At 47.2% G+C, this 55,861-nt stretch overlaps 3 protein-coding genes and 1 pseudogene across 4 annotated transcripts in view; 3 read left to right on the plus strand and 1 right to left on the minus strand.

Annotated features, from left to right (window-relative positions):
• ccl25b (chemokine (C-C motif) ligand 25b) overlaps positions 1-6,734 on the plus strand; it is an 8,899-nt gene extending 2,165 nt beyond the window's left edge. Inside the window, exons 2-5 of the mRNA XM_078423925.1 lie at positions 557-653; positions 1,961-2,084; positions 3,185-3,335; positions 6,482-6,734. Coding sequence (XP_078280051.1) covers positions 590-653; positions 1,961-2,084; positions 3,185-3,335; positions 6,482-6,487 — 345 coding nt within the window. The 5' untranslated portion in view covers positions 557-589 and the 3' untranslated portion in view covers positions 6,488-6,734. The remainder of the gene's footprint in view (positions 1-556; positions 654-1,960; positions 2,085-3,184; positions 3,336-6,481) is intronic.
• Positions 6,735-20,540: 13,806 nt separating this feature from the next.
• On the plus strand, positions 20,541-31,209 carry LOC144607216 (bone morphogenetic protein 2-like; annotated as a pseudogene). Its single transcript, XR_013549079.1, has 5 exons — positions 20,541-20,845; positions 21,480-21,623; positions 22,603-22,722; positions 27,079-27,268; positions 30,182-31,209. The product of XR_013549079.1 is annotated as a bone morphogenetic protein 2-like (transcript).
• Positions 31,210-35,080: 3,871 nt separating this feature from the next.
• On the minus strand, positions 35,081-40,464 carry pole4 (polymerase (DNA-directed), epsilon 4, accessory subunit). Its single transcript, XM_078423750.1, has 4 exons — positions 40,208-40,464; positions 37,891-37,975; positions 37,412-37,453; positions 35,081-35,262 (listed from the first exon to the last, which is right to left on the minus strand). The coding sequence occupies exons 1-4, from the start codon at positions 40,442-40,444 to the stop codon at positions 35,249-35,251; spliced, it is 378 nt and encodes a 125-aa protein (XP_078279876.1). The 5' UTR covers positions 40,445-40,464; the 3' UTR covers positions 35,081-35,248.
• A 6,611-nt stretch (positions 40,465-47,075) lies between these two features.
• LOC144607217 (serine/threonine-protein kinase NIM1-like) lies at positions 47,076-50,439 on the plus strand. Its single transcript, XM_078423897.1, has 3 exons — positions 47,076-47,247; positions 48,336-48,604; positions 49,702-50,439. The coding sequence occupies exons 1-3, from the start codon at positions 47,118-47,120 to the stop codon at positions 50,437-50,439; spliced, it is 1,137 nt and encodes a 378-aa protein (XP_078280023.1). The 5' UTR covers positions 47,076-47,117.
• Positions 50,440-55,861: the final 5,422 nt, after the last annotated feature.

Raw genomic sequence — 55,861 nt, forward strand, 5'->3', positions numbered from 1 at the left:
TTTTGGAAGGAACATGTTTTGTATATATTTATTTTCTTGAATAAAGTATTTTTTGACAATAAAAGAGGGTGTGTGACTGTGAAGCTCTCAGCTGCAGGGAGTTCTCCCAGTCAGATTCTTCCTGCACTGTCCGAACCTCACTACCTTAGTTTAGTTTAGAGGGCGGCACGGTGGCGCAGCGGTAGAGTTGCTGCATTACAGAGCTTGTAGCGCCAGAGACCCGGGTTCGATCCTGACTACGGGTGCCGTCTGCACGGAGTTTGTACGCTCTCCCCGTGACCTGCACGGGTTTTCTCCGAGATCTTCGGTTTCCTCCCACACTCCAAAGACGTGCAGGTTTGTAGGGTAATTGGCTTGGTTTAAGTGTAAATTGTCCCTAGTGTGTGTAGGATAGTGTTAGTGTGCAGGGATCACTGGTCTGTGCGAACTCGGTGGGCCGAAGGGCCTGTTTCCACGCTGAGTCTCTAAACTAAACTAAAACTAAAATAAAAAGTTTATTTTTGGAGAAACAGAAACAGTCTGCTGCAGAAACTGACATGTGGCTTTCCCCACCCAGACCCCAGCGGCAGAGAGCTGACACAGAGACGGAATGAAGTTCCTGTTACTCACCCTAGTGCTGATGGCAGCCTGCATTGACTGGAGCTCTGCCCAGGGTGAGTAAACCCACACACACACGCACGCACACTCACTTGTACACACACACACACTCGCACGCACACTTGCACACTCAGTCGCACGCACACACACACGCACATGCTCATACACACATACGCACACACGTGCACACTTGTGCACACTCACACGCACTCAAACTCACACACACAATCTCACGCACACGCACAAACTCACACATTCGCACGCACTTGTACACACTCTTGCACACACATACACTCTTGCACACACACACTCTTGCACACACATACACTCTTGCACACACACACTCTTACACACAGACACACACTCTCGCACACTCTTACACACACACTCTTACACACATTCACTCTTACACACACACTTGCACACACACTTGCACACACACTCTTGCACACACACACTCTTGCGCACACACTCTTGCACACACACACTCTTCCACACACACACTCTTGCACACACACACTCTTGCACACACACACACACTCGTGCACACACATACATGTGCACACTTACACTGGCACACACAACTCCCGGTTCAATGCAAACGTGTCAGGGTCTCTGCCGTTACAATGGCAATCAGTGTGTAAAATTGAAGATAGACACAAAATGCTGGAGTAACTCGGTGGGACAGGCAGCACCTCTGGAGAGAAGGAATGTATGACGTTTCGGGTCGAGACCCAACTTCATAGACACATACACAGATAAACCCGCGTGTCTGAGTTCCTCCAGCATTTCGTGTCTTTCTTCAGTGTGAACCAGCATCCTCAGTTCCTTCCTACACAGTGAGTACAATTGTTGTGTTTAGTTTAGAGTCATAGAGTGATACAGTGTGGAACCAGGCCCTTCGGCCCAACTTGCCCACACCGACCAACATGTCCCACTTGCCTGTGTTTACTCCATATCCCTCCAAACCTGTCCGATCCATGTACCTGTCTAAGTGTTTCTTAAACGTTGGGATAGTCCCAGCCTCAACTACCTCCTCTGGCAGCTTGTTCCATACACCCACCACCCTTTGTGTGAAAAAGTTACCCCTCAGATTCCTATTAAATCTTTTCCCCTTCACCTTAAACCTATGATCAGCCATGATTGACTTGATGGGCCGAATGGCCTAATTCTGCTCCTGTCCCTTATGAGTTTATGATCACTGTTGCACTAATTTAACCAGATTATGTCATTTGTGGGTAGACGCAAAATGCTGGAGTAACTCCACGGGTCAGGCAGCATCTCAGGAGAGAAGGAATGGGTGACGTTTCGGGTCCAGACCTTTCTTCTCCTCACGTTGTGTCGCTTGTGTCTCGCTAAACAGCACACTCCTTCGAAGATTGCTGCCTGAAGTACGTCAAGGTGAAAAACCCCCGGAGAGTTCAGAGAAGCATCCTCAGCTTCCAGGTGCAACACACAGGTGGAGGATGCAACCTGCACGCAGTAATGTGAGTACAGGGTTAACCACGGCTGTGGTAATGTCCCCACCCCCTCACACTCCCCCCCCCCCCCACTGGGACAGGACCCCTCCCCTCTCAACCGCCCCCTCCCCCTCACAATCCCCCCCCCCCACTGGGACAGGACCCCTCCCCCCTCAAGCGCCCCCTCCCCCTCACAATCCCCCCCCCCACTGGGACAGATCCCCCCCTCCCCTCACCCCCCCACCCCCTCACAATCCCCCCCCCCACTGGGACAGGACCCCTCCCCCCTCAACTGCCCCCTCCCCCTCACAATCCCCCCCCCCCACTGGGACAGATCCCCCCCTCCCCTCACCCCCCCACCCTCCCTCCACTGGGACAGGACCCCTCACCCCCCCTCCCCTCACACTCCTCCCACTAGGACAGGTCTCCTCCCCCCTCAACCCGCCCCTCCCCCTCACACCCTCCCCCCCCTCTGGGACAGGTCCCCCCCCCCCTGGTCTCTTACCCCCACACATTTCCTCCCCCCCCCCAACTAGGACAGGTCCCCTCCCCCCCTCAAACCCCCCCTCCCCCCTCCCCCCTCCCCCCTCCCCCCTCACACTACCTCCCCCCGCACTGCGACAGGTCCCTTTCCCCGGTCCCCACAATCCACACTCTCCCCCCCCCCACTGGGACAATTCCCTTCCCCCCCACCCTCCTCCACTTGTAGTTACCCCTCCCCAACCCCCCCCCCCCCACCTCCACTGGGACAGTTCCCCTCCCCCTCACACACCCTCCCTTGGACCAGTTCCCCACCCCCACACACCTCCCTCCCCACTGCCCACCGAGTCCCTGCCGACCAGTGGTCAGCCCGTACGCTGGTTCTATCCCACACACACACACATTAGGGACAATTGACAAAAGCCAATTAACCTACAAACCTGCACGTCTTTGGAGTGTGGGAGGAAACCGGAGCACCTGGAGAAAACCCATGCAGGTCAGGGGGAGAGCGTACAAACTCCGTACAGACAGCGCCCATAGTCAGGATTGAACCCTGGGTCTCTGGCGCTGTGAGGCGGCAACTCTACCACTGCGCCACCGTGCCGCACTCTAGCTTGAACGTAATTTAATATTCTTCATGCCCACAGCCTGGAGTTGACTTGTGCAACCATCTGTGTTAACCCCCACGAGAAGTGGGTCAGAAACCTCATCAGTGGATCGAAAAAGAGTCAGTTTAAGAAGAATGAAACTACCAGAAAATGGAAGAGACATCCAAACTTGTGTAAGAAGCGGCAAAAGGTAAGTGTCAAGGAGCAGGGATAGCACATCGATCTAGAACAGTGTGCCCACAAAACGCTGGAGTAACTCAGCGGGACAGGCAGCATCTCGGGAGGGAAGGAATTGGTGACGTTTCGGGTCGAGACCCTCCTTCAGATCTTGCAGTTACACTCAAGCACACTGGTGACTTGGTCCTACACTCGTTTTGCGCTCTGCATCCTGAGGGAGTGTTCGTCCACCCCTCCCACTGCCAGGATGGACACACAAATGCTGGAGTAACTCAGTGGGACAGGCAGCGTCTCTGGAGAGAAGGGATGAATGGGTGACGTTTCGGGGCTCGACCCTTCTTCTTGAGTCTGAAGAAGGATCTCGACCCGAAACGTCACCCGTTCATCCCTTCTCTCCAGAGACGCTGCCTGTCCCGCTGAGTTACTCCAGCATTTTTGCATCTCTCCTCGGTTTAAACCGGCACCTGCTGTTCCTCCCTGCACATTACGCCCTCTGTCATTGCCAGAATCAGTGACTGTTTTAAAGAGGGTTCCTTCGTTGGTAGACAGGGAATCTGCTGCCAGGAATCCAACATACTAGATGACTGATATGGAAGATCCAATGAATTCTTTAGTTTACAGTTTTTGTTTAGAAACACGCAGCGTGGAAACAGGCCCTTCGGCCCACCGAGTCCGTGCCGACCAGCGACCCCCTCACTAACACTATCCTACACACACTAGGGACAATTTACAATTTTACTAAAGCCAATTAACCTACAAACACTGTACGTCTTTGGAGTGTGGGAGGAAACCGGAGCACCCTGAGGAAACCCTCATCATCGCAGGGAGGACGTCCAAACTCCGTACAGACAGCACCCGTAGTGAGGATTGAACCTGGGTCTCTGGCGCTGTGAGGCAGCAACTCTACCGCTGCGCTACCGTGCCGCCCCTAATTGGTGACTATCGTTGGTGAACAACTCCAAAAACATTCTTAGGTATCACAAAATGCTGGAGTAACTCAGCAGGTCAGGCAGCATCTCCGGAGATGCTTCTCTCCTGAAATGCTGCCTGACCTGCTGAGTTACTCCAGCATTTTGTGATACCTTCGATTTGCACCAGCATTTTCCTATCCAAAAACATTCTCGGTGAATAATTATGTGCGGGAAAGAAATGCAGATGCTGGTTTCAACCAAAGGTAGACTCAAGAAGCTGGAGTAACTCCCCGGGTCAGGCAGCATCTCTGGACAGAAGGAATGGGTGACGTTTCGGGTCGAGTCCCTTCTTCAGATAATTCATGAGTGTGGGGCTGGAATCAAAATGGTGCTCTTGGTGTACATGTGTCTGAAAACAGGGTGGGGGGAGAAGTCAAGACCAGCCCCAGGCTCTTCATATAGATCCCTTGATGTGGTCCCCAACGAGGTAGATGGGAGGTCAGGACATTTCTCCAGTTGGTGAGAGGACGGTTCAGTTGCCTGGTAACAGCTGGGATGAAACTGTCCCTGAATCTGGAGGTGTTCATGTCCACCATGGGCCTATCTGGGACATCCACCAGTGTCCACATCTGAAACAGTCCCACCAACCTCTACCATCTCCCTGCGACGATGAGGGTTTCTTCAGGGTGCTCCGGTTTCCTCCCACACTCCAAAGACGTAGGGCTTGCAGGTTAATTGGGCTTTAGTAAAATTGTAAATTGACCCTGGTGTGTGTAGGATAGTGTTAGTGAGGGGGTCGCTGGTCGGCACGGACTCGGTGGGCCGAAGGGCCTGTTTCCACGCTGTGTGTTTCTAAACAAAAACTGTAAGCTAAAGAATTCATTGGATCTTCCATATCAGTCATCTAGTATGTTGGATTGCAAACTCACGTCCCCTTACCTCGAGTAGAAGCAACGATTTAGTTTAGTTTAATTCTCTTTAGAAGACATTCTAAAATTTAATTCTCCTTAGAAGGATGAGAGGCAACTACATTAAAATAAGATGCAATGAAATAAATTCTGACGGTGCTTTGTTGGTTAGTATAGTTTATTGTCAATTTAGCTTAGTTTAGCTTAGTTTAATTTATTATTGTAGTCACGTGTACAAGCTTTTATGTTGCGTGCTATCCAGCCAGTGGAAAGATTATACATGATTACAATCAGGCTGTCCACAGTGTTCAAATTCAGGAAAAGGCAATAATGTTTACTGCAAGATAAAGTCCAGTAAAATCCGATTAGAGATAGTCCGAGGGTCTCCAATGAGGTAGACGGGAGGTCAGGACCGCTCTCTAGTTGGTGAGAGGACGGTTCAGTTGCCTGATAACAGCCGGGAAGAAACTGTCCCTGAATCTGGAGGTGTGCGTTTTCACACTTCTGTACCTTTTGCCCGATGGGAGAAGAGGGAGTGGCCGGGGTGAGACTGGTCCATGATTATGCTGCTGGCCTTGTCGAGGCAGCGCGAGGTGTAGATGGAGTCAATGGAAGGCAGGTGTCTCATTAATTCACAGTAATCCAACCTTGTCATTAACGCTATCTGAATGTGAGTAATAATCCATCACAGTGTAGAGTGAGAATGCTTGGCGTGTAGACGTTCAGCCTGAAGCAGTCCTCTGTGAGGAACGACCCACACTGACAAATCCTCGCCCTGATTCGGGATTTGTCGCATATAAACGGGCCGGCACGGTGGCGCAGCGGTAGAGTTGCTGCCTCACAGCGCCAGAGACCCGGGTTCGATCCTAACTAACGGTGCTGTCTGTACGGAGTTTGCATGTTCTCCCCGTGGGATTTCTCCGGATGCTCCGGTTTCCTCCCACACTCTAAAGACGTGCGGGTCTGCAGCTTAATCGGTTTCCGTACATTGTCCTTAGTGTCTAGGATAGAACTGGTGTACGAGGATCACTGGTTGGCGCGGGCTCGGTGGGCCGGTTTCCTCGCTGTTTCTCCAAACTAAACTAAATCTGCCAACACATTTCAGGTTACAAGTGTAAGATATCACCTGCAAAGCATTGGGCCACCTCAGATCAGTCTGATGAAGGGTCCTGACCCGAAACGTCACCTATTCCTTCTCTCCAGAGATGCTGCCTGACCCGCTGAGTTACTCCAGCACTTTGTGTCTGTATCTATCTAATCTCTGCGAATGCTACTGCTCCTTACTCCCCATTGATAATATTACAACCTGCCTGAGAATTATCTCTCCTTTTTCCTTGCAGAAGTAATGGAACTATCAGAGCAGCACGGAGGTTGGAAGATGATCTACCATGATGCCCTCCCATGCTGCCAACACCACCGTGGAAAAGAGTTCCAAGTGCATTACCTAAGACTATACCGAGAGTGATCAACACTTACCCTAGCTCATACTTAACCGCAAGACCCCTGGCTGCAAAGGGCAATGGAAGAGAGAGCAGTACTCTCTGGAAGAGAATGGAGGGGAAGATCAGGACTAGGACACCATATTGTGTGAAGGAAGGAACTAGTTCACACCGAAGGTAGACACAAAATGCTGGAGTAACTCAGCGGGTCAGGCAGCATCTCAGGAGAGAAGGAATGGGTGACGTTTCGGGTCGAGACCCTTCTTCAGACTCGACCTGAAACATCACCCATTCTTCCTCTTCAGAGATGCTGCCTGTCCCGCTGAGTTACTCCGGCATTTTGTGTCAAGAATACCACATTGTCAGACATAGCTTGGCCAGGGAATAATTTACACACATAGATCGCCACTGTTAAATCAACAACTCTGTCATTATACAACACGACAGACAGCTCTATTTTGATCTCTTGGCTACATGTTAGTCAGTCTGTGCAGTGCCCTACATTTTAACTGTAGGGACTGGTTTACCTTTTTATAATGTACTCTTCTTAAGTTAGCATTTCAAACTGTTGGGTGTGGGGAACTGCAGTGGGCATATCTCCAGGTATGAGGGGCACCGGATGGAGTATTGCCGCAGGGACAAGACAGTCATCTCACGGGTTTCTGAATCTTTCCGTAAGCTGGGCCACACTCCATATTTTGTCTGCAACATTTAGTGTAGTTTACGTACTAGTAGGGTCGCGAACTGTCCCGTATTAGCCGGGACATCCCGTATTTTGGGCTAAATTGATTTGTCCCGTACGGACCGCCCTTGTCCCGTATTAGGCCCGGGTGGCGATGTAGGCCCGGACGGCGATGTAGGCCCGGACACTGTAGGCCCGCACTGTAGGCCCGGACACTGTAGGCCCGCACACTGTAGGCCCGGACACTGTAGGCCCGGACACTGTAGGCCCGGACACTGTAGGCCCGGACACTGTAGGCCCGGACACTGTAGGCCCGGACACTGTAGGCCCGCACACTGTAGGCCCGCACACTGTAGGCCCGGACACTGTAGCCCGGGGGCCGCTGTAGTCCTGGACAGTGTAGGCCCCGGGCGCCGCCTGATGGAGGTTGCATGGCAACCCGCCTACCGGCCCGGGCGGCCGCCATTGGTGGAGCGGGAGCACGTGGCCGCTGGCTGGGTGAGGTGAGGTGGGGCGCGGGACGGTGACGTCACCTTGTCCCGTATTTGGGAGTGAGGACGTTGGCAACCCTACGTATTATGATAGATTTTTGATTCTGATGGTTTGATGTAGCTTATTGCAGAGTAGGCCTGATTAACCGCATTCTTGAGATTGTTTCCGCGATCCAATAAACATCCATCGGTTCATTCAAAGTGTCTCCAGTGCTTTATTTCATATCTAATCAAAACACCTGCTATCTAGTCTGAAGGAGGCTCTCGACCCGAAACGTCGCCTATTCCATCTCTCCACACATGATCACAAGTCGATTTAGGCCATTCGGCCCATCGAGTCTACTCCGCCATTCAATCATGGCTGATCTCTGCCTCCCATTCCCATTTTCCTGCCTTCTCCCCATAACCCTTGACACCCGTTCTAATCAAGAATTTGTCTATCTCGGCCTTAAAAATATCCACTGACTTGGCCTCCACAGCCCTCTGTGGCAATGAGTTCCACAGATTAACTACCCTCTGACTAAAGATGTTCCTCCTCACTTCATTTCTAAATAAGGGCCCTTTAATTTTCCTGCCTGCTCCCCATAACCCCTGACACCGGTACTAATCAAGAACCTATCTATCTCTGCTTTACAAATACCCATTGACTTGGCCTCCACAGCCATCTGGGGCAATGAATTGCACAGATTCACCACCCTCTGGTTAAGGAAATCCCCCCTCACCTCCTGTTGAAAGGTACGTTCCTTTTATTGTGCGGCCCCTTTTGACCCAGTCTGAATCACAGCAGGTGCAGTGACATTAATGATAACACTGGACTTGTAAACTAGTGGGTAGACATAAAATGCTGGAGTAACTCAGCGGGTCAGGCAGCATCTCGGGAGAGAAGGATTGGGTGACGTTTCGGGATGAGAGCCTTCTTCAGACTGTAAACTAGTGGCTTGGAGTTGAAACAAGAGTTTAAATCCGACCATGGAAATTTGAGGAGTCAGGGTCACAGAGTGATACAGTGTGGAAACAGGCCCTTTGGCCCAACTTTCCCACACCGGCCAACATGTCCCAGCTACACTAGTCCCACCTCCCCGTGTTTGCTCCATATTTCTCCAAACCTGTCCTATCCATGTACCTGTCTATCTGTTTCTTAAACATTGGGATAGTCCCGGCCTCAACTACCTCCTCTGGCACCTCGTTCCATACACCCACCACCCTTTGTGTTTAAAGGTTACCCCTCAGATTCCTATTAAATCTTTACCCCTTCACCTTAAACCTATGTCCTCTGGTCCTCGATTCCCCTACTCTGGGCAAGAGACTCTGTGCGTCTACCCGATCTATTCCTCTCACGATTTTATTATTTCAGTTTTCAGGATTTGATTTCTGTTTTCAAAATGCAACTGTAAGTATAACATGCGTACTTGTAAAGACTCATTTGGTTTAATTTACGGGTAGAATGCTGAAGAAATATTACCTCATCATATTAATCCCATCCCTGCAGCAACATTTCCCATGTCAATTATGTTTTATTGTAATCGTTTTACAACGTCCAATCGCTCAGGTTGAACACAAGCATAAATCATCTATTGCTGCTGGCAAAACTGCTCTTTACAACAACAGGCTATCCGAACAAAATCGACCAGACAGCTTCCAAACGGGGCTTCTGTAGCTAACCAGTTTTGTTCTTTTGTGTCCAGACATCTGTGCATATGTTTACGAACTACCATGCGGTACTAACTTAAACCTCTGTGGTACCAGGAGTTTAGAAGGATGAGGGGGGACCTCATTGAAACTTACAGAACAGTGAAAGGCCTGGGTAGAGTGGATGTGGAGAGGATGTTTCCCCTTGTGGGAGAGTCTAGGACCAGAGGGCACAGCCTCAGAATCAAAGGACGTTCCGTAAATGGAAACCGGAGCACCCGGGAGAAACCCACTTGGCCATGTGGGGGGGGGGGGGGGGAGGGAGGAGGGTGATGAGGGGGATGTGGTGAAACTCCACACAGGCAGCACCCAGAGTCAGGACCAAACCCAGGTCTCTTACGCCTTAAGGCAGCAACTCTACCACTGCGCCATTGTGCTGCCTCTCACCAGGCTCACCAAGCTGGGAAGAGTTTAGTTTATTGTGTACTGAGGTACAGTGAAAAGCTTTGGCTGCGTGCTGTCCAGTCAGCGGAAAGACAATACATGATTACAATCAAGCCGTCCACAGTGTGCAGATACAGGACAAAGGGAATAACGGGAATAACGTTCAGTGCAAGATAAAGTCCAGTAAAGTCCGATCAAAGTTAGTCCGAGGGTCTCCAATGAGGTAGATGGTAGCTCAGGGCCGCTCTCTAGTTGTGATAGTATGGTTCAGTTGACTGATAACAGCTGGGAAGAAACTGCTCCAGAATCTGGAGGTGTGCGTTTTCACACTTCTGTACCTTTTGCCCGATGGGAGAGGGGAGAAGAGGGAGTGACCGGGGTGAGACTGGCCCTTGATTATGCTGCTGGCCTTGCCGAGGCAGCGTGAGGTGTAGATGGAGTCAGTGGAAGGGAGACACAAGATGCTGGAGTAAGACAGCAGGTCTGGCAGCATCTCTGGAGAGAAAGAATGGGTGACGTTTCGGGTCGAGACCCTTCTTCAGACTGAATGGAAGGGAGGTTGGTTTGTGCGATGGTCTGGGCTGCGTCCAAAACCTTCGACAATTTCTTGCGGTCCACGATGGAACAGTTGGTTCCCAAACCGTTGTGTGATGCATCGCGATCAAATGCTTTCTGTGGTGGGCGATGGGGAGAGGTTGCTGACTGAGGTACGTGGGTGGCAGTGAATGACGCTGAGGATTGCAAGTGTTGCTCGAATTGATAAATGCTGGGTGTTTGTGGGCGGCACGGTGGCGCAGCGGTAGAGTTGCTGCCTTAAAGCGAATGCAGCGCCGGAGACCCGGGTTCCATCCCGACTACGGGTGCTGTCTGTACGGAGTTTGGACGTTCTCCCCGTGACCCGATATGTTTCTATGGAGGACATCCTGTCAGTGCTGTGCTCCAGGGCCCTCTGCTGTTCAAAGACAAGAATTGCCTTGTTATTTTGCCCAAAGGTATGAATGAATGAATGAATGAATGAATGAATGAATGAATGAATGAATGATACTTTATTGCCACAAATGTCGGCACGGTGTCGCAGCGGTAGAGTTGCTGCCTTTACATAGAAACATAGAAAATAGGTGCAGGAGTAGGCCATTAGGCCCTTCGAGCCTGCACCGCCATTCAATATGATCATGGCTGATCATCCAACTCAGTATCCTGTACCTGCCTTCTCTCCATACCCCCTGATCCCTTTAGCCACAAGGGCCACATCTAACTCCCTCTTAAATATAGCCAATGAACTGGCCTCAACTACCTTCTGTGGCAGAGAATTCCACAGACTCACCACTCTCTGTGTGAAGAAATGTTTTCTCATCTCGGTCCTAAAAGACTTCCCCCTTATCCTTAAGCTGTGACCCCTGATTCTGGACTTCCCCAACATCGGGAACAATCTTTACAGTGCCGGAGACCCAGGTTCCATCCCAAAAGTAGTCCTGAGCTACCATCTACCTCATTGAAGATCCTCAGACAATCTTTAATCAAACGTTACTAGACTTTATTTTGCACTAAACATTATTCCCTTTATCATGTGCGGCTTGATTTTAATCATGTATGGTCTTTCCGCTGACTGGATAGCACGCAAAAAAAGCTTTTCACCCGACCACAGTTTACGTGACAATAAACTAAACTAAACTGGGCAACTGAACCATGAGGGAGGAAACATGTTCCCAATGTTGGGGGAGTCCAGAACAAGGGGCCACGGGTTAAGAATAAGGGGTAGGCCATTTAGAACTGAGATGAGGAAAAACTTTTTCAGTCAGAGAGTTGTGAATCTGTGGAATTCTCTGCCTCAGAAGGCAGTGGAGGCCAATTCTCTGAATGCATTCAAGAGAGAGCTAGATAGAGCTCTTAAGGATAGCGGAGTCAGGGGGTATGGGGAGAAGGCAGGAATGGGGTACTGATTGAGAATGATCAGCCATGATCACATAGAATGGTGGTGCTGGCTCGAAGGGCCAAATGGCCTCCTCCTGCACCTATTGTCCATCCTACCACAACCAGAGAGCAGTGCTGAACTACTGTCTACCTCTTTGGTGACCCTCGGACTACCTTTGATCGGACTTTGCTGGCTTTACCTTGCACTAAAGGTTATTCCCTTATCGTGTATCTGTACACTGCAAATGGCTCGATTGTAATCATGTATTGTCTTTCTGCTGACTGGTTAGCACGCAACAAAAGCTGCTCACTGTACCTCGGTACACGTGACAATAAACTAAACTGAAATCACAGACTAAACTAAACTAAACTAAACTATACATGATTACAATCAAGTCGTCCACAGTTTACAGATAAAGGACAGGAGACGGGTGACATAAATCATAACACGACATAAGTGATAGGAGCAGAATTAGGCCATTCAGCCCATCTTGTCTACTCCACCATTGAATCATGGCTGATCTATTTTGTCCTCTCAATCAAAATATTGAAAGCATAGATTTAACCAACTTCTTTATATTGTCATATAGTTATCCTAATTCACGATCTCTCATGGTTATTCCACCATTTTGATCTGGTCTTCATCTTACATTGGGCATCAGAAGCAACCTTTCAGGTCAAGACCTTTCTTCAGACCAGAAGGGTCTCGACCCAAAACGTCACCCATTCCTTCTCGCCAGAGATGCTGCCTGACCCGTTAAGTTACTTCAGCTTTTTATGTCTACCTTCGATTTTTACCAGCATCTGCAGTTTTCTTTTCCTACATACTTTGTGTTTTAATTGTAACTTGATGTAATTAATGGCGAAATGAATCAAAAGTGAGTTGATCGGCGTGCGTGAGAGAGATTCACTTGCAAGGTGGAATTCTTTGCCACAGAAGGCTGTGGAGGCCAAGTCAACGGATATTTTTTAAGGCGGAGATTGCAGATTCTTGATAAGTACAGGTCATGGGGAGAAGGCAGGAGAATGGGGTTGGGAGGGAAAGATAGATCAGCCGTGATTGAATGGCAGAGTAGACTCGATGAGCCGAATGGCCTTATTTTGCTCCTAGAACTCCTAGGTGCAGAGAAAGAAGAAGAGAGGGACTGAGATTGTTTGGCTTCACTCCCCCAGGAGCTCGCATGGCATTTGAAGGGCCGAAAGGCTTCATGTCTGTCAGACCAAGACCTTGTGCAGAAACTAAAGAAAACATTGAAATGCTGAAGATAATGCCTCTGCTCACTAATGCCGCTGCTTCGAGGGCGGCACGGTGGCGCAGCGGGAGAGTTGCGACCTTACAGCGAACTCAGCGCCGGAGACCCGGGTTCAATCCCGACTACGGGTGCTGCCTGTACGGAGTTTGTACGTTCTCCCCATGACCTGCATGGGTTTTCTCCGAGATCTTCGGTTTCCTCCCGCACTCCAAAGACGTTCAGGTATGTAGGTTAATTGGCTTGGTGTATGTGCAAAATTGTCCCTAGTGTGTGTGTGTGTGTGTGTGTGTGTGTGTGTGTGTGTGTGTGTGTGTGTGTGTGTGTGTGTGTGTGTGTGTGTGATAGTGTTGATGTGCAGGGATCACTGGCCGGCGCGGACTCGGTGGGCAGAAGGGCCTCTTTCCACGCTGTATCTCTAAACTAAACTAAACTAATGAGGAAAATCTCCCCAGGTTCACAAATGCTGGGCAGTGTAGGATAGTGGATGGGAGATTGGTGGAGGGATGCAAGCGATATTCAGTGCAGCAATACCAGCCTTCCCATCTTCAGATCCAGGCAGTCCAGGGCTTTCTCCTGAACCTGTCTTACAACCAGCAGGGCAGATTCCGCTGTTTAAATATTTAAAACACCCATCCTTTCTCTCTCCCTTGGGCTGCTCACACTTTCTTTCACAGGTGTCAGAGAGAAATGGAGAGGGTGTGAATAATCCTAAAGCAGTGGGGGTCACCTCTGGCCAAGAATGGCTGGCGTTTATGTCCACTGCTTAAACCTCGTGCCCCTGTGAAGGTCCACGCCTGAAACACTCACTCCTCTGATACCAGGTAGTGAGCGATCCTGAGCTCACGTTCTACCTGTGACTGCGTGGCCTTTCTCCGGGTGCTGTGCAGTTTCATCCTGGCTGTTATCAGGCAACTGAACCGTCCTCTCACCAACTAGAGAGTGGTCCTGACCTCCCATCTACCACATTGGAGACCCTAGGACTATCTTCAATCGGACTTTATCTTGCACTGAACATTATTCCCTTTATCCCATATCTGTACACTGTGGACGGCTTTATTGTAATCTTTGTACAGTCTTTTCGCTGATTGGATAGCCCGCAACAAAAAAGCTTTTCACTGTACCTCATCTAGTGGTTGCCAACTTCCTCGCTCCCAAATACGGGACAAGGTGACGTCAACCGCCCCGCGCCCCACGTGACCTCACCCAGCCAGCGGCCACGTGCTCCTGCTCCACCAATGGCGACCGCCCGGGCCGGGAGGCGGGTTGCTACGCAAACTCCGTTAGGCGGCGCCCGGGCCTCCGGGCCTACACTGTCCGGGCGTACAGCATCCGGGCCTACAGCGTCCAGGCCTACAGCGTCCGGGCCTACAGCATCCGGGCCTACAGTGTCCGGGCCTACAGCGTCCGGGCCTACAGCATCCGGGCCTACAGTGTCCGGGTCTACAGCATCTGGGTCTACAGCGCCCGTGCCTGGGCCTACACTGTCCGGGCCTACAGCATCCGGGCCTACAGCATCCGGGCCTACAGCATCCAGGCCTACAGCGCCCCCCCCCCCCCCCCCCCCCCCCCCCGGGCCTAATATGGGATAAGGGCGGTCCCATATGGGACAAACCAACTTAGCCCAAAATAAGGGATGTCCCGGCTAATACGGAACAGTTGGCAACCCTAACCTCGGTACACATGATCATTAACTAAACTAAACTAAACTGAACTAAGCTCTCCCTACTTTCTGACCCGTCGGACATTTTAGGTTATAATTTAAGATCTCCTGCAGAATTTATTTTACCCTTGTAACAGTCTATAGTATAAAAAGGACAATTTTCAAGATGAATAGACCTGGAGTCTTTGCTTAAGTATGAAAGTGGCTCATGTATGGTCACGTGAACCTCGGTGCAGTGAGATTCCTTTTCTGCATGCAGTTTAGTAATAATCTTACCATACCCAGGCACAATCATACTTAAGTAACAAGAATAATTAGGCCAAGAAGGCGATCCCTTAGAAATGGGAATTCTTAACCAAATGTCCACATCCATTAAGTTATCCATCAAATATTAGGAAAATCAATCAACTTCTCAGATGCTGGAAATCTGAAATGAGACAGGAAATGCTGAAAGAAACGAGTCTGGCAGCATCTGTGGGAAAGAGAAACAGAGTTAATGCTTCTGGTTAAAGCTTCTTCGTCAGAACAGTTCAGGTCTTTGACTTGGCATGTAATCTCCACTGTTGTAGGAAGGAACTGCAGATGCTGGTTTACACCGAAGATAGACCCCACAAAATGCTGGAGTAACTCAGCGGGACAGGCAGCATCACTGGAGAGAAGGAATGGGTGACGTTTTGGGTCGAGACCCTTCTTCAGAGGTAGATTGTGGGTCATGACCGTAATGTTACTTCATATTTTTCATTGCATTCTCTGCGAGTTCCATTGCCATTGAAATTAAGGAACATCGTAAAGAAAAGGGAAGAGAGAGGCTAGGCAGTTGTAACAACGGACGACTGTTTTAATTCCATGACAGCGGCAAATCACAGCGGAACTGTTCCTCATCCCAAACAAGTTCTCCATCACAGAGGCAGTGAGAACCAAGAGGGATGGATGACCTCATGAGCAGGGAGTCCCCTGACCTGGGTCATCAAAGCAACCCAGTAATATGACTTGGATGAGTACGCCATCAGAATCTAGTCCCAGGAGGGAAATTGGTCTGCCAACAGTCATAAAAACACAAGATACATGAAATTAAAGTGATGAATGGAAAGGCTTGGGGGATGTGCAAAGATTGGGAGGGGGGGGGGGGGGGGAAGGGGGAGTCAGTCTCAGTCTACCCCACGACAGAAGAGGGAGGAGTAGCACAGTTTGATAGCCACAGGGAAGAAGGATCTCCTGGCGCGTTCTGTCCTGCATCTTGGTGGACCATTCTGGTGGAAACAGGCCCTTCGGCCCACCGGGTCCGCGCCGACCAGCGATCCCCGCACATTAACACTATCCTACACACACTGGGGACAATTTTCACATTTACTGAGCCAATTTACCGACAAACCTGCACGTCTTTGGAGTGTGGGAGGAAACCGAAGATCTCGGAGAAAACCCACGCAGGTCACGGGGAGAACGTACAAACTCCGTACAGACAGCGCCCGTAGTCGGGATCGAACCCGGGTCTCCGGCGCTGCATTCGCTGTGAGGCGGCAACTCTACCGCTGCGCCACCTGGTGCTGAAGGTGCTCCTCAGGCTGACCAGTGTGTGTCGTGGAGGGGGTGGGTGAGCTGTATTGTCCAGGATGCTCCGCAGTTTGAGGAGCATCCTGCCCTCCTGTGCTGGGGAGTCTGTGTTGGACTGGAGCTTATTCAGACTGGGGAATGGTGTGAGATGCCAGAGTGTTGCTACTGACTGCCTCATGGGGAGTATTACTCTGTAATCGCCATCAACTCCGGTGTTGAGAAGGAAGAGGGGCTTAAGGTGCTGGAGGTGTTAGTTACTCAGCTGCGGCTGTGAGCACAGTGTTTGGGCTCTTGTTCATACACGGGCTGCTGAAGTCCCTCTGCCTCTTTGTCATGCTAATGCTGCAGGAAGCCCACCTTGGCAGATGTTTGGGAGTGTGTACTGCAGGAAGTAGCTGTCTTTGGAGGTTAGCGCACCTGGTCCATGGATCTCCCCCCCCCCCGTCCCATTCCCCCCCCCGTCCCATTCCCCCCCCCCCCCCCATCTGCTTTTCTAGAACTGCAGATGCTGGTTTAAATCGAAGGCAGACACAAAATGCCGGAGTAACTCAGTGGGACAGGCACCGTCTCTGGAGAGAAGGAATGGGTGACGATTCAGGTCAGTCTGAAAAGAACGGTCTCGATCCGAAACGTCACCCATTCCTTCTCTCCAGAGATGCTGCCTGTCCCGCTGAGTTACTCCAGCATTTTGTGTCTACCTGCCATCTCAAGAGTCATAGTCAGAGAGTGATACAGTGTGGAAACAGGCCCCTCGGCCCAACTCGCCCACACCTGCCAACAATGTCCCAGCTACCCTAGTCCCACTTGCCTGCGCTCGGTCCTCCAAACGTGTCCTATCCATCTACCTGTCCCACTGTTTCTTAAATGATGGGATAGTCCCAGCCTCAACTATCTCCTCTGGCAGTTTGTTCCATACACCCAACACCCTCTGTGTGAAAAAGTTACCCCTCGGGTTCCTATTAAATCTTTGCCCCTTCACCTTGAACCTATGTCTTCTGGTCCTCGATTCCCCGACTCTGGGCAAGAGACTCTGTGCATCTAACTGCTGCTGCTGGACATGTCCCGCCCCCTCCCCTGACATCAGTCTGAAGAAGGGTCTCGACCCGAAACGTCACCCATTCCTTCTCTCCAATGATGCTGCCTGCGCTGAGTTACTCCAGCATTTTGTGTCTACCCTGGACTATCTTTAATCGGACTTTACTGGACTTTATTTTGCTCTAAATGTTATTCTTTTTACCCTGTATCTGTGCACTGTAGACAACTTGAATGTACTCATGTACAATCTTTCCACTGACTAGATCGAAGATTTTCACTGTACCTCAGTGCACGTGACAATAAGCTAAACTAAACTAAAATAAAGTAAACCCAGATAAACTAGAGTTAAGTAAACTAAAATAAACCAAATTAAAACTAAACTAAACTGGAGAAGAGCATCCTAGGCTGTGAAACACTTTGGTTCATGGTTATTAAGGGATAGGAGTAGAATTAGGCCATTCGGCCCATTACTCCGCCATTCAATTATGGCTGATCTATCTCTCCCCCCTAACACCATTCTCCTGCCTTCTCCCCAAAACCCCTGACACCCGTCACTAATCAAGAATCTATCTATCTCTGCCTTAAAAATATCCACTGACTTGGCCTCCACGGCCTTTTGTGGCAAAGAATCATGGTCAGATCATGAAAGACACAACCACCTGTACAGAGGCCGTTTGGGTGGCACGGTGGCACGGCGGTAGAGTTGCTGCCTTACAGTGAATGCAGCGCCGGAGACCCGGGTTCGATCCCGGCTACGGGAGCCGTCTGTACGGAGTTAGTACGTTCTCCCCGTGACCTGCGAGGGTTTTCTCCGAGATCTTCGGTTTCCTCCCACACTCCAAAGACGTACAGGTTTGGAGGTTAATTGGCTTGGTAAAAATGTAAAAATTGTCCCTCGTGGGTGTAGGATAGTGTTAATGTGCTGGGATCGCTGGTCGGCGTGGACCTGTTTCCGCGCTGGATCTCCACACTAAGCTGCTTCTCATTGTCTCAAAACCATCCCAGGAACACCATCCACAGTCAAAAAGGCCCACAGAGGATGTACTTCCTGCGGCAACTGAAGAAACACAATCTGCCACAGGCAATGATGGTCCAATTCTATACTGCTATCATTGAGTCCGTCCTCACCTTCTCCATCATGGTCTGGTTTGGCTCAGCCACCAAGCACGACATCCGGAGGCTGCAACGGAATCGTTCGCACAGTTGAGAAGGTTGTTGGCTGCAACCTTCCCCCCCATTGACGAACTGTACACTGCAAGGGCCAGGAAGCGAGTGGGCAAGATCATCTCTGACCCCTCTCACCCTGGCCACAAACTCTTCGAAGCACTTCCCTCTGGAAGGCGACTCCAGACTGTCAAAGCAGCCACAGCCGGACATAAAAACAGCTTTTTTCCCCACGAGTGGTAGTTCTACTCAATAACCAAAGTCTGTAGTCTCTTTTTTGCTCTGGTTTATTTTCACCCACATGTTTAGACCATAATGTTGTATCTTTATTGTTTTGATATAGTTATGCTTTATTCTTAATTGTTAACTGTATGTTTGTGTTGTCATTTGTGAGCGGAGCACCAAGGCACATTCCTTGTATATGCACATACTTAGCCAATAAACTTATTCATTCATTCACTCATTCAAATGTTGGCCGTTGTGGGTAAGTTGGGCCGAAGGGCCTGTTTCCACGCTGTATCACTCTGTGACTCCATGACTCTATGGTCCACACCCTAGAAACTTTATTCCATCTTTCCCACCCACCTTGGCCTCTGACCAGTTCTTTCAAGAGAGTCAGATATCGCTCTTAGGGCTGACGGAATCAAGGGACATGGGGAGGAAAACGATAACGGGCACTGATTTTGGATGATCAGCCATGATCATATTGGATGGCGGTGCTGGCTCGAAGGGCCAAATGGCCTACTCCTGCACCTATTTTCCCTCTCTCTCTCTCTCTCTCTCTCTCTCTCTCTCTCTCTCTCTTCTCTCTCTCTCTCTCTCCTCTCTCTCTCTCTCTCCCTCCCTCCCTCCCCCCTCCTCTCTCTCTCTCTCTCTCTCTCTCTCTCTCTCTCTCTCTCTCTCTCTCCCTCTCTCTCACTTCCTACCTAGACTCCAGTTTTCTCCCTCTCCCTCAGTTTACTAATCTCTCTTTCTCTGGTTAGACACAGAGTGCTGGAGTAACTCAGCGGGTCAGGCAGCATCTCTGGAGGAAAAAGCTGGCTGATGGACCTAGCCCACAGCTAACGATGGCCTGTTTCCATTATCATCGTCACTTTTTTTGCATATCTTTCATTCGTTTATCCTATCTCTCTCCACATCGCTGTCTATATCTCTCGTTCCCTCTCCACTGACTCTCAGTCTGAAAAAGGTCTCGACCTGAAATGTCACCCATTCCTTCTCTCCAGAGATGCTGCCTGTCCCACTGAGTTACTCCAGCATTTTTGTGTCCACCTTCGGTTTAAAACCAGCATCTGCAGTTCCTCCCTACACACCTGCTACCCCCTCTCTCTCTCTCTCTCTCTGTGTCTCCGTCCTTGTTGGCGATTCCTGCGAGCTCTGTTTGTACAGCTAATGGCTTCGATGACTGGGTGTCAGCTACTGGAGGGTCGGCAAGCGGCCCCGGCTGTGCAGAGCTGTCAGGGACACAAGGAAATGTGACCGTGGGGGTCCAGGATCAGTGTACGTTTGTGTATTACAGGCTGGGGAGAGAGGTTGAGGCAGTCACACCTCGTTAGCAGTAGGGCCCAGCCTCTCACACCCACTAATTGGCCGCGGTGGACTGACTCAGGGAGGGTGAGGGGGGGGGGGGAGAGAGAGAGTGAGGGGGGGGAAGGAGAGAGAGGTAGGGATGGAGTGGGGGGGGGGGGAGAGGGAGGGAGAGAGGGAGGTAGAGAAGGAGAGGAGGAGGGGAGGATGGAGGGAGAGAGGGAGGGAGGGGGGGGATGGAGGGGAGAGGGAGGAGAGAGATGGGAGGGGAGGGAGGGGAGGGATGGAGGGGAGAGAGGGAGGGGAGGGGAGGGATGGAGGGGAGAGGGAGGAGAGAGATGGAGGGGAGGGAGGGGAGGGATGGAGGGGAGAGAGGGAGGGGAGGGGAGGGATGGAGGGGAGAGGGAGGAGAGAGATGGAGGAGAGAGATGGAGGGGGAGGGAGGGGTGGGATGGAGGGGGAGGGGGAGAGGAGGGGAGGGATGGAGGGGAGAGATGGAGGGGAGGGGGAGGGGTGGGATGGAGGGGGGAGGGGGGAGAGGGAGGGGCTGGGGGTGGAGGATATATTACAGCCGCCACCACACTGTCCAGTGTCGCCACTGTCCACCCAGACCATGAGTGTGCAGCCAGAGTGTGTGGGCGCCGCGTTGCTGTTGCTGTTCCTGTACCTGACCCTGGGCTGTCCGGCTCCGGTCTCCGCCGCCACTCTACCCGTTCACGGCCAACGCATCCGCTCCGAGGCGCTGAAGCGGCTGCTGGAGGTGTTCGGGATGGAAGATGCCCCGCAGTCGCCACACACTGTACGGCAGCCGCCCCAGTACATGCTCGACCTGTACAACACGGTGGCCGGAGTGGACCGGGCTGACCAAGGAGCCGGACCTGCTGCTCGGCAACACTGTCCGCAGCTTCCTGGACAGAGGTGAGCGCCTCGCCTCTCATCTCCATCTCCCCTCCTCTCATCTCATCTCCATCTCCTTCCATCTCCACTCCTCTCCTCCCCTCTCCTCCCCTCTCCTCCCATCTCCTCTCCTCCCATCTCCTCCCATCTCCTCTCCTCTCCTCTCATCTCATCTCCTCTCATCTCCTCTCATCTCCTCTCATCTCCTCTCATCTCCTCTCATCTCCTCTCATCTCATCTCATCTCCTCTCATCTCATCTCATCTCATCTCATCTCATCTCATCTCATCTCATCTCTCCTCTCCTCTCATCTCATCTCCCATCTCTCCTCTCCTCTCATCTAAGGTATCACAAAATGCTGGAGTAACTCAGCAGGTCAGGCAGAATCTCAGGAGAGAAGGAATGGGTGACGTTTTGGGTCGAGACCATTCTTCAGACAGAAGGGTCTCGACCCGAAACGTCACCCATTCCTTCTCTCCTAAGATGCTGCCTGACCTGCTGAGTTACTCCAGCATTTTGTGATACTCTCCTCTCCTCTCCTCTCCTCTCCTCTCCTCTCCTCTCCTCTCCTCTCCTCTCCTCTCCTCTCCTCTCTCCTCTCCTCTCCTCTCTCCCTCCGCTCACCATTGCTCTTACATCTCCTCTCTCTGTGCCAGCGCGCAGTCAGCAGTCCCAGTTCTACTTCAACATGTCGAGCGTTGCCAGGAGCGAGACCATCCTAACGGCGGAGCTGCACCTCTTCAAACTGCGGGCCCGGCCGGCCCCTGGACCTCCGGCACCATCGGCACCACTTCTGCCAGGTAAGAGATGCCCCAGACATTGAATCATAGAGTGATACAGTGTGGAAACAGACCCATCGGCCCGCCCCTGGCCACACTGACCAACATGTCCCAGCTACACCAGCCCCACCTGCCTGAGTTTGGCCCAAACCTCGGCAGACACAGAGTGCTGGAGGTCAGGCAGCATCTCTGGGGAGAAGGGGATGGGTGACGTTCGGGTCGAGACTCTTGAGTCTGAAGAAGGGTCTCGACCAGAAACGTCACCCATTCCTTCTCTCCACAGATGCTGCCTGACCCGCTGAGTTACTCCCAGCATTTTGTGCGCGCCGTCACTTGTGTTTGTTCCTCTCTTGTTTATTTCTGGATGTCTTCGCACTTTGATGTCCTTTTGTGTAAATCGTCACCTGAAGTTTCATTGTTTCTGCTGAACAGACGTGAGAGACGGGAGGGGGGGGACAAGCTGAGAAAAGCCGAGAGGGTGAGATTTTCTTGAGCAGACACAAAATGCTGCTTGGAGTAACTCAACGGGACAGGCAGCATCTCTGGGAGAGAAGGAATGGGTGACGTTTCGGGATCGGGACCTGACTCACCCCATTCCTTGGGAGATCGCTTTGGGATGAGACAGGAGGCCACGCACTCATTAACATAGAAAATAGGTGCAGGAGGAGGCCATTCGGCCCTTCGAGCCTGCACCGCCATTCAATATGATCATGGCTGATCATCCAACTCAGTATCCTGTACCTGCCTTCTCTCCATACCCCCTGATCCCTTTAGCCACAAGGGCCACATCTAACTCCCTCTTAAATATAGCCAATGAACTGGCCTCAACTACCTTCTGTGGCAGAGAATTCCACAGACTCACCACTCTCTGTGTGAAGAAATGTTTTCTCATCTCGGTCCTAAAAGACTTCCCCCTTATCCTTAAGCTCAAATGTTGCCCGAGTATATTTTCAAAGAAGTAGATGTCACAACTTGTCTGAGCTGTGTTCTCCTCTCCCAGGTCAGCGTCTACCAGATATTGGACAACAACACGTCAACAGCAGAGGGCAAAAGATTATTGTCAAGCAGAGTCCTTGCAGTCCACGAGAGCACATGGGAGGTGTTCACGATCACTAACGCTGTAAGTACTCTCCACAGAAACAACATTTCTAATCCCTCTATGAAATATATAACTCTGCTGCCTCTAATACAAATGGCAATATCCTCAAATTCTGCTGTAGCACTTTCAGTGTTTATATAAACACTTGATAGAATCAAAGAATGATAAAGTACAGGAGGCCATTTGGCCCATTACGACCATTTGAAATACTATTGTTTTGTTTGGTTTACTTCAGAGATACAGTGTGGAAACAGGCCCTTCACCCCACAGAGTCCACACTGACCTGCGATCCCGGGATGCTAGCACTCTCCTACACACACTATAGTGATACAGTGTGGAAACAGGCCCTTCAGCCCGACTTGCCCACATGTCAATAGACAATAGGTGCAGGAGGAGGCCATTCAGCCCTTCGAGCCAGCACCGCCATTCAATGTGATCATGGCTGATCATTCTCAATCAGCACCCCGTTCCTGCCTTCTCCCCATACCCCCTGATTCCGCTATCCTTAAGAGCTCTATCTAGCTCTCTCATGAATGCATTCAGAGAATTGGCCTCCACCGCCTTCTGAGGCAGAGAATTCCACAGATTCACAACTCTCTGACTGAAAAAGTTTTTCCTCATCTCAGTTCTAAATGGCCGGCCCCTTATTCTTAAACTGTGGCCCCTTGTCTGTACGGAGTTTGTACGTTCTCCCCGTGACCTGCGTGGGTTTTCTCCGAGATCTTCGGTTTCCTCCCACATTCCAAAGACGCACAGGTTTGTAGGTTAATTGCCTGGGCAAATGTAAAAAATTGTCCCTAGTGTGTGTAGGATAGTGTTAGTGTGCGGGGATCGCTGGGCGGCGTGGACCTGGTGGGCCGAAGGGCCTGTTTCTGCGATGTACCTCTAAATCTAAAATCTAAAAAAAATTACGACCATTTGAAATACTATTGTTTTGTTTAGTTTACTTTAGAGATACAGTGTGGAAACAGGCCCTTCACCCCACAGAGTCCACACTGACCTGCGATCCCGGGATGCTAGCACTATCCTACACACACTAGAGTCATAGAGTGATACAGTGTGGAAACAGGCCCTTCGGCCCGACTTGCCCACATGTCCCAGCTGCACAAGTCCCACCTGCCTGCGCTTGGTCCATATCCCTCCAAACCTGTCCTACCCATTGTAAAATTAGGGACAATTTACCGATCCCGTAGCACTAAGGACAATTTACAATTTTACCAAGCCAATTAACCTACACACCTGCACGTCTTTGGAGTGTGGGAGGAAACCGGAGCACCCGGAGAAAACCCACGCGGGTCACGGGGAGAACGTACAAACTCGGCACAGACAGCGCCCGTAGTCGTGATCGAACCCGGGTCTTTGGCGCCGTAAGGCAGCAACTCCACCGCTGCGCCACCGTGCCGCCCCAAACAACTGTTCAACGATGGAAGTTGTCAACTTCGGTCATAAGAATATCAAACATGGTAATACTTGTGGCAATAGTTGAACTTAGCCTTATCATAACTGCACACTGACAGGATCCTTGCATATCTTGCATTATGTGTAAGAAGCAAACTGCAGATGCTGGTTTATACCGAATAAAGCCACAAAATGCTGGAGTAACTCAGCGGGACAGGTGGCATCTCTGGAGAGAAGGAATGGGTGACGTTTCGGGTCGAGACCATTACGTTGACCGCCTTTAGGATAAAGGGGTACATGTATCAAAACCTAGCCGTCACCATGGAATAATGGGATCTATTATGGAATCACAACTTTCAGTCAGAGAGTTGTAAATCTGTGGAATTCTCCGCCTCAGAAGGCAGTGGAGGCCAATTCTCTGAATGCATTCAAGAGAGAGCTAGATAGAGCTCTTAAGGATAGCGGAGTCAGGGGGGTATGGGGAGAAGGCAGGAACGGGGTACTGATTGAGAATGATCAGCCATGATCACATTGAATGGCGGTGCTGGCTCAAAGCGCCGAATGGCCTCCTCCTGCACCTATTGAATAGGGGAAGGTCGTGTCTGACTAACTTGATTGAATTTTTTGAAGGGGTGACCAAGGAGGTAGATGGGGGTAGTGCAGTGGATGTGGTATACATGGATTTCAGTAAGGCTTTTGACAAGGTCCCACACAGGAGACTAGTCAAGAAGGTAAAAGCCCATGGGATCAAGGGCACCTTGGCAAAATGGATAAAAAACTGGCTTAGTGACAGAAGGCAGAGGGTGATGGTAGAAGGTTGCTTCTGTGACTGGAGGCCGGTGTCCAGTGGGGTGCCGCAGGGATCGGTGTTGGGTCCCTTACTGTTTGTAATCTACATGAATGATCTGGATGTCAACGTACAGGGCATGATCAGCAAGTTTGCATATGACACAAAGTTAGGGGGGGTGGTGAATAGCAAGGAAGGGATCTGCAAGCTGCAGGAAGATATAGATGAGATGGTCAGATGGGCGGAGCAGTGGCAGATGGAATTTAATCCTGAAAAGTGCGAGGTGATGCACTTTGGCAGAAATAACTTGGAGAGGGAGTACACCATGAATGGAAGGACCCTAGGGAAGACAGGGGTACAGAGGGACCTTGGAGTACAGGTACACAAGTCCTTGAAGGCAGCAGAACAGGTGGACAGGGTGGTCAAAAAGGCATATGGGTTACTGGCCTTCATTAGCCGGGGCATCGAATATAAAAGTAGGGGGGTAATGATGGAATTGTACAGAACACTGGTGAGGCTACAGCTGGAGTATTGTGTACAGTTCTGGTCACCACATTATAGAAAGGATGTGATAGCTTTGGAGAGGGTGCAGAGGAGATTCACCAGGATGCTGCCAGGGATGAAGGGCCTCGGATATGAGGAGAGACTGAGCAGACTGGGGTTGTTTTCCCTGGAGCAGAGAAGGCTGAGAGGGGACATGATCGAGGTGTACAAGATCATGAGGGGCATAGATAAGGTAGATGGCGGGGAACTTCTTCCACTGGTGGAAGGTTCAACAATGAGGGGACATAGTTACAGGGTAAGGGGAGGGAGGTTTCGGGGCGATGTGAGAAAGAACTTTTTCACCCAGAGGGTGGTTGGAGTCTGGAACTCACTGCCTGGGGTGGTGGTGGAGGCGGGAACACTCACAACGTTTAAGAGGCATTTGGATGGGCACTTGAAATGCTACAACATTCAGGGCTACGGTCCAAATGCGGGAAAATGGGATTAAAATTAGACTGTGTTTGGTAACGGGCGACGCGGACACGATGGGCCGAAGGGCCTCTTTCTGTGCTGTAGGACTCTATGACTCTATGATTCTATTGACACACGCTGGTCTCCACACTGGTTGCTTGGTCGTGTAGAGCCACAGAGACATCGCCCTGTCATTTCCATGCAGGATATTTCACTTCATGGTGTTCAGGTGAAAGACCACAAGCAAGAAGCCAAGTTATGAAGTATACCTTAGTTCAGTCACAGCATTAATCTTAGACAGACACAAAAAGCTGGAGTAACTCAGCGGGACAGGTAGCATCTCTGGAGAGAAGGGAATGGGTGACGATTCTGAAGAGGGGTCTCGACTCGAAACGTCACCCATTCCTTCTCTCCAGAGATGCTGCCTGTCCCACTGAGTTACTCCAGCTTTTTGTGTCTCTCTTCGGTTTAAACCAGCATCTGCAGTTCCTTCCCATGCACAGCATTAATCTTCTCTTCAGGAAGAGCAATCTTTGATCAGTGATGCTGTTATCAATCTGGTCTGATTGAGGTCTATTGATGAGGCAGTCGTGGATCCATTTGCAAAGGGAGTAATAGAGATAGGAGAAGGTCATTCAAACCTGCGTGCTTCTTGCAACATTCCGTATGACCATGGCTGACCTTTTAACTCAGCACCACCTTCCTGCACTAGGAAAATGCCTCATCCCTCATTTCCCTTAACATACAAAAATCTAAAAGCAGATCATAAGGCTTGGATAGAGTGGATGTGGAGAGAATGTTACCGCTAGTGGGAGGGTCTAGAACTAGAGGTCACAGCCTCAGAATTAAAGGACATTCTTTTAGGGAGGAGACGAGGGGGAATTTCTTCAGTCAGAGGGTGGTGAATCTGTGGAATTCTTTGCCACAGAAGGCTTTGGAGGCCATCAATGGATATGTTTAAGGCAGAGATAGATTCTTGATTAGTGCGGGTGTCAGAGGTTATGGGGAGAAGGCAGGAGAATGGAGTTAGGAGGGAGAGATAGATCAGCCATGATTGAATGGCGTAGACTTGATGGGTCGAATGGCCTAATTCTGCTCCTATCACTTACGACATGATATAGACACAAAGTGCTGGAGTAACTCAGTGGGTCAGGCAGCATCTCTGGAGAAAATGGATGGGCGACGTTTCGGGTCGGGACCCATCTTCAGACTGACAAGAGGTTTGTTTGTTTGTACAGGTGTATGAGTGGACGCGGGATAAAGACAGCAACAAAGGTTTGCTGGTCATTGTACGGACCCTGGCTGGGCAGCCACTCAACTACATCCCCTTTGCCACTGGGAGAGACCATCACAGCAGCAAACAGCCAATGGTTGTTCTTTTCACGGATGATGAACGGAGAGGGGCTCCCATCTCCATTTCTTCAATCGGTAATTCCTCGATAAAAGGGGATGAGGGGTGATCTCATAGAGGTGTACAAAATCATGAGAGGAATAGATCGGGGAGACGCACAGTCTCTTGCTCAGAGTAGGGGAAACAAGAACCAGAGGACATAGGTTTAAGGTGAAGGGAAAAACATTTAATAGGAATCTGAGGGGTAACCTTTTCACACAAAAGATGGTGGGTGTATGGAACGAGCTGCCACAGGAGGTAGTTGAGGCAGGGACTAACGCAACGTTTAAGAAACAATTAAGCAGGTACATGGATGGGACAGGTCTGGAGGGATATGGGCCAAATGCAGGCAGGTGGGACTAGAGTAACTGAGACATGTTGGCCGGTGTGGGCAAGTTGGGCCGAAGGGCCTGTTTCCACATTCTATCACTCTACGACAGTGTCCATGGAACTTTAGCTCTCATCTGAAATACTTTGCACATCATTCTGAGATCAAGAACAGATGCATGTCTCTCCACTGTGTTAGCTTTTAAACTTTAGACTTTAGAGATACAGCATGGAAACAAACCCTTCGGTCCGCCGAGTTGGTCGGTGTGGGCAAGTTGGGCCAAAGGGGCTATTTCCACACCGTATGACTCTATGAAGAGTCTACCTCAGTGATGCTCTGTGCCAAATGCTCTTCCAGACCGATATCATTGGAGTGGTCCCTGAATGAATTCAGTCCGAAGGGTCTCTACCTGAAACCTCATCCATTCCTTCCCTCCAGAGATGCTGCCTGTCCCGCTGTGTTACTCCAGCATTTTGTGTCTATTTTCGCTTTAACCCAGCATCTGCAGTTCTTTCCGACACATCAATTAGTTTTCTGTCTGTCGGGCTTCCCCCGGGTCTCCTGTTAGATCCATTTAATTAAGCTTCTATTCAATTAGATGAAATTGTGGTTAATTTTCAATCCCTGATGGTTCACAGGGTTTATGCGTTGTCTGTAATAATGCCTGGGGGCATTACTAAACATTGGAATTTACCGGGTAGAAGGCAGCAATACTGTTCCTTGTACTGTTTGGACATGCACCATAACTTCCCTAAACCTCGTTAGCCTGAGGACCAGGCCATCAGCCAGCACATTTATTCCCTACGATGATTACAGAGGCAGGCCAACTCATCTCCCTTCCCTCTTGTCAATGGCAGCTGTTCATACAGTGTATTTAATCCGTTTTTCATCAATCACTTACTACCTATTTCTCAGACAACTGTCTTTTTTAAACTTTAAAAAAGGCCATTTAGGACTAAGATGAGGAAAAACTGTTTCACCCAGAGAGCTGTGAATCTGTGGAATTCTCTGCCACAGAAGGCAGTGGATGTTTCACTGGATGTTTTCAAGAGAGATTTAGATATAGCTTTTAGGGCTAATGGAATCAAGGGATATGGGGAGAAAGCAGGAACGGGGTACTGATTTTGGATGATCAGCCATGATATTGAATGGCGGTGCTGGCTCGAAGAGCCGAATGGCCTACTCCTGCACCTATCATCTATGTTTCTAATTATATGCCCGAGTGGACCCAAATGTGTATTCATGAGGGTGTTAGTCAATGGGAGAATTTGGCTGCAAATAGCAACACATTAATTCCTTTGGCTTACATTAAAGGTCACCCAGGTGATGTTATAGATAAAATGTAGCCCGATGAAAAGCACTCAATAATGATGATGAGAGGAAAGCTATTTTTCCCTCACATCACAATGATTTGGGGCTCAGCAATGCAGGGTGAGATTGTTGTTAGTAACAAAGTCGTCAACACCGAACACTAGAGGGCATTACTAAACCAGAAACCGAGAAGGAGCTGGTTCAAAATCATTAACAGGATATTAGAAACATAGAAAATGGGTGCAGGAGGAGGCCATTCGTCCCTTCGGGCCAGCACCGCCATTCAATATGAGCATGGATGATCATCCAAAATCAGTACCCTGTTCCTGCTTTCTCCCCATATCCCTTGATTCCGTTAGCCCTAAGAGCTAAATCTAACAGTTGGAAAGAAAACTGCAGATGCTGGTTTAAATCGATGATCGACACAAAATGCTGGAGTAACTCAGTGGGTCAGGCAGCGTCTCTGGAGAGAAGGGATTGGCGACGTTTCGGGTCAAGACTCTTCTTCAGACTGAAATGATAAAAAGATTTAAACTTGAGAGGAAGAGGAACATCTAAATTCAGACTGCTGCTTTGAGGAGCACACGCATACACACACATAGAAAGTAGGTGCGGGAGTAGGCCATTCGGCCCTTCGAGCCTGCACCGCCATTCAATATGATCATCCAACTCAGTATCCTGTACCTGCCTTCTCTCCATATCCCCTGATCCCTTTAGCCACAAGGGCCACATCTAACTCTCTCTTAAATATAGGCAATGAACTGGCCTCAACTACCTTCTGTGGCAGAGAATTCCACAGATTCACCACTCTGTATGAAAAAAAACTTTCTCATCTCGGTCCTAAAAGACTTCCCCCTTATCCTTAAACTGTGACCCCTTGTTCTGGACTTCCCCAACATCGGGAACAATCTTCCTGCATCTAGCCTGTCTAACCCCTTAAGAATTTTGTAAGTTTCTATAAGATCCCCCCTCAATCTTCTAAATTCCAGCGAGTACAAGCCGAGTCTATCCAGTCTTTCTTCATATGAAAGTCCTGGCATCCCAGGAATCAATCTGGTGAACCTTCTCTGTACTCCCTCTATGGCAAGAATGTCTTTCCTCAGATTAGGAGAGCAAAACTGTATGCAATACTCCAGGTGTGGTCTCACACAATTTAACACTATAAGACTCTCCCAAAGTCAGCTACCTGCATAAAATTGTTTCTAGTGCCCGTAAAACCACAAGACTTCAGACTTGTAATTTATTTAAATATTAGACATTTGTAATAATTTTGAGATGAATTAACCATTTGTTAATTTTGATGTTGCTACAGAGACTCAATTCCTCCCTGAGGTGTCACTTCACAACAAAGCAAGCCAGAGTCGGAACACAAGGTCTGCAAACCTGCTGGGCTGCCAGAGATATCCCCTGTACGTGGATTTTGAAGAGATCGGCTGGTCTGGTTGGATCATCTCTCCTCGGGGGTACAACGCCTACCACTGTAAAGGAGTGTGCGTTTTTCCACTGGGCCAGAACATGAGACCTACCAACCACGCCACCGTCCAATCCATTATAAACGCTCTCAAGCTAACCAACGGCGTTGCAACTCCCTGCTGTGTCCCAGATAAACTCTTCTCCATCAACCTGCTGTACTTTGATGATGATGAAAACGTGGTGCTGAAACAGTACGATGACATGGTTGCAGGCAGTTGTGGATGCCATTAGTTCACGTACTCTACCGGGGTGGTGCAGCGTTAGAGCTGCTGCCTTACAGCGCCAGAAACCCAGGTTCGATCCTGTCCACAGGTGTTGCCTGTATGGAGTTTGTACGTTCTCACTGTGACCGCGTGGGTTTTCTCCAGGTTTCCTCACACACTCCAAAGACGTACAGTACGGGTTTGTAGGTTAATTGGCCTCTGTGGATTGACCCCAGGTCCATAGCATGGTGCTAGTGTGGGGGGTGTGATCGTTGGTCAACTCACCCCTTTGGGCTGAAGGGCCTGTTTCCACGATGCAGCGCTAAAGTCTAAAAAGTCCTTCAATCACCATCCAAATATTGCAGATAGAAAACCATGAATGTCAGTCAGGGAACAAATGTAGCGACACAGAATAACTATTGCTGAGGAAGTGTGAGACAAGACGTCTTCAAAAAATCTGGAAGGAATGGACTTACAGGAATCTGTCTAAAAACATTATGTAAATAAATTGCCAGTCTACGTGACTGACTTTTTAAAAAAAGGCAACCCATAAGTCAAACTGTGGTGACTCCAGGCCACGTCGTTGTATAATATGCATATGTTTATATATTTAATATAGATGTATTAATATATGTAGAATTGTGAAAAGTATTGCAAGAGTTCATAAGTGTATAAAATGTTTAAAATCTAATAAATATAAATGTATTATGTCAGATTCAGGCAAAATTCAAATAATTTGACAGATTAGAACTGAGCCTTTAGAAAAGCTATGAGATTTTAGTGACAAGCCCAATTATTCCATGGTCAGGATTATCCTGAAAAATCAGACAACCTCACAATGTTCGGGGCCGCACGGTGGTAGAGTTGCTGCCTCACAGCACCAGAGACCCGGGTTCAATCCTGACTATGGTTGCCGGCTGTACGGAGTTTGTTCGTTCTCCCTGTGACTGAGTGGGTTTCTTTCCTGATGCTCTGGTTTCCTCCCACACTCCACAAAGATGTACAGGTTTGTAGGTTAATTGGCTTCTGTAAATTGTCCTTAGTGCGCAGGATAGTGCTAGTATACGGGGTGATCGCTGGTCGGCAGGGACTCGGTGGGCTGAAGGGCCTGTTTCCGCACTGTAGCTCTAAAGTGCGGCACGGTAGCGCAGCGGTAGAGTTGCTGCTTTACAGCGAATGCAGCGCCGGAGACTCAGGTTCGATCCTGACTACGGGTGCTGCACTGTAAGGAGTTTGTACATTCTCCCCGTGACCTGCGTGGGTTTTCTCCGAGATCTTCGGTTTCCTCCCACACTCCAAAGACGTACAGGTATGTAGGTTAATTGGCTGGGTAAATGTAAAAATTGTCCCTAGTGGGTGTAGGATAGTGTTAATGTACGGGGATCGCTGGGCGGCACGGACTTGGTGGGCCGAAAAGGCCTGTTTCCGGCTGTATATATATGATATGATATATATATGATAAGTCTCACAGGTTATTGATATTCTTTGTACAGCTCAGCAATTTCTCTCCAGAGTATTTTAAACTCCTAACACGTTTGTGATGGTTTGACAATGAGGAAACACAATACCGGCAGGTCACACTAAATCAACGAAGTAGGTTACATGCGATTACACAAAGCGGATAAACACGCATCAGGATCTTACTTAGAAAGAAAATCCATCCCATTATGGCCCACATGTCCCAATCTCCTCTCTCATTACCTCACCCAGGAAGCAGCACAGAGAACAGCTAAAGCCAACAACATGCGTAGGAAAATAACTGCAGGTGCTGGTTAAAATCGAAGGTAGACACACAATGCTGGAGTAACTCAGCGGGTCAGGCAGCATCTCGGGAGAGAAGGAATGGGTGACCTTTCGGGTCGAGACCCTTCTTTGTCAGACAATAGTTGTTTCTATTTACGGAATATCAGAGGTGCAAAGGGATTTGGAAGTGCTGGTGCAGGATTGCCAAAAGGTCAGTTTGCAGGTTGAATCGGTAGTAAGGAAAGCAAATGCAAGGTTAGCACTCTTTTCAAGAGGACTAGAATATAAAAGCAAGGATGTAATGCTGAGGCTCTACAAGACACTGGTCTGACAGCATTTGGAGTATTGAGCAGTTTTGGGTGCCATATTTGAGAAGGGATGTGCTGGCATTGGAGAGGGTCCAGAGGTGGTTTATGAGAATAATCCCTGGGCTAATCAGGTTAACATGCGATGAGTATTTGACGGCTCTGGGCCCATACTCACTGGAGTTTAGAAGGATGAGGGGGGGATCTCATTGAAATCCACCAAATAGTGAAAGGTTTGGATAGAGTAGATGCGAGGAGGATGTTTGCCGTAGTGGGAGAGTCCAGGACTAGAGAGCACAGCCTCAGAAAAAAAGGACATGCCTTTAGAAAGGAGTTGAGGAAGAATCTCTTGCACCACAGGGTGGTGAATCTGTGGAATCCATTGCCACAGACGGATGTAGAGGCAAAATCATTGGGTATTTTTAAAGCAGAGATTGACAGTCTCTTGATTGGTACAGGTGTCGAAAGTTAGGTGGAGAAGGCAGGAAAATTGGGTTGAGTGGGAAAGATACATCAGCTATGATTGAATGGCAGAGTAGACTCGAAGGGCCGAACAGCCTAATTCCGCACCTATAACTTATGAACCTAAATGGGAAAAGCTAGCAAGGTCAACTTTTATTGACGTTCTTTAGTAGACGTTGAATAAGTGATGGTGAGCTGCCTTCTTGAACAGCTAGTCTTTTATCTGCATGAATGGCAGGGCAGACTTGATGGGCCGAATGGTCTAATTCTGCTCCTGTGACTAATGAACGTGAATATGAGAACAGCTGGTAAGCTCACCATTTACTGACGCTCCTTAATTCCCCTTGAACAAGTAATGGTGAGCTACCTTCTTGAACTGCTACAGGCCTTCGTCTGCACGAACCTCCTCAATGGTTTGAGGTAGGGAATTCTAGGATCCAGACAGCCGCTGAGGCAAAATCAAAGATGTAGACCATGGGATGAGGTTCTGCCGATGGAGTATTCTCATGTCCTTCTTGGGGGTTTTGCACGTTTGGGAGTGATGTTGAAGTAGCCCAAGCTCTGGGTGCCACTGAACTGATTTTTCCCCAGTTGTTGTTAAGCTTTGACTACTGTTGAACCTGCAATCCTCTGGGCAACGGGAGAGTGTTCCGTCATATTCCTGGCTTCTACTTTTTAGACAATGCAAAATTTTGGAAAGTCAGGAGGCAGCGCACTCACCACAAGGCTCAGTTTGAGTGTGGATGGTCTAGTTGTATTTCTCTCAACTGTGATCCTTAGGGCATTGATGATAGGAAACTCAATGGTAATATCATTGAAAGTGATGGAAATGTTATCCTTGTGGAAAATGGGCACCATTGTCACACGTGCCACAAATGCCACTTACCACATATCGGCCTATGCCTTAATGTGGTCTAGATTCCACTGCACGCAGGCACACATTGCTTAACCTTTAAAGGAGTTATTGATGGTGGAATATTGTTTACAGATAACTGTACATTTCCACTGCAAACTTTATAATGGAAGAAAGTTTCTTAATAAAGGAACCGATGGTGGATGGTAGGTCACCTCCTCGAGGAACTTGCAGCACTGCTGCCTTAGAGTGCCAGACACCCAGGTTCCATCCTAACTACAGGTGCTGTCAGCACTGAGTTTACACATTCTCCTTGTCATCACGTGGGTTTTCTCCGGGTGCTCCGGTTTCCACCCACACTCCAAAGACATACATGTCATTGAGTCATACAGTGTGGAAACAGGCCCTTCGGCCCAACTTGCCCACATCAGCCAACATGTCCCAGCTACACTAGCCCCACCAGCCTGCATTTGGCCCATATCTCTCCTAACCTGTCCTATCCATGTACTTGTCTAACTGTTTCTTAAACGTTTTGGATAGTCCCAGCCTCAACTACCTCCTGTGGCAGTTTGTTCCATACATCCACCACCCTCTGTGTGAAAAAAGTTACCCCTCGGATTCTTATTAAATCTTTTCCCCTTCACCTTAAGCCTGTTGCCTCTGGTCCTCGATGCACCAACTCTGGGCAAGAGACTCTGTGCGTCTACCCAATCTATTCCTTTCATGATTTTATACACCTCTTTTAGATCACCCCTCATCCTCCTGAGCTGCAAAGAATAGAGACCCAACTTACTCAACCTCTCCCGATAGCTCAGACCCTCATGTCTCATCCTCGTAAATGTTTTGTTTGTAGGTTAATTGGCTTCTGTAAATTGTCCCTCGGGTAGGGCTGGTGTACGGGGTGATCGCTGGTCGGCGTGGACTCAGTGGGCCGTAGGGCCTGTTTCCACTCTGTATCACTAAAGTCTAAACATCACAAGCACTAGGAAGAAGTTTGTAATGCTTGGTGGTGCTAGCTATGCAGAGGGTTCAATTGCAAGATATATCTGTTCCGTGTAAACTACTGATCAGACAGGTAGTATTATTCCAGAAAAGATTTTCTTTCACATCTGAAAGGTCATGGGATTAAAAGGAAATATTGAAATAAAATCACAGAAATTTCATGACGCAAGTTATTTAATATTTATGAAAACATTCATGCCTTGAATCACACAGTTACTCACACAACACGTACAACTCTCTTTTTACAAATTATACAAAATATGCATATATAATGTGCATGTCTAAAGGTAGCTCTCCATCAACGGAGATATTTTGGCCTGGTGAAACCCTTCTTCATTTCACTCCAGAGTTCCTGGAAGAATAAAAACAGAAAACTCACTGATGTATACAAACGCATCAGATGTTTTAACAATATAACACAAACAGCAAAGACTACTGCCTTGCCCATCATTCTAGTGATACACCAAATCTACACATTTGACATATCCTGATGTGTGGCAAAATCGTCTTTGTAAAGAAAAATCATTCTTATATCAAACCAATTTATCTGTTTGAAGTCAGATCCTCCAGTATGATTATAAGATTTAGTGTCTCTCACTAAAACTTCACACACACGTTCACTACCAATTATATCTTATTTCCAAGGGAGAGAGACACGTGAAAGTTGCAAAATAGAGATTTGCACAAAGAATGTGTTAAATCAAAAGCAAAATACAATCATGATGAAATCCCGGAAATAAAGCTGCTAAGAATATTCAGTCAGACAGCATCTCCAAAGAGGAAATGTTTCAGGTCACGAGCTTGAGATATTAGTGCACAGTAAATAGATCATAAAACATTTTGTGGAAGGACAATACACTGGTATAAATGTTTAGACTTTACGTTAAGCCTTGTATTAGCACCCTGCACTTCCATGTCACTATAAATAATGTGCTGCAGTGCTTGATGTGGTAACTGAACCTTAATTGGTACATGTTACATAAAAGACCTTTGAAAACCATAATCCAGAAACTGTTACCACCGGGCCAAGACTTGATGCCTCACACAGCACTCTAGCAACTACTGGCGAGGGATCACCACTGTTTAGGATTAAGACTATCCACATTTATAAGCAATGCTAAATTATAGGGTACAGTATGAGGATCAACTTTGCACGATAATACCAACAATACAAACAAAACTGGATTCAGTTGGACAATGATTATATTAATGGAGATAAAGCCAGTTCAAATAGAAAAGCAAATGAATGTTTAAACAACATATACCACAATATGATAGGGACATCATGAACAAAGATACTGAATGCAGCTTTTATGGCTTAGGCAGAAGATATAGATTATTGCGTTGGAAGGAACTCTAGATGCAGGTTTACACTGAAGATAGACACAAAATGCTGGAGTAACTCAGCGGGACAGTCAGCATCTCTGGATAGAAGGAATGGGTGATGTTTTGGGTTGAGACCCTTCTTCAGACAGTCAGGGGAGAGGGAGATACAGAGATCTGGAAGAGTGAGGTGTGAAAATGCGATATCAAAGGGGACAAAGCTAAAAGAAAATGGCTAGGGGATGGTGACAACAAAGCATACAAAGGTAAAATGTAATCAGGAAGACAGTCAGACTGGTCGGAGAACTAGGATAGGGGAGGGATGGAGAGAGAGAAGGAAAGCAAGGGTTACCTGAAGTTAGAGAAATCAATATTCATACCGCGGGGTTGTAAGCTGCCCAAGCAAAATATAAGATGCTGTTCCTCCAATTTGAAAATGAAAGTTGGACACCACATTCTAAAATTGCACTGAAGCAATTGGGACACACAGATTAAGTGCAAAGCTGCTTCATATGCAGAAAGAAGTGCGTTAGGAAATTGTCTCACTGAGCAATTTAAAATCACAAAATAACTTGATATGCCAAGTACCAATTCCACAGTTTGAGGAGTGTTTAAAGGGAGATTTGCAAGGTTATAACATACAGGCCAGAGGTTATTGTGGATTGAAAACATCTTTTAAGGTTACATAAGTGGTTAAAAACAACAGAATGGGGCTCATAGTATTAATCTTTTTGGTTCTAGAAAAAAATGAACATCAGCAGAGTCTAACACGTCAAGTCATGTCTTTAGGTAGACACAAAATGCTGGAGTAACTCAGCGGATCAGGCAGCATCTCTGGAGAGAAGGAATGGGTGACTGAAGAAGGGTCTCGACCCGAAACGTCACCCATTCCTTCTCCCCGGAGATGCTGCCTGACCCGCTGAGTTACTCCAACATTTTGTGTCTACCTTTGATTTAAACCAGCACCTGCAGTTTTTTTCCTACAAGTCATGTCTTTACATCAATGATGCAATATCGTCACCTGCACCAACAATTCCTTCTACCGTACAACTAGAAGCAAATAAAAAGCCAGTGCAGTTCATTTCCCAAATTCCTGATAGGGCTGACAACGTGTGAGAGCCAAAGATGAGGCAACATAATGTTGCCACGACAAAGATGAGATGCACACAAACACTTGCCTTCTAAAAATGCAAATTCATCTGCAGCATCTACGGCATTATCTGAAAGAAAGATAAAACAAAATCATCTTTCAGCAATATAGACAATTTCAAATCAAAATCAAAACTGACTGAGGCAACGTCGTCCACTCCCCAACCTATCTCACAATCTCAATCTTTAGTCCGAGGGTGTTGAATCTGTGAAATTCTTTGCCGCAGAAGGTTGTGGTGGCCGTCAATGGATATTTTTAAGGCAGAGATAAATAGATTCTTGATTAATACAGGTATCAGGGGTTATGGGGAGAAGGCAGGAGAATGGGGTTGAGAGGGAAAGATACATCAGCCATGATTGAATGGCTGAGTAGACTCGATGGGCTGAATGTCCTTATTCTGCTCCTGTCACTTATGAAAATCTAGTTTGCCACGAACATCAAGAACAATGACTTTCACGCAAGCTGACATTGTGGAGCATGGTACAACAGCTAGTCTGTCAGACTCACCCAAGTCCTTCCGCTGGATCGTTTTACGTTTTGCTTGCACAGCAAATATGTACGCATCCTTGGCAATCACCTCAACAAATAGCTCCTGTCAACAAACAAACCGTTTCATCAGTGGGGCGTTTAGATCATCCAGGAGGCCTGTTACAGACTTCCAATGGGCCTCTGGTCTTTCTCATGAACACATGAACAGCTTTATCCCTTTTCCCCTCAGATAGCCCAAAAGTCCCTGGGGAGCCCCTTGATGCGTTATTAAAATAAGAAAAACTTTAATCTCAGCCGTTTTAAAATCAATTCTCCTTTGCATTTAATCAATGTAATTGTGTAATACCAGAGATACTTGCAAATGATAACTGGGGCACAATCATCGGGTCATTTTATGCAATAGATCTGACCCTACAAGGCAGATAAATGGAAACTCGAAAATAAATAAATCTGGATTTACCAATTCCTAACTAGAAGGCTTCAATGTGTAATAAAGCTGTTCCCAGCATGCAGACGCTGAATTAAAATCTACCTGAAGACACTATTCTGAAGGAAAATAGGGGAAGATCTGACGTGAACAGATAGATCTGACGCTACATTAAACCAGTTGTAACATAGAACTTTTGAATTCAGAATGTTGCTTTGTTAGATCTAACATTCGAGGACTAAAGACATAAAGGAATCACAAGAACATGGTAAATGTGATCGAATACCTATACATTATACATACATACATTATATCAGTGCAAGTGATTGTCAGCTGGGAGCAATGTCTGAATCCCTGGGGGTGGCAGGGTTCCTGATCCCCTCCCCATATGTCCATCCCCTTATCCCTCCATCTACGGTAGCGCAGCGGTAGAGTTGCTGCTTTACAGCGAATGCAGCGCCGGAGACTCAGGTTCGATCCTGACTACGGGTGCTGCACTGTAAGGAGTTTGTACGTTCTCCCCGTGACCTGCGTGGGTTTTCTCCGAGATCTTCGGTTTCCTCCCACACTCCAAAGACGTACAGGTATGTAGGTTAATTGGCTGGGTAAATGTAAAAATTGTCCCTAGTGGGTGTAGGATAGTGTTAATGTACGGGGATCGCTGGGCGGCACGGACTTGGTGGGCCGAAAAGGCCTGTTTCCGGCTGTATATATATGATATGATATTCATCTCCATATCTCCATCCTCATCCCTCCTACAACCCATCCCCTCATCCCCCCAAAACCCATCTCCCCATCCCCTCATCTCATCATCCTTCCATCCTCTCATCCCTCCATTCTCTCATCCCTCAAACCTCTCATCCCTCCATCCTCTCATCCCTTCATCCTCTCACCCCTCCATTCTCTCAACCCTCCATCTCTTCATCCTTCCATCCTCTCATCCCTCCATCCCCTCATCCCTCCATCTCTTCATCCTTCCACCCTCTCATCCCTCCATCTTCTCATCCTTCCATTCCCCCATCCTCTCATCCTTCCATCCTCTCATCCCTCCATCTTCTCATCCTTCCATTCCCCCATCCTCTCATCCCTCCATCCTCTCATCCCTCCATCTCATCATCCCTCCATCCTCTCATCCCTCCATCTCATCATCCCTCCATCTCTTCATCCTTCCATCCTCTCATCCCTCCAACTTCTCATCCTTCCATTCCCCCATCCTCTCATCCCTCCAACTTCTCATCCTTCCATTCCCCCATCCTCTCATCCTTCCATCCTCTCATCCCTCCATCTTCTCATCCTTCCATTCCCCCATCCTTCCATTCCCCCATCCTCTCATCCCTCCATCCTCTCATCCCTCCATCTCATCATCCCTCCATCTCATCATCCCTCCATCTCTTCATCCTTCCATCCTCTCATCCCTCCAACTTCTCATCCTTCCATTCCCCCATCCTCTCATCCTTCCATCCTCTCATCCCTCCATCTTCTCATCCTTCCATTCCCCCATCCTCTTATCCCTCCAACTTCTCATCCTTCCATTCCCCCATCCTCTCATCCCTCCATCTCATCATCCCTCCATCCTCTCATCCCTCCATCTCATCATCCCTCCATCCTCTCATCCCTCCAACTTCTCATCCTTCCATTCCCCCATCCTCTCATCCTTCCATCCTCTCATCCCTCCATCTCATCATCCCTCCATCCTCTCATCCCTCCAACTTCTCATCCTTCCATTCCCCCATCCTCTCATCCTTCCATCCTCTCATCCCTCCATCTTCTCATCCTTCCATTCCCCCATCCTCTCATCCCTCCATCTCATCATCCCTCCATCCTCTCATCCCTCCATCTCATCATCCCTCCATCCTCTCATCCCTCCATCCTCTCATCCCTCTCTCCACCACCCCCCTGCCCGCTCACCGTGGCCTTGCCGATGGCGAACACGGCCTCCTGACTCGCCAGCGTCACCTCGGGGTCGGCCTTTATCAGCCCCTTGATGCGGCTGAGCGGCAGGCGGAGCAGCTTCAGTTGCGGCCTCTCCGCCTCCGCCTCGGCGTCGAGCTGCGCGCTCTGCCGGCTCTCCTGGTCGTGGTCCTGGTCGTGATCGTCGTCCCCTGCTCCTACCGCCGCCGCCGCCGGACTCTCCGCGTCCTCCATGGCCGGCCCTTCCCGCCCAACGGACACAACCAATCACACAGGCCCAAGAGGCCGACCAATCACAGAAGTCCAACCAAGCGACCAATCACGGAGGTCCAATAGAGCGAACCAATCAGAAGACCAACCCAGCTACCAATCACAGAGGTCCAATAGAGCGAACCAATCAGAGGCCCATTAGCGCGACCAATCACAGAGGTCCAATAGAGCAAACCAATCAGACGACCAACAGGGCGACCAATCACAGAGGTCCAATAGAGCGAACCAATCAGAAGACCAACAGGGCGACCAATCACAGAAGTCCAATGGAGCGAACCAATCAGAAGACGAACAGGGCGGCCAATCACAGAGGCCCCCAGTGGAGATAAACCAACTCCTGCACCTATTTTCTATGTTGCCCACACCAACAAGCTGGAGGGAGTGGGTGATGGAACTGATGCACCAGCTTCAGATACAACTCACAAAAATCATATAAACGACAATCCCGCAGTTAAAACATTTCTCCTAGTGGAATAAAAAGTAGCTACGATACGATACGATAGAACTTTATTTATCCCAGGAGGGAAATTGTTCTGCCAATAGTCATAAAATACAACAAGATACATGAAACATGAAATTATAGTGACGAGTGGAATGTCCAGGATTGGGGATGTCCAAAGATGGGGGGGGGGGCGACGGGACGGGAGGGGAGTCAGTTTACCCCACGACAGAAAGGGGAGAAGGTGTAGTTTGATAGCCACAGGGAAAAAGGATCTCCTGTGGTGTTCTGTGCTGCATCTTGGTGGAACCAGTCTGAAGGTGCTCCTCAGGTTGACCAGTATGTCATGGAGGGAGTGAGCTGTATTGTCCAAGATGCTCCGGAGTTTGAGGATCATCCTCCCCTCCAAGACCATCTCCAGTCAATCCAACTCCACCCCCAGGATCGAGCAGGCTTCCTGATGAGCTTGTTAATTCTGTTGGCGTCCGCAGCCTTCGCCCTGCTGCCCCAGAACATAACAACGAAGAAGATGGCACTGGCTACCACCAATTGATAGAACATCTGCAGCTGTTTATTATTTTATATTTACGAGAATGTTGCCACGAATAGAGGGTCTGAGCTGTAGGGAGAGGTTGAGTATGCTGGGACTCTATTCCTTGGAGCGCAGGAGGAGGAGGGATGATCTTATAGAGGTGTATAAAATCATGAGAGGAATAGATTAGGTAGATGTACAGAGTCTCTTGCCCAGAGTAGATGAATCGAGGACCAGAGGACATAGGTTTAAGGTGAGGGGGAAAAGATTTGATAGGAATCTGAGGGGTTTTTCATCAAAAGGTGGTGGATGTATGGAACAAGTTGCCAGAGGAGGTACTTGAGGCGGGGACTATTCCAACATTGCAGAAACAGTTAGACAGGTGTTGTTGTTGTTCGTCCTTCGGGTTCGAAGATGACCATGACTTCACTTTCAGTAGGAGGATTGGTGACTGTGGGACCGGAAGTGACTGGTGAGGCCAATCCAGACCCGGAAGGCACGCCCATACGTAGGACACAAGTGGATGGCTGCTGCAGTGGAAGTGGAGGTAGCCCGGGCCTTGCGCGCGGTTCGTTTCCTCTGGGCCTCTGCAGTGCGTCTGTTCTCTGCTGCACGGGCTCCTGTGGTGAGCTTGCTACGCCAGGTTGGACGGTCCAGAGCAAGAGACTCCCAAGTGCTGAGGTTGATGTCCAAGTCTTTGAGGGACACTTTGAGGCAGTCCTTAAACCGTTTCTTCTGTCCTCCTACTGAGCGCTTGCTCTGACACAGTTCTCCATACAGAAGCTGTTTTGGCAGTCGACTCTCGGGCATTCTGACGACATGGCCTGCCCATCTGGCTTGGGCTTTCCGTAGGAGGGTGTGGACGCTGGGGATTCCGGCCCGTTCCAAGACCTCTGTGTCGGGAATTTTGTCCTGCCACCTGATGTGCAGGAGTCTACGTAGGCAGCTCAAGTGAAAACGGTTGAGCTGTTTGCCATGTCTGCTGTAGACAGTCCAGGTCTCACTGGCATAGAGAAGAGTGGTGAGTACCACTGCACGGTAGACCTTCAGCTTGGTGGTAAGGCTGAGTCCTCTCCGCTCCCAAACATTCCCACGGTGTCGCCCAAAGGCAGCGCTGGCCTTGGCAATCCTGTTGTTGACCTCAGCATCTCTGTATCACTCTATGACTCTCTTTGTTAATAGCATTCAAGCTCCCCTAATCACCTTAACAGCTGAAAAAAAGGTGGATGGTTGATTATTTACTTTCTACTTATTTCTATTTCTTCTTTGGTCTGAGGATCATTTCCTTCCACAATGTAGGACCAAGGAACTGCAGATGCGGGTTTACAACAAAGGACACAAAGTGCTGGAGTAATTTAGTGGGCCAGGGAGCATCTCTAGAGAACATCTTAATGTCCAGAGAACATGTTCTCCAGAGATAGACACAAAGTGCTGGAGTAACTCAGCGGGTCAGGCAGCATCTCTGGAGAAAGAGGATGGGTGGCGTTTCAGATCTGGACCCTTCTTCAGACTGAGAGTAGGGGAAAGAGCATTTCCAGACATGCTGCCTGACCCACTGAGTTACTCCAGCAATTTGTGTCCTTTTGATCAATTCCTGTGTGTGCATTCTGAGGTGGCTGATGAGACAAATGTAGGACTGCAAACAAATTCACAGATGGATCAGGCTGATGGGGTGGACTGGTGGCTTGTTTGTGAAGTGCTTCCCTGCTGCTGCCATTTATGCAGGGGTTCTCTGCTTCTGATGCATGGCTTTGAGGTTCTCAACATTATCCGCAATGTTCGACTTCTATTATGAGCAATCATGGGCGAGGGATTACCAAGGATCAGTGGAGATGTTGTATTTCTACACAGGAACTTTGAACACATCTTGAATCAATTCCTCTGTCCATATGAGAACTTGGAATGGAGTCAGGCGTGTGAGTGTTTATGAAGTGTCCAATTTAGCTAATGGGTATTGATGTTTTAGCCATCGCCATCTAATATTTCTGTGAGCATATTATATATTTATTGCATTTAAGTGAATCCACTTTGGGATGCCTCATTAATGTAGCTTGTTGCTATCTCAGAAAGGAGATGAGAAGAAATTTCTTTGGTCAGAGGGTAGTGAATCTGTGGAATTAATTGCCATGGATAGTTGTGGAGGCCATGGGGTATTTTTAAGGGAGAGATTAACAGATTGCCAATGGTGTCAATTGTTACGGAGAGAAGGCAGGAAAATGGCAGAAAAATAGATCAGCCACGATTGAATGGTGGAGTAGACTCGATGGGCCCATTGGCCTATTTCTCTTTCTATGACTTTTAGCATATTAAGCATGAGAAGTGCACACACTTTGATTTGTGATCTGCTGGGAATTTCCAGCAAATTTGGACACATTGTTGTAAAGGCAACTTCAACAACCTGACCGCGGGAGAAGACGGCAGGGGAAGAGAAAAGACATTCTGGGCTTCCATCACAGTGAGGAGGTGACTGGAGGAGACTCACTGTGATGGATGTTTCTTTTTTTTTGTTTTGTGTTGGTTTGTGATTGCGTGTGTTATTGCTTATTTTTATTGCTCTTATTGTTGGACTGTGGGTAACAGAATTTCGTCCAAAAGACTTGTTTTTATGGATGACAATAAAGGTTATTCTGATTCTGATTCTGATTTTGAAGTGTTTGGTGACATTTTGCAAAAGGAATCATTCTGACATTGCCTCGTTTAAATAAACGGGAGTGTGGTCATCTTAGATAGGCAGTAATTCTTAATCTGTTTAACAGTAACCAGGTCAGATATAAAAAGGAAAAGTAACTCCGTTAATCCTCCTTTTGATGACCGTGTAAATAAGATTAACCCTCCACAGTTTTACCGCTGCCAGTCCACCATAGGACCTGCCTGTGACGGGAGACATTTCTGGACATTGCTGTGTACGTTCGACACAAGAACCAAGCGAAATCAGAGGGAAATGAAACAAGAGAAATGCATACCTCATGCAAAAGGATAAATCACACCGATCCAAATAAGCTGCTGTGATGGAAAGGAATTTCACAGAGTCATCTAAATAGGTAACTAATCATGTGAATTTATAACATAGCAATGTATAACAGGTAACAATTGTTAATGGGTTCTGGTAAAATTGATTTGGTAAAATATGAATGGTGCTACTCCCAAAATGTCCTTCTGGCTGCTTTTCGAAGCTGGCATGACATTTGCTTGATGTAATAATACAGGGAAACTTTTTATGGGCAATGTTGTTATTGGTTATGGTGACACATTTTTAATCCTTTGATAGTTCATAACACAATGAGCACAGCCAGTTTGGAATTGTCTGATTTGTCCTGATCGATTCCCTAATCCACCATTATTATCTGAATGGTGTCAAGTTAGGAAGAGGGGATGTTCAACGAGATCTGGGTGTCCTAGTGCATCAGTCACTGAAAGGAAGCATGCAGGTACAGCAGGCAGTGAAGAAAGCCAATGGAATGTTGGCCTTCATAACAAGAGGAGTTGAGTATAGGAGCAAAGAGGTCCTTCTACAGTTGTACCGGGCCCTGGTGAGACCGAACCTGGAGTACTGTGTGCAGTTTTGGTCTCCAAATTTGAGGAAGGATATTCTTGCTATTGAGGGCGTGCAGCGTAGGTTCACTAAGTTAATTCCCGGAATGGTGGGACTGTCGTATGTTGAAAGGCTGGAGCAATTAGGCTTGTATACACTGGAATTTAGAAGGATGAGGGGGGATCTTATTGAAACATATAAGATAATTAGGGGATTGGACACAGTAGAGGCAGGAAACATGTTCCCAATGTTGGGGGAGTCCAGAACAAGGGGCCACAGTTTAAGAATAAGGGGTAGGCCATTTAGAACGGAGATGAGGAACTTTTTCAGTCAGAGAGTGGTGAAGGTGTGGAATTCTCTGCCTCAGAAGGCAGTGGAGGCCAGTTCGTTGGATGCTTTCAAGAGAGAGCTGGATAGAGCTCTTAAGGATAGCGGAGTGAGGGGGTATGGGGAGAAGGCAGGAACGGGGTATTGATTGAGAGTGATCAGCCATGATCGCATTGAATGGCGGTGCTGGCTCGAAGGCCTACTCCTGCACCTATTGTCTATTGTGGTGTCATACAAACAATGGAAGGTGTCATCTGTGTGAAGATGGGACTTTATCTCTTATGCATGATCACTAATGTCAGAGCCAGATGTATCTACCAAAAGTAGACTGGTGAAGACAAAATCAGGTAGGTTTATCCCTTGTGTGTAAATTCTACATTGTACTAGAAGTGACCATTGTTTGGTACTCCTGGACAACCATATGTTCATAAGGGACAATAATAAGTCCCTTACTTCCAGCTCATTCTTCTTTACCTTATCCAACATTCCCCATGACCCACTGTTGGTCCAGACCCAAATGTTGCCAGCCAACAATTATTGCTAACCTTCCTGTTTATCCCCACCCCTTTCCGCAGAGACCATTCCCTCTGCAACTTCTTTGTTCACTTATCACTTCTCACCCATATCACACCCTCCCCGGGTACTTTCCCTTGCAACCAGAGAGCAGTGCTGAACTACTATCTACCTCTTTGATGACCCTCTGACTATCCTTGATCGGACTTTGCTGGCTTTACCTTGCATTAGTTATTCCCTTAACATATATCTATACACTGTAAATTGATTGATTGTAATCATGTATTGTCTTTCTGCTGACTGGTTAGCACGCAACAAAAGCTTTCCATTGTACCCAGGTACACGTGACAATAAACTAAACTGAACAGAAGATGTGACACCTGTCCTTACACCTCCTCCCTCACATCCATCCAGGGATCCCAGCAGTCCTTCCAGGTGAGACAAAGATTCACCACAAACACCTCCACTAACCTCATGTGCTGCATCTGGTATTCCCAATGTGGTCTCCTGTACATCGTCGAGACCAAGCACAGACTCGGCGATCATAGTGTTGAACACTTACGCTCGGTCTGCCAAAGTCTGCTGGATCTCCCGGCATGGAAAATATAATATCTTTTCAAACTATTTTCATATCTACCTCATGTCAACTAAGGCATTTTGCACAAATCTGCTCACTGAACATCATTGAAATGAAGTTTGCTTTTTCTTTCAGAGTCATCTCAGAGAATTTTCAGACTTGGTCTAGAAGCTGCAGAGGGTCCTCCCACCATCCAGAGCGTTTGTGGTCAATGAATAGAAGGATAAGTGAAAGTTGTTCCAGTTCATTTAGTTCTTTAGTAAGGAGGAAGTAACAATACATGAACCTCATTGACAGTGGGCATCATTCGAGCAGAAACTTTAGGTATGAGCTTTTTTGTAGTACAGTAAACAAAGAATGGAACTTGTATCTAAGTCTGGGAAGAGACTTTGAGAAGAGAGGTCACTGGAGATACGACTACATTGAAATAAAATCATTTTTGGAGCAGCTTTTCAACTAAAGTTCACATCCTTCAGGCAGTGGTTTCTCCTTGTGTGCCCTGAGCAGGAATCATTTTGATGGCAATGGTGTAGACCCGGATATAGTCTGTGAACCTTGATGATGGCTGTAGCACGTTCTGTTCACAGTGAGGGACTGAGGGGCTTCTCCACCCCCAATCAAGGTATTAAATGGCAGAAGCAGCACGAGATGGATGAAGATGAACTGGGGGAGAAGGGAAACACGATATTCACACCCTTTGAAAAAGTCATTTATGATATGAGGAACAATGAAAAAGTGAAAAGTGAACTGATACTTGGAAAGAGAGTTGGATTTTACCAGCTCCGAGGAGAGATTGGCATTGGGAACTTCTCAAAGGTGAAACTTGGAATACATTGCTTGACGAAAGGTATGTCTAACCTACCACATTCAACTGAAACTATTTGAGAGGTTCGTCCCATACTGTGAATATATCAGTTGAGGTTATGCAAGGAGGCTGTCTTCGGGCCCTCTAAGCACCCCCTCTTCAATGTGTTTAGTTCAGAGATAGAGACTTCGGCCCACTGACTCCATGCCGAATATCGATCACCTGCTCACACTAGTTCTATATTATCCCACTTTTCTCATCCACTCCCGACACACTGGAGACAAAGTTACAGAAGACAATTAACCAACACACCCGCAGGTCTTGGGGGATGTGCGAAGAAACTGGAGCACCCGGAGAAAACCTATATGGTCACATGGAGAACATGCAAACTCCACACTGACAGAACCTGAGGTCAGGTTTGCATCGGGTCTCAGGTGCTGTAAGGCAGCAGCCTTGCAAGCTGTGCCACTGTGCTGCCTTGTTTTCAGGCATTTAATTACTTCTAGTCCATTAGATCTAACAAACCTGTCACTGTCACTGAGTAGCTCCAGTGGGACACTGTCACTGCACTGAGTAGCTCCTTCAGTGACAGACTCCCTCACCCCAAGTGCTTGAAGGAGAGATATAGGAGGTCCTTCCTTCCCGCTGCTGTGAGACTGCACAACCAGCATTGCTCCCAGCAGACGAGTCAACAGTATCAGTTAAGGAATACACAGTAAACTGATGACAATTTATCCTTGTCTATACTTTTATTTATAATGAATGATCTCTTGCTATCCACTTTGCTGCTGTAACACTGTAAATTTCCCATTCGTGTGGGACGAATTAAGGAATATATTATTATTATTATTATTATTATTATTATTATTATTAAATATCATACTCTGTATCCCATTATGCGTTAGCCTGATACATAAAATGGTCCAAAGCGTTAAGTAGATTGATACACTCCACAGCAAATGGGAGTCATAAATATCCTTGTTTTTGGACATGTAAGTACAAACATGTAAATGTGGGCATTAAATAATCTACTACTTTATTGACTCAATTTGAGAAGTTAAGAAATCCTATCTGGTAGATTGTTCATTGGTGATAGTAGGTGACTGATGTATTTTACTTTCTGATTGTAGAAAGGGTAGCAATTAAGATTATGGATAAAAAGCACCTAACCCACAAGAAACAGGAGCTGTTCGTAAATGAAGTTCTGTGTATGGAGCAACTTCATCATCCAAACATTATCCGATTATATGAGGTGCTGGAGTCACGGACTCGTCTGCATCTGGTCTTGGAGTACGCAGATGGAGGGGATCTCTTCACCAAGATCTGCACACAGGGACGCCTCTTGGAACATGAGAGTAAATTTATATTTATTCAGATTGTATCGGCTGTCAAACACATGGTAAGTGGGAAAAATAGTCTTGGCTAAGGAAAGAGATTGCCTGCGTTTAAAGTCACCTTTAAATTGATATGACTACCACCAGTGAACCTTAATGACATCACTTATTTAGGTAGGTTGTTTATATGGCCTTCCATTTGTTACTATGTTACTTACACCTGGCACAAGATTGCTTTTGGCCCAACAGTGATTCAAAAGCAGTAAATGCCTGAAATACTCAGCAAGTCAGGCAGCATCTGTGGGGAAAGAGAGACGGATAGATAGAGCAACTTCCTAATAATTAGAGCAACTTCCTAATGATACACTCTCTCACTAATAGAGTTCATAAATGGCATTGTTTTAGGACGTCAGTACAATATCGTTGGCGTAAGGTATGGCAGTGGACTATTGTCACGGTGTGTTTCCTTTGTGTATTTTACTTTGAAGAGCTTGATTAAATTTCCTTTTTTGACCAATTATCTTTTCAGACCTCCTAATCTCCAATGAAAGATTTGTAATCCTGTGATTCATCTTAATTGTCCAAAATGGAATAACTGAATTGTAACGCAGTTCTGAGTGAATTATTTCCAGATAGAAGGAAAATAAAGATAGGTGCACGCTATTTGGCCCAATAGTGATTCAAAAGCAGTAAATGCCTGAAATATTCAGCAAGTCAGGCAGCGTCTGTGGTGAGAGAGAGACGGATAGAGACAAATAAAAGTCATTACTGATATTTAAATTACACACAAAACGCTTTTACTTTCTCTACACATAACCCGATCAGCCTCATTTGTCCCAATAACCCAATCAGCCTCAAGAAATCGTTCATTTCTTGCTACCTTACGAGTTTAGTTTAGTTCAAGTTATTGTCTCGTGTACCAAGGGACAGTGAAAAGCTAACCAGTCAGCGAAAAAACAATATATGATTACAATCCGCAGTGTACAGATACCTGATAAAGGGAATAGCGTTTAGTACAAGATAAAGTCCAGTAAAGGCCGATTAAAGGTAGTCCGAGGGTCTCAGTATTACATTTAACAATCTAGTAACTCTGTTTCTTTCATAATTTCCTTTCTTGATTGCTTCACATTTGCCCATCTTCATTTTCCATTTACTTTTACAGCATGAAAACAATGTGGTGCATCGGGATCTCAAAGCAGAAAATGTATTTTATTCACATAATAACCTTGTGAAGGTGGGTGACTTTGGCTTCAGTGCCCTGTGCCCTGTGAATGAGCCGCTTAATGTGTACTGTGGCTCCCCTCCATACGCAGCCCCAGAGCTATTTAGAGAAAAAAGTTACTTTGGAATCCACGTGGACATTTGGGCTCTCGGCATCCTGTTATACTTCATAATGACAGCGACTTTGCCTTTCTGTGCAGACACTGTCAAGAAGCTAAAAAAATTCATCCTATTGGGGTCATATTCAATTCCACCTTATGTGTCCAATCCCTGCAAGAAACTAATCCACGGAATTCTGCAACCCATCCCGACAAACCGCCACTCCATAGCCAACATCCTGGACTGTCCATGGCTGAGGGGGTTGCAACTTCCAGAGCCGTACCAACCATTCCACCTGAGTCCAGATCACCTGGCTGGGAAAATACCCCTCAGCGAAGAGGAGAGTGACGTGAAAAAGGCGTTGTGTGACCTCGGGATCACGGAGGGACTCATCTACAATAACCATGATTGGGAGCCTCACAATCCTATCACTGGCACTTATCGAATTCTTCTTCACCAGAGACAAAAAATATGCTTTGCCTTGATGAGCAACTGCCATAGAGGCAAAGCATTGAATGAAAGAAGTAGGCAGCAATTGAGGGAACGCATAGAGAACTCAAGAACGTGTCTGGTTCTATAAATCCTGCAAACATATCAACAACACTGCAGAAAAGAAGTGACCAATTGAAGCACGAGACGTTCTCAAAGCTAAAGATAAAATGGTCTCTTCTAGAAACCTCTTCTAGTTTCACTTACCTTGATGCCAGGGAACTCTGACATTACAGCAGTGGTCTGAGCAAGTATTGTACTTAATGAATCTATGGGGAAACCTTTTATTTTCTCATCAGGGTTCATATGCAATAGGAATTCTAGTAAATATATAAAGATATGACCAAGTGGATTAAGTTCAAAAGTCCGTAAGGTGTAGGAGCCGAATTAGGCCATTCGGCCCATCAAGCCTACTCCGCCATTCAATCATGGCTGATCTACCTTTCGCTTTCAGCCCCATTCTCCTGCCTTCTCCCCAAAACCCCTAACACCTAGGTGTCTTGATTAAAAATCAAGAATATAATTAAGCATGGGGGTTTCCCCATTTTTGACAAAGGTAATTTTTTCCCCCCATGAATACAGGGATAGAAATAGGTGTGTCGTGTCTGTGAAACACGAATGGAATGTAAGAGCCACCTATACATCAGATTTATGCCAGAAACTGTTCCATGGAATTCTATCGAAGACATGAAGAAAGGCAAGAGAGTAATCTCTACTGAGGGCATAGGATGTGTCCAAGGGGGTTGCAGATAGGTTAACTGAGTTGGGAAAAGGTGAGATTGTCCAATTCGGAGGGAAATCCTTTTTAAATGGTGAAAGGTTACAGAGTTCTGAGATGCAGAAGGATTGGGTGCTCTAGTGCACTATTTGTAAAAGCCTACCTTCTAAGTACAGCAACAAATTAGGAAGGCAAGCAGAATTTCAGCGTTTATTGCTTAGGGAAATTAACACAAAAGTTGGGGAGGGGAGTTATGCTTCAGTTATATGTGGTATTGGTGAAACCATAACCCGAGTATTGTGCACAGCATTGATCTCCTTATTTAAGGACGGACTGAATGCATTCAAAACTTACTGAGCAAATACCTGGAATTGACTGTTTGGACTGGCTAGGTTTGTATCTTCTGGAGTTTTAAAGAGAGAGAGGGGACATCGAAAGATGCTGGGGGATCTTGATATGATAGGTGCGGAGAGGATGTTTCCTCTTGTGGGAGGTAGGGCTATTTGTTTAAAATAACGGATTGCTAATATGAGCAATTTTTGTCAGAGAGCCGTGAGTCTTTGGAATGCTCTTCCTCAAACAGTAATGGAAGCAGAATCTTTGAATATTTTTAAGGCAGAGGTATATATGTTCTTGATAAGCAAAAGGGGTGGAAAGTTACTGTGGGTAGACACAAAATGCTGGAGTAACTCAGCGGGACAAGCAGCATCTCTGGAGAGAAGGAATGGGTTGACGTTTAGGGTCGAGACCCTTCTTCAGACCTGAAACGCCATCCTTGTGTGCTGCACAATTCTATGATTTTTTGTGCCTCAGTCTCCACCTATCCGTCTGTGTCACGGACCACTGCTGGTATGACTACAATCGTGTCATCAAATTCTGACATGAAAATAAGTGCTAGAGTTTTCTTCTCTAAGTGCACTTGGCTTGTTCAGACTGACGATTATGCATGTATACAACAGTACAACCTATACAACACTCCCACATTAAGTTAGGTTGTAGAAATAAGAAGATTTGTGAGTGGAAAATTTGGAAGGAAGTCTCGAGTGAGTTTTGCGCCTGGACTTTTATTGGCTAGACATAAACATATTTCAGGAGAATTATGATAAAGCTAGTAGAATCTAAAGAATTTTTGATTACATTCAATAAATTGGCAGAAAATGTCAAACACTGAATTGAAGCATGAATAATGAAGAAACAACCATGAATGATGACAATGACAAAAGACCAGCAGCTTGCCAGGAGGAAAACAGATCCAAATAGACCAGCCGTCTCAAGGAAAATGTTGTTCACTGCATTTAACTTTTCATTAAGGTAATAGCTGGATTTTATGTGAAGTTAAATGTGAACTGTATGATTATCTTTGCTAAATCCATTGCACCCTGGATAGTGAATGTACCCCTATAGGTAGAACCCAGTCTGAGGAATATTGAAGAATCAAGTATTCATTGTTGCTCTTCATGCTTGTTCATTAGGTGTTGCTCTTCATTATGTGACATCAACTGTATTATTTAATTCATTAATGGTGTTTGTTGGTGCAGTCATGTTCAGCAGGATGTTTGAATTCATTAATTATTCTGGCTGTAATAGGTTTAGGATCATGTGCTTGTTAAAATGTTGGTTAAACAGCCTGCAATGATTCAAATCTGATGTGAAAACAGTGAAAAGGGGAAATAGAGCAATAAACATCCTTTGTCATACATAATGTATCTGAGATTTATTGCTTATTATTAATGGACAGGTAAAAGTATAGAAAAGGTTTAGAGGGATATGGGCCAAATGCAGGCAGGTGGGACGAGCGTAGATGGGACATCTTGGTCGGCGTGAGCATTGGAACCAAGGGCCTGTTTCCATGCTGTACGACTCTATGACTCTAAATAACTTTCAATTAACAGGTAACAATTTAGTAAACAGAATTTCTGATTGTTTTCATGCAATAATATCTTGAGTGCACTTAAATTAGGTCAGTGTTTCTCAACAACTGGTCTGCAGCAGAGATTTTGCCCATCCTTATTGCAACGTTTAAGAAACAATTAGACAGGTACGTGGATAGAACAGGTTTGGAGGGATGTGGGCCAAACGCAGGCAGGTGGGACTGGTGTAGATGGAACATGTTGGTCGGTGTGAACAAGTTGGGCCGATGGGCCTGTTTCCACGCTGTATGACTCTATATTAGATTTGATTACATTTATAAAAATATAATTTAATTAAATTTTATGAAAAAAGAGATATGATACAAGTTTAAATTGTCAATGGAAAAAAAAGAACAGAAAACGTAAACAGCTCAGAGTAAATTTACATTCCAAATCAGAGTAAATTTACATTCCAAATCAGAGCTGCTCCAATTCAGTAAACAGATGTTTCATTGACAGGATTAAGATAGTAGGAATCTGCGTAGAATAATTTATGTCCATGGTTTGGGAGTGCAACAGAAACATGTATTGGGAATATGTGGCTGGAGCTGAGCTTGGGATGTGGGCCAGGTTTAAGCCAGTGAATAAATGCACTGATATACGTAGTTTACTTCAGGAATATATTGTGTGTAAAAGGTAAATCAATTTCCCCAAGTTTGAAATTTAAACACGATTTGTGAAATTACAGGTGTAGGAGCCATTTATGCTTAAATTAGTTACTGTCATTGTATTATGGCTATGTTTAATATTTCTAGTTTCTATCTTTTTTGCTTGCTTGTGGGTGTGATTTGATACGTAATGGGGCGCGTCTACATCTGGGAAGGCTAGTGTAGCCATAGAGATTGTGGGTCAGTTTAGTCTCGGAGGATGGAGAGAATACACTTTTTTACTTAAATGTAATGGCAGTTTCTATACCTTCTCAAACTCCAGCTTTGATAGCCATTACTGCTCGGGGATGGAATGGAGGTATAGCTTACGCCAACCACGACCACACGGTGACGACTACACGATCTGTACTGTATTGTTTGAAGAAAAAACAGTTGATAAGAATGAAAAGTTATGAATTACGCTTTCGATTTGTGCTACTTTAATAAAGACCAATTAATCAAGAAACAGCGTTTGGAAGATTCATTTTTGTTATCTCGGAGTGCGGTGTGTGCGTAAGCTATATCGCCACCCCACCCCCAAGCAGTAATGGCTATCAAAGTTGGACTTTGAGAAGGTATAGAAACTGCCATTACAACAGGCTTATGAAGGTGGAGAGAGATTTTAGGGTGTTGAGTTTAGTTTATGGAGTTTAAGTTGAGTTTAGTTTATTGTCGCATGCACTGAGGTACAGTGAGAAGCATTGATCAAGAGATGGGCACAGGAGTTCAGTGTCGCAGAGATTAGCACAAACAAATGATCTTGTGGTTTAGGAACCTTCAGAGAAGGTATCATAATGTGTTAAAAGCTCATATAATCATTGAAAGTAATTTCTGAAACTAGATTTTTAAAAGTAAACAAAGTAATTATTGTACCAGCATCTGCAGTTATTTTCTTACACAAGTAATTATTGAAGGTATCTACGGTAGAATGGAAAACTATATTTAAAAGGAGACAGCACACATATGCAATGAGTGGTATTTCAAGAATAAATGTATAGATTACAATAAGTATACATCGATCTCTTACGGCTTACAGATCTAATCGGAAAAGTGGTACAACCATGGGTATCAAGAGAAATCAAAGATTACAATAAATCATAGCAAAATCAAAGAATGCAGGTGTCAGAGGTTATGGGAGAAGGCAGGAGAATGGGGTTAGGAGGGAGGGATAGATCGGCTATGAATGAATGGCAGAGTTGACTTGGTGGGCTGAATGGCCTAATCCTACTCCAATCACATGTGACCTTATGAAAAGGCTTATGATATTGATAAAAGGAACAGCAAGCCCGATGAGTGTCATGTGTACCGAGGTACAGTGAAAAGCTTTTGTTGCATGCTACTAGGCCAGCAGAAAGACTGTACACGATTACAATCAATCCATTTACAGCGTATAGATACGTGATAACGGAATACCGTTTAGTGCAAGGTAAAGTCCAGTAAAGTCTGATTAAAGATCGTCAGAGCGTCACCAATGAGGTAGATGGGAGGTCAGGGCCGCTCTCTAACTGGTGGGTTAGGATGGTTCAGTCGCCTGATAACAGCTGAGAAGAAACTGTAGATAAGACACAAAATGCTGGAGTAACTCAGCGGGACAGGCTGCATCTCTGGAGATTGCGTTTTCACACTTCTGTACCTTTTGCCCGATGGGAGAAACAGAGAAGAACAGGTGCAGGAGGAGGCCATTCGGCCCTTCGAGCCAGCACCGCCATTCAATGTGATCATGGCTGATCATTCTCAATCAGTACCCCGTTCCTGCCTTCTCCCCATACCCCCTGACTCCGCTATCATTAAGAGCTCTATCCAGCTCTCTCTTGAATGCATTCAGAGAATTGGCCTCCACTGCCTTCTGAGGCAGAGAATTCCACAGATTTACAATTCGAGTCAGAGGACATATAATGCACGTTACACTGTGAGGCTGGGCCGCACACTCACTTTCTGCGATGAAGGGAGTTTTGTTTTGACCGACATTTCCCGCCCTTGGCAACGGCTCTCCTCTGCGCCCCCCTAGCAACGGCGGGGACCTTCGACCCAGTCACGTGGGGTTGGGGCAAAGATACTAGAGGAACAAGATGGACTACTCCGTTGAAATCCGCCTGTACTGAAGTGTAGGAAAATAACTGCAGATGCTGGTACAAATCGAAGGTATCACAAAATGCTGGAGTAACTCAGCAGGTGAGGCAGCATCTTGGAGAGATGGAATGGGTAACGTTTCGGGTCGAGAGCGTTCTTCAGACTAAA

The sequence above is a fragment of the Rhinoraja longicauda genome, chromosome 28, assembly GCF_053455715.1.
Source record: "Rhinoraja longicauda isolate Sanriku21f chromosome 28, sRhiLon1.1, whole genome shotgun sequence".
NCBI lineage: Eukaryota > Metazoa > Chordata > Chondrichthyes > Rajiformes > Arhynchobatidae > Rhinoraja > Rhinoraja longicauda.

Bases quoted from the DNA above. Each gene is read 5' to 3' on its own strand.
- pole4 (XM_078423750.1), bottom strand. From the start codon at position 40,444: ATGGAGGACGCGGAGAGTCCGGCGGCGGCGGCGGTAGGAGCAGGGGAC. The intron at 37,976-40,207 runs GTGAGCGGGCAG...GTTTGTTGACAG, and splicing joins TCGCCATCGGCAAGGCCACG to GAGCTATTTGTTGAGGTGAT. The intron at 37,454-37,890 runs GTGAGTCTGACA...TCTTTCTTTCAG, and splicing joins GATCCAGCGGAAGGACTTGG to ATAATGCCGTAGATGCTGCA.
- LOC144607217 (XM_078423897.1), top strand. From the start codon at position 47,118: ATGAGGAACAATGAAAAAGTGAAAAGTGAACTGATACTTGGAAAGAGA. The intron at 47,248-48,335 runs GTATGTCTAACC...TTCTGATTGTAG, and splicing joins AATACATTGCTTGACGAAAG to AAAGGGTAGCAATTAAGATT. The intron at 48,605-49,701 runs GTAAGTGGGAAA...TTACTTTTACAG, and splicing joins TATCGGCTGTCAAACACATG to CATGAAAACAATGTGGTGCA.